Source organism: Nicotiana tabacum, chromosome 6 (assembly GCF_000715075.1).
Source record: "Nicotiana tabacum cultivar K326 chromosome 6, ASM71507v2, whole genome shotgun sequence".
NCBI classification, from domain to species: Eukaryota; Viridiplantae; Streptophyta; class Magnoliopsida; order Solanales; family Solanaceae; genus Nicotiana; species Nicotiana tabacum.
This window is the reverse complement of record NC_134085.1, coordinates 197,973,084-198,045,172: the sequence shown is the minus strand read 5'-3', so window position 1 is coordinate 198,045,172 and position 72,089 is coordinate 197,973,084. Positions and strand designations below refer to the sequence as shown.

General features: G+C 41.4%; 2 protein-coding genes across 2 annotated transcripts; one reads left to right on the top strand and one right to left on the bottom strand.

The window, feature by feature from the left end:
* Nucleotides 1-27,616: 27,616 nt before the first annotated feature.
* LOC107777469 (boron transporter 4-like) lies at nucleotides 27,617-47,024 on the top strand. The gene is made up of 14 exons (XM_075254451.1): nucleotides 27,617-27,836; nucleotides 27,910-27,992; nucleotides 28,108-28,300; nucleotides 28,381-28,519; nucleotides 28,608-28,773; nucleotides 35,227-35,393; nucleotides 35,488-35,661; nucleotides 35,746-35,841; nucleotides 35,941-36,057; nucleotides 36,136-36,467; nucleotides 36,704-36,983; nucleotides 37,069-37,209; nucleotides 37,519-37,557; nucleotides 46,781-47,024. Exons 1-13 carry the CDS (start codon nucleotides 27,733-27,735, stop codon nucleotides 37,534-37,536), a joined length of 2,010 nt encoding a protein of 669 aa, XP_075110552.1. The 5' UTR covers nucleotides 27,617-27,732; the 3' UTR covers nucleotides 37,537-37,557; nucleotides 46,781-47,024.
* On the bottom strand, nucleotides 39,069-39,470 carry LOC142182275 (secreted RxLR effector protein 78-like). Its single transcript, XM_075256447.1, has one exon. The coding sequence runs from the start codon at nucleotides 39,468-39,470 to the stop codon at nucleotides 39,069-39,071; it is 402 nt and encodes a 133-aa protein (XP_075112548.1).
* Nucleotides 47,025-72,089: the final 25,065 nt, after the last annotated feature.

Here is a 72,089-nt window from a genome sequence, read left to right as displayed (position 1 = left end):
ATAGATTTGTGGAAATTAATGAAAACTGAGTAAGAATTGCTTACCCAAAACACCAGGTGAAATTCTCTCCCAAAATCGCCAATCCTGAGCTCCCAAATCAATTTCTAAGGTTTTGAGACTAAACCTTCATTTCTACCCTTTTTCTGACCAGTGGAACCGCATCTGCGGCTCTGGGACCGCACCTGCGGTCCTGCTTCTGTGAAGACCAAGACACACCTACGACTTTTCATTAAACCAAAAATTCTGCTTCTGCGACTCCCTTACCGACTTCTTGCACCTGCGGCTTCTGGAGCCTTGGTCAAATTCTGCTTCTGCAGTCACTTAGCCACTTCTGAGGCGCCACACCTACGGTCCCTCACACGCAGGTGCGGTTATGACAGGTTCAACCAACGTCAGATTTCTCCTAAGTCCAATTCAACTTCCGTTAAGCACCTAAAACTCACCCGAGGTCCCCGGGACCTCACCCAAACCTGCTAACCAATCCTAAAACATCCTACGAACTTATTCCAACCCTCGAATCACATAAAACAATGCTAAAACCACAAATCACTCTCCAATCCAAGCCTATGGATTCCACCAAACTTCCAAATTCTGCTTTCGATCTAAAAGTCTATCAAACCTCGTCCGAATGACCTAAAATTTTGCACACACATCACATTAAACACTACAAAGCTACTCCAACTCTCGGAATTCCATTTCGACCCCTAGATCAAAATCTCACTATTGAACCGGAAACTTCAAAAATTCAACTCTCGGCATTTCAAGCCTAAATAAGCTATGGAACTCCAAAACACAATCCAAACAAGCCCCTAAGCCCGAAATCACCAACGAAGCTAACAGAACCAACAAAATTCCATTATGGGGCCGTCTTCGCATTGCTCCAACTACGGTCCCAATTCTAAAACTTAAACTCTCATTTATGGACTAAGTGTCCCAAAACTCTCCGAAACTCCAAATAAATCCTCTCGACAACTCACAATAGCCGAAACAAACACGGGGAATGCAGTTAATAAGGGATCAGAGCATTAATTCTTAAAACAACTAGCCGGGTCATTACAAGTTTGATATTCGATGCGGATGTAGTGGGTAAGGAAAATAAATTGCTTGGTTGCTTGTTTTGGATATTCATATGCTGGTGGAGCATAGGTTGTTCGGTGTGTATTAGCTGTGCGTCAGAGATTGGAGTGGAGTAGATGACTACCGAGAAGGTTCTAATGGGTTCAAGATTCATATGTGGTATATGGGGATTTTGAAATTTGTGTATGGATAAGACTTGAGATGTATATTAAATGGTGTCTAGATTTGCGGTACTTCTATTTTATTATTAACTCTACATGGCAGTATTAGATGGATTCAAGAAACGGCTTTGGATTCGCTGAAGGTCCCTTCAAAATGAGAATTTCTAAATGAGTTACTTTTGAGTTTGATAGGTTTGCGTGACTTGGCTAAGTTAGAGGGAAATCGGTTCTGATGTGCAAAGAGAGTTGTGAAGAGCAAAATTTCCGCCATCCAATTAGTGTCAGTCAATGTATCATGTACACTGGAGCTATATATCCAACTATTTTGTGGATATGAATCGTCATCCTCGTACTCTCGAATATTTGGTTGGAAAAAAGTGTTACTTAAATTTGCAGTTTTCCATGTACGTTCTTATGTGATACTCCATATATAGTTCCTAAGGATTCATGCATGGGACAAAGTTGCATAGTTTCCATTGTATTTTAAGGACCGGTAGGAACACATAATATCTGGCATAATGTGTGTTTAACCCAAAAAATAGTTTTCAAGGTCAAAGCAATAATTTTATATGACGGGCCACAAGCAACCGATTCAATCCGAAAGATATAAAATTTCGTTAATACAACGTGATAGAGAAGTGGGAAATAAATTCAATGACAAATAATATAATAAAAATAAAGCAAAGAATAAAGAATTCTTATTGAATGATCCTTGATAGGATAATGAGCTGAACAGAGCTTGAAGGGTCGAACTATGGCTAACTTGGGAGCAAGATGCTATGAATTACAATGTATAAAATTGTAGAGAAGAAAATTAGATTCCCCTGATGGTGGTAAAAGTATGTCTATTTATAGGGCTAAATCTAAGTAACTAGTCTCCTTGAATTAAGGGTCCATTATGAGCATTTACTCAATCCATCCATTACTTTTGGAATACTTGTAACAGCTGTGTAAATGCTGGAATTCCGTAACCAGTGAGTTAATTCCATAACTGATGAGTTAATTCCATAACTAATGAGTTAATTCCGTAATTAATGAGTCAATCTCGTGCCTGTTGAGTCAATCACGTGCCTGTTGAGTCAATCTCGTGCCTGTTGAGTCAATCTCGTAATTGATTGCCTTGTTTTGACTGTTACAATCATTTATTGCATTTATTAATAATTGATTTGTAACTGATGGTGTAATGATGGTAAATCCCATATAATCCGGGATTAATTTATTCCTTCCTCATTTGTAATTATGAGATATTCTCCCGCGCTTGATCTGGGCTATTTCATGATGATCAGTTTCGGACTAACAGGCACGGTATGAGTATGTTCGGTCCCGGGGGTGTTTCACATATTATCTTTACATGTCATTCTTCACTTTTCTTCAAACACGTGTCGCCATTTAATAGACCCACATGGCGAGTCTAATTTTTACTAACACAGATAGTCCCTCCACTTTCCGGTTACTCACTATGATGTGACCGGGAAGTGAAAGATTTTATCCTTTTCATCCTTGCCTCTGCCTCATTAAAAACCTTGCCAGAAAAATCCAATAGGGATAAAAACCGGACGAATGAAAAAAGAGTGCAGAACTTAGATATTCAGATTATAACTCCATCGCTTATGTTCCTTTCGTTAATAATCGGTTGGTTTACCCCTGTCTTATTTCGGGGTTTGAAGACAAATATTTGCCTTATGTTTGTAAAGTTTGATATGTATATTTCGGCTTTATTTTCTGCCTATTTTAATGTTTGGGTTTTTGTTTCACCCTTTAACTTTGCATTAAAAATGCTTCAATGCTCCGTGACTTTTTTGAATAAGCACGAATTATAAAAGAGGGCCCTTTTATGAACGACACTTAATGAAGAAGACGTCTCAACTTCATAATGGTGTAAATATACAAAAGAGAGATAGGAATTTTCACATGTTTTTCTTTAACAATGTTTTGAAGAAAGTTTTTACATTTAACTTTCATAACATTTCACATGTGTTTGTGTATCGTTTATAACTCATTTTGCAACTGATTTTTCTTTTAACAGATTCGACATAAGCTTGCACTCGTAAGTGTTTTTCTTTTGCAACAATTTTTTTGAATTAGTACAAGGAGATAACTATTTTTGTTTACAACAGTTTTAAATATAAGGGTATGAATTTTTACCTATAACTTTTTATTGATAACAGTTTTCAAATAAATACAAAGGTAATGCTTTTTTATCCGTAACTGTTTTCAGGTACAATAGTTTTTGAGTAAGTACAAAGATGTGCATTTTTACCCGTAACTAATATTCTGTCTTTAACCTTTTTGAAACATTCGTTTATATTTACAAATATGTTTTCAAAGGTTTTCGAGTCATGCTTGTGTTTTTGGCTCGTGACTTTGCTCTTAACTTTCGATTTGTTGGGTAGACCATAGACTTGACTTGAATTTTGATTTTTCTAGTCTTCTTTGGCTTCCATATATATAGTCCCCAAGTGTTAGAGTTTTGAAGTATGAAATCTCGAGAATTTAATTATTCCTTCCACGTGGTCCATTTCGTGAAAAGGAAAATATACGGGACTCGGAGGTATGTATTAAGATGATGACTGCTTAACCCCCCCCCCCCATCTTTTCTTTTTACCAAAAGGGTTGTAACCTAGACCGGGATTAATACAGTGTTCCTCGTGTCTTTCGGGTCTAATATCATCATTTGGTATTTTAGAGAATTTATCCGAGTATTAATTTTTCTTGGCACTTAAAAAAATTATTTGAGTGCTCATACTTAGTCTTTTAGACTTAAAATATATATTTGAATGCATCGTTACATGTGCAATGTCTTAATGTTGCACCTTTGGGTGTCTAACTTTTATATGAAAGAGAGCTCTTTTATATACTTTAAACGCTATGAAGAGGACGTCTCCTTTTCATTCAGGCGTAAAATAGGATCGATTGATCCAAATAGACTTTATATCTGAGGGAATATTAATTCCGGTAGGATTTACAAGAGTATTGACCCCATTACAATTTATGGGAGTATTGACCCTGGTAAGACATTGAGTTTGAGGGAGTATTGATCCCAAATAAATATATATATCTTAGTAGATTTGTCCTGAAGAGACATTTAATCTGATTGGATTTTGAATCTAAATTGGAGTATATGAACATACTTCCAAGTAGAGAGGGACACATGTCCAAAATAATATTTGAGATTTATGGGATAATCGATCCGAGTCATAATACAATTAGCCATTAAGAAAGGCTTAGATATTTAGCTCGATTTTCTTGGGCTGCATAGTTTTCTTGGATTTGATCAATCGTTAAATCAATATTTTGCTCTGAGTCCCCAAGCTAATTTAAGCCATGTAGCATATTCTTTATACTCGGCTTTGCTGTTAGTAATAAAATAATTTTTATGAATTATCTAACTACTTTCCCTGATAGGCATTAAGCATTGGCCCTAACTCGGGAAGTTTAGTACTTGTGGACCTAATTATGTAGAAGGTCAAGATCCCGAGAATTATCCCAGAAATAACATGTTCGGGTAATATGTTCGAGCTAAAATTAATCATGAAATCTGCTAAATTTGTGATTTTATAGTCGTACGTGGCTGATAAACAATATCATATTCACTTAGTTCGACTACTCATTTAGCTAGCCTTCCTGACAGTTCATGTTTATGTAAAATATTGCGTAATGAAAATATAGTGACTACGGGAATTGAATGACATTGAAAATAAGGCCTTAGATTTAGGGAAACTACAATTAATGCCAACTTATCAAAATGTAGATATGTAGTTTCCTTATCTAAAAGCATTTTATAATAGATAGGAGAATGTGTACCTTTATCTTCTTGAATTAAAATTGCATTTACCGAGACATCCGAGACAATTTGGTGTACCGACAATCATCTTTCTCCTCGGAATTTTGAAATTAATGATGCATTGTTGTTAGATAGAAAGTTCGAATGATTCGACTTTTCGGACTAAACCGATCTTTCGAAGATCTGTAACTTTATCTTTTATGATTTGACTCCATTTTCTTCTTTTGCTTGGCCGGATTATACCGCGGGTCAATATTGAGCATATAAAACTTTTCCTCTGGTGGTACACCTGCTATGTTAGCATGGAGGCAAGTAAAGCAATTTTGTTAGCATGTAAAAGTTTAATCTCCTTACCTTTAAATTCGGTGTCGAGTCTCGACCAACGTAAACCTTCCTATTTGGGAAGTCAATGATAATTTCTAGTTTTTCAGCATTTGACCTCATGGCTTCTAATGCCTTCGGTTCAATAATTGCTTCCGAAAATATTTGTATAATTGTCCAAGGTTATTAATGAACCTTCCTTCCTCGTGTCTATTCCATCCCGCAGCTATCTCTTCTTTTTCAGTTGTTACGTGTGGTATCTTTGTAAGCAATCTCGTGGGTGTTTTACCCATATTCTTCCGAATCTTCGTTCTTCTCCTGTTTTTTAGATTTTTGCATTTAGATTCAAATCACCCAAGAATCACATCCACTTGATCTCCGAACCTATTTTTGACTTTCAATTGAATGAACGTGTCTTCCTCTACTCAAAGCTTTGTATTATATCGAATGTAAATTTTACTCCTCAGTTTCGAGAAGGTCTGGCATTATTCTTCTAACTCTTTCAATCATATCCGGAATCACCTCGGTTTTCGAACATGTTTATGGACACTTATTAGTGTCGATTCGACTTACCGTGTCTTTTTCTGTTTAAATTTCGGTGCTGCAATGGTTATGCATATCATTCTCGTAGGATAGATAGGAATTACTAGAGGTGTTCTATTTGCTCGTTCTGTTCCTTAATTTATTTCTATAAGGTTAAAACTAAATTTTGCAAATTAAAATTACCCGGTGTATTTGAACCTCCTGTTCCGGAACTATTTCGTACAGATCCATTATAATCAGCTCTGGTACAGATAGTTGCGGTACCAATATATCGATGTACATTCTCCATTTTTCTCTACTTGTTACTTACATATTGTGACGACCCGATCCGTCGTCATGTGAGTTACTGCCCCGTTTCCCCCATTTTATGCTTCTTCATGTTTTGTTATCGGTATTTGGTGTGTTGGAGTTAAATCGGATTGGTTTTGATAGGAAATGAGACACTTAGTCTCTTTAAGGAAGGCTTGTTTTGAAAAAGTCAACCGTATGTTGACTATTGAGTTAGAGGGCTCGGATGTTATTTCCGGTGATCCGGTTAGCTTCGGGGGTTGATATGTGTCTTAGGAGTGTGATCGGAATTGATTTTGGAGGTCCGGAGTAGAATTATGCTTGAATTGGCGAAGTTAGTATTTTGGCGAATTCCGGTTGGTAGGTGAGATTTTGATACGGGGGTCGGAATGGAATTCCGAGAGTTGCAGTAGCTTCGTTAGGTGATTTTGGATGTGAGCGCAAAATTTCAAATCATTCGGAGGTGTCTTGGTCGGGTTTTTGATCAAATACGTATTTCGGAAGTTTTTAAGAAATTTAGGCTTGAATCCGATGTTATTTGATAGTTTTGGTGTTGTTTGTGGTGTTTTGATGATTGGAACAAGTTTGAATGATGTTTTAGGATGGGTTGGCACTTTTGGTTGAGGTCCCGGGGGCCTCGGGGTGATTTCGGATGGTTAAGGGGAATGTTTGAAGTTGGAAAATGCTGCAGAAATGCAGTAGTCAGTGCAGAGCAATTTTGCTCTATGCAATCGCATAACACAAAGGGATGTGATCGCATAGAAGGATTTTAGGGGCTATTTAGTTGTTCAATGCAATCACATGAAGGGGTTGCGATCGCACAGTGTTGTTTGGTAAGGCACTGCGATCGCATAGGGCCTGTTGCGATCGCATAGGGTAATTTGAGACCATGGAATTTTTGGTCTATGCGATCGCAAGGGCTTGAATGCGATTTCATAGAGTTAGCTACAGTGATCCGGGCAGAATGTTAAAAACATTTAATCCGCGAACCCAAACCCATTTCCTCCATTTTTGAACATCCTTGAGAGCTTTTGGACGAGGATTAAAGAGGGTTTCGACAAGGATTGATTGGAGGTGAGTCTTATGACCTAAAAACATCATTTAATTTTAGATTCAATATCTAAATTCATGGAAATTTGATTAAAAGGGGAAGGATTAGGGCTTGAATTTTGAAATAGAAATTTGGGGGTTTGAGGGTGCATCTGAACTCGGATTTCGGTAAACTTGATATGCATAGACTCGTGGCGAGATAAGGAATCCGGTGATGTCAATTTTCTGATTTTTCGAGAAGTGGGCCCGGGGCTCGGCTTTTGCCAACTTCGTGATTTTCGATATTTTTCGAGTCTTTTTGATTGGGTTGTATTCCCTTAGCCTATTGTAACGTATTACTTGTGGTCTTGATTAGATTCGACGCTCGAGGAGGTTGATTTGCAAGGCAAGGGAGTAGCGAGGTAGGATTTTGGCCTGCTTGAGGTGAGTAATGGTTATAAATGATGTTCTGAAGGTTTGAAACCCCGGATTTGCACAACGTGGTGCTATGTTGGGATGAGACACACGTTGTATGATGAGCGTGGGGTCTGTTACTATTAGGGATTTGGACTCGGTCCATCCCATTTGATGACTCAACTGTACTTTTGACTGAGACTTAATTAATATCGTTATAATATGGTCTAGTTGTTATGTTTGGGGCCTTGTGCCGATCTGTAGAACCCTTAGGGGGCATTTGTATTGGTTGACCTCACTTTTCTTGTCGAAATCATACCCTCAGTCATGTTCTTAACTGATAAACATAATATGAACCAGCTTTAGAAATTGTTAAATCTTAATAAGAGTAGCGCGTGCGTTGAGAACACGTCTTATCTTAGTGTGCCCGAGAGGCCAAGTCTATATTGACTGAGAGGGGTCGAGAATCCCCATGGTGAGGGTATTTGATATGCTATGGATTGGGCTGCACGCCGCAACAGTAGTTATATTTATGCGGACCGGACTGCACGCCGCAGTAGTATATTATATGGATCGCACTACACGCCGTAGTAGTATATTATATGGATCGGGCTGCACGCCGCAGTAGTATATTATATGGATCGGACTTCACGCCGCAGTAGTATATTATATGGGTCGGACTGCACGCCGCAGTAGTATAGCGCATGGGCTGAAGGAGCCCCTACGGAGTCTGCACACCCCCTAGTGAGCGCAGTCGACTATTCTTGGATCGGGCTGCACGCAGCAACAGTATATATATATATATATATGGATCGGGCTGCGCGCCGCAGCAGTATACTATATGGATCGGGCTGCATGCCGCAGCAGTACAAATATGAATTCGGTTATCATGAGGAGTAAATGAAATGAATACTGGCTTAAAGGACTTTTAACTGACTTCTTCATTCAGTTGTTGTTTTTTATATTCTCATTGTTTTAATATAGAACTGCATAGCGTTATATGAGTTTTCTTTCCGTCAGTCATTATTTATTGCTATTACTCACTGAGTTGGAGTACTCACTTTACTCCCTGTACCATGTGTGCAGATACAGGTATCCCGGAGGCATAGTTTGAGCTTTCTGCTGCTATTCAGCTTATTCCGGAGTCATCGAGGTAGATGCATGGCGTCCGCAGGACCCGATTTCTCCCCTATCCTCTTTATTTTTTGCATTCTAGACAACTCTATGTATAGGTTGCTACACAGACTTTAATTAGAGGCTCTTGGCTCGTGACACCAGATCAGTGGGATTTATATTGATATTCTATGGATTTTCCGCTCTGTTTATCTATTACTACAAAGTTATAATCATGTTAATTTGGCATTAAATCCTATTAATTGTTAATGAATTCTACATAAGGGATTGTGAGTGACGAATTGGTCGGGCTTGCCTAGTATCGTGTTGGGCGCCATCATGACCGGGGATTGGGGTTGTGACAAGTTGGTATCAGAGCCTAGGTTACTAGGTCTCGCGAGTCTTAAGCCGGTTTAGTAGAGTCCCGCGGATTGGTACGGAGACATTTGTATTTATCCTCGGGAGGCTGCAGAACCTGTTAGGAAAATTCCACATTGTTGAGATCCTTGTCGTGCGAACTTGTTGATCCGAATCCTAAATTTCTCCTTATTCCATTCTCTCACAGATGGTAAGGACTCGAGCTACCGGACGTGCAAGATGACCACCAGTACCACCTACTGAGGCTACTAGAGGTCGTGGATGCGGTCGTGGTCGTGGTAGGGGTAGAGCAGAAGGGGCAACACCTGTGATATCGGGTCTCCAGGAGACATTGGCCCAGATCTTGACAATTTGCACAGGCCTGGATCAGGCAGTTTCAGCCACCACAGCAGCAGCTACTTCGCAGGTCGAGGGAGACAATCAGACCCCCTCTACTCGCACACCTGAGCAGGTAGTGCAGGGATTACAGACTCTAGAGGCACCTCCAGCTCAGCCAGTGGTACCCGTTCAGGAGTACAGGGTTCCAGTTATGCCAGACGATGAGCAGCGTCGTCTCGAGAGGTTCAGTAGACTCCAGCCTCCTTCTTTCAGTGGTGCTCAGGGCGAGGATGCCTAGGGTTTTCTCGACAAGTATCAGCATATGCCTCAGACAGCAGGGATTCTTGAGTCCAGCGGTGTGGCTTTTACTACATTTCAGTTTACTGGAGCGGCCTTCACTTGGTGGGAGGCGTATGAGCGGCGTAGGTCAGCAAGTGCAACACCTTTGACTTGGCAGGACTTCTCTACCCTCTTCTTAGAGAAGTGGATACCGCAGTCTCAGAGGGAGGAGCTGCGTAGACAGTTTGAGTGGCTTCGCTAGGGATATATGACTGTGTCTCAGTATGAGGCGAGATTTTCTGAGTTGGCTCGTAATGCCTCATGGATAGTTGCGACGGATCGGGAGAGAATTAAGAGGTTTGTGGATGGTCTTAATTATCACCTTCGTATTCTGATGACTCGAGAGAGAGTTCTGGGTATTTTCTTTGAGGATGCAGTTGATATTGCTCGTGATATTGAGATGGCTCACCGTCAAGAGAGAGAGGAGAGGGAGGCCAAGAGGCCTCGAGGTTCTGGCAGTTTCAATGGCGCTCCTTTGAGGGGCCGGTTCCAGCACGGTCGGGGTTATTCTTTTAGTCCCGCTCAGTCAGCTCGACCTCAGTACCGAGATGGATCTTCTGGTTGTGGTTATCAGGGTTCTCAGCAGAGTCAGCTATCTCTCAGCGCTCTTCCAGCACAGAGTTCGTCTCGTGCTTCATCTGCTCAGGGTTCTTCCAGGCCAAGTGCATCAGCAAGCCACTCTGGCACGAGGGGCTCCCTTCAGTCCCAGTTCCCAGCACCTAGGAGTTGCTATGAGTGTGGAGAGTTCGGGCATATGTGGAGGGAGTGTCTTCACCGTGCTGCTAGCTCATCTTAGTAGAGGGGTCAGCCCTCAACTTCTGCTCCAGTTATTTCACCACCAGCCCAGCCAGCTAGGGGTAGAGGTCAGGCAGCCAGGGGTCGCCCTAGAGGGGGAGGTCGACCAGGGGGCGGTCAGGCCCGTTTCTATGCACTCCTAGGCAGACCCGGCGCCATTGCTTCGGATTCTATCATTACAAGTACTGTTTCAGTCTGCCACAGAGATGCCTTTGCATTATTTGATCCTGGTTCCACCTATTCCTATGTGTCTTCATATTTTGCTCATCATTTGGGTACGACCCGAGGATGTCTTGCCTTACCTGTTCATGTATCTACCCCGGTGGGTGATACCATTGTACACCATGTATATCGGTCATGTTTGGTGACTATTGGGGGTCTGGAGACCCGAGTTGATTTATTGCTGTTGAGCATGGTGGACTTTGATGTTATTCTGGGCATGGATTGGTTATCTCTGTGTCATGCTATTCTTGATTGTCATGCTAAGACAGTCACTTTGGCTATACCGGGTGTTCCGAGGATCGAGTGGTGTGGCGTGACTGACTATGTGCCTAACAGGGTGATTTCTTTTCTAAAGTCCCAGTGTATGGTTGGGAAAGGTTGTATATCATATTTGGCTCTTGTGAGGGATGTTGGAGCCGAGACTCCTAGCATTAATTCGGTTCTAGTGGTGAGGGAATTTCCCGATGTGTTTCCTGCGGACCTGTCGGGCATGCCACCGGATAGGGATATTGATTTTGGTATTGACCTGGTGCCAGGAACTCAGCCCATTTCCATTCCTCCATATCGTATGGCACCGGTAGAGTTGAAAGAACTAAAGGATCGGCTTTAGGAGCTCCTGAATAAGGGGTTCATTCATCCTAGTATGTCACCGTGGGGTGCACCGGTTCTATTTGTGAAAAAGAAGGATGGCACAATGAGAATGTACATTGACTACAGGCAATTGAACAAAGTAACGGTGTAGAACAAGTATCCCCTGCCCCGTATCAATAATTTATTTGACCAGCTTCAGGGGGCAAGGGTATTCTCCAAGATTGATCTTCGTTCAGGCTATCACCAGTTGAAGACCAGGGATTCAGATATTATGAAGACTGCTTTCAGGACTAGATATGGGCACTATGAGTTTCTTGTTATGTCCTTCGGGCTGACTAATGCCCCAGTCGCGTTCATGCATTTGATGAACAGTGTATTTCGGTCATATCTGTATTCGTTTGTAATTGTTTTTATTGATGATATATTGGCGTACTCGCGTAGCCAGGAGGAGCATGCACAACATTTGCGAGTGGTATTATAGAGATTGAGGGAGGAGAAACTCTATGCAAAGTTCACCAAGTGTGAGTTTTGGCTTGGGTCAGTGGCTTTCTTAGGTCACGTGGTGTCTAGCGAGGGTATTAAGGTCGACCTGAAGAAGATAGAGGCGGTACAGAGTTGGCCTAGACCAACTTCAACCACAGAGATTCGTAGTTTCCTCGGTTTGGCGAGTTATTATCGCCGGATCGTTCAGGGTTTTTCATCTATTGCCTCGCCCTTGACCATGTTGATACAGAAGGGTGCTCCGTTTGTATGGTCGGACGAGTGCGAGAAGAGCTTTCAGAAGATCAAGACAGGTTTGACCATAGCTCCGGTATTGATGTTACCATCAACTTCAAGTTCTTATACCGTCTATTGTGATGCTTCGAGAGTTGGGATTGGTTGTGTGTTGATGCAGGAGGGTAGAGTGATTGCCTATGCTTCTCGTCAGTTGAAGCCCCACGAGGAGAACTACCCTGTTTATGACTTAGAGTTGGCTGTCATAGTTCATGCTTTGATGATTTTAAGGCACTATGTATATGGCGTACCTTGTGAGGTATTCACCGATTATCGCAGTCTTCAACATTTGTTCAAGCAAAAGGATCTTAATTTGAGGCAGCGGAGGTGGCTTGAGTTGCTCAAGGATTATGATATTACCATTTTGTATCAACCCAGGAAGGCCAATGTGGTGGCCGATGTGTTGAGCCGAAAAACAGTTAGCATGGGGAGTTTGGCGTACCTTCCAGTTGGGGAGAGGCCATTTGCAGTTGATGTTCAGGCTTTGGCTAATCGGATGGTGAGATTAGACATTTCAGAGCCTAGTCGGGTGTTGGCTTGTGTGGTATCTCGGTCTTCCTTGTATGACCGCATCAGAGAGCCCCATTATGATGATCCACATTTGCATGTCCTTAAGGACAGGGTTCAACATGATGATTCCAGGGATGTGACCATTGATGGTGATGGCGTGTTGAGGATGCAGGGCCGGATTTGCGTGCCCAATGTGGATGGGCTTCGGGAGTTGATATTGGAGGAGGCCCATAACTCGCGGTATTCCATCCATCTCGGTGCCGCAAAGATGTATCAGGATTTGAGGCAATACTACTGGTGGAGAAGAATGAAAAAGGATATAGTAGGGTATGTGGCTCGGTGTCTCAACTGTCAGCAGGTAAAGTACGTGCATCAGAGACCGGGTGGCGTACTTCAGCGGATGATTATTCCTAAGTGGAAGTGGGAGAGAGTTACTATGTATTTGTGAGTGGTCTTCCTCGGACTTCGAAGAAGTTTGATTCGATTTGGGTAATTGTGGACAGGCTGACCAGGTCCGCGCACTTCATTCCAGTGTGTACTACCTATTCTTCAGAGCGGTTGGCAGGGATTTATATCCGGGAGATTGTTCGGTTGCATGGTGTTCCAGTTTCCATCATCTCAAATAGAGGTACTCAATTTACTTCACAGGTTTGGAGAGCCGTGTAGAGAGAGTTGGGTACTCAGGTAGAGTTGAGCACAACGTTTCATCCTCATACGGACGGACAATCCGAGCGCACCATTCAGATACTGGAGGACATGTTGTGCGCCTGTGTTATTGATTTCGGAGGTTCTTGGGATGAGTTTCTGCTGCTTGCAGAGTTTTCCTACAACAATAGCTATCAGTCCAGCATTTAGATGGCACCATATGAGGCCTTGTATGGGAGACGGTGTAGATCTCCAGTTGTTTGGTTCGAGCCTGGCGAGGCTAGGATGTTGGGAACAGTCTTGGTTCAGGATGCCTTAAAGAAAGTGAAGGTGATTCAGGAAAGACTTCATACAGCTCAATCATGTCAGAAGAGTTTTGCGGACCGAAAGGTTCGAGATGTGTCTTATATGGTTGGTGAGAAGGTTTTGCTGAAGGTTTCGCCCATGAATGGTGTTATGAGGTTTGGGAAGAAAGGCAAGTTGAGTCCGCAGTTCATTGGGCCTTTTGAGGTTTTTCGGAGGATTGGGGAGGTGGCTTATGAGCTTGCTTTGCCACACATCCTGTCGAGTGTGCATCCGGTATTCCATGTTTCTATGCTCCGGAAGTATGTTGGGGACCCGTCTCATGTTTTAGACTTCAACATAGTCCAGTTGGATGACGATTTGACCTACGATGTGGAGCCAGTGGCTATTTTGGGTCGTCAGGTTCGGAGATTGAGATCAAAGGATATCGCTTTGGTGAAGGTGCAGTGGAGAGGTCGGCCAGTGGAGGAGGCTACTTGGGAGACCGAGCAAGAGATGCAGAGCAGATATCCTCACCTGTTTGAGGCTCCAGGTATGTTTCTTGACCCGCTCGAGGAAAAGCCTTTGTTTTAGTTGGGGAGGATGTGAAGACCCGGCCCGTCGTCACAAGAGTTACTGCCCTGTTTCCCTCATTTTATGCTTTTTCATGTTTCGTTATCGGTATTCGGTGTGTTGGAGTTAAATCGGATTGGTTTTTATAGGAAATGAGACACTTAGTCTATTTAAGGAAGACTTGTTTTGGAAAAGTCAACCAGATGTTGACTATTTAGTTAGAGGGCTCGGATGTGATTTCCGGTGAACCGGTTAGATTCGGGGGTTGATATGTCGCTTAGGAGTGTGATCGGAATGGATTTTGGAGGTCCGGAGTAGAATTAGGCTTGAATTGGCGAAGTTTGTATTTTGGCGAATTCCGGTTGGTAGGTGAGATTTTGATACGGGGGTCGGAATGGAATTCCGAGAGATGCAGTAGCTTCGTTATGTGATTTTGGATGTGTGTGAAAAATTTCAAATCATTCGGAGGTGTCTTGGTTGGGTTTTTTATCAAATGCGTATTTCAGAAGTTTTTAAGAAATTTAGGCTTGAATCCGATGTAATTTGATGGTTTTGATGTTGTTTGTGGTGTTTTGATGATTGAAACAAGTTTGAATGATATTTTAGGATGGGTTGGCACTTTTGGTTGAGGTCCCGGGGGCCTCGGGGTGATTTTGGATGGTTAACGGAAATTTTTGAAGTTGGAAAATGCTGCAAAAATGCAGTAGTTAGTGCAGAGCAATTTTGCTCTATGCGATCGCATAGCACAAAGGGATGCGATCACATAGAAGGAATTTAGGGGCTTTTTGGTTGTTCAATGCGAACGCATGAAGGGGTTGCGATCGCACAGTGTTGTTTGGTAAGGCACTGCGATCGCATAGGGCCTATTGCGATCGCATAGGGTAATTTGAGACCATGGAATTTTTGGTTTATGCGATCGCAGGGGCTTGAATGTGATCGCTTAGAGTTAGCTACTGTGATTCAGGCAGAATGTTAAAAACATTTAATCCGCGAACCCAAAACCATTTCCTCCATTTTTGAACATCCTTGAGAGCTTTTGGACGAGGATTAAAGAGGGTTTCCACTGGGATTGATTGGAGGTGAGTCTTATGACCTAAAAACATCATTTAATTGTAGACTCAACATCTAAATTCAAGGAAATTTGATTAAAAAGGGAAGGATTAGGGCTTGACTTTTGAAATAGAAATTTGGGGGTTTGAGGGAGCATCTGAGCTCGGATTTCGGTAAACTTGATATTCATAGACTCGTGGCGAGATAAGGACTCCGGTGATGTCAATTTTCTGATTTTTCGAGAATTGGGCCCGGGGCTCGGGTTTTGCCAACCTCGTGATTTTCGATATTTTTCGAGTCTTTTTGATTGGGTTGTATTCCCTTAGCCTATTGTAACGTATTACTTGTGGTCTTGATCAGATTCGACGCTCGAGGAGGTTGATTTGCGAGGCAAGGGAGTAGCGAGCTAGGATTTCGGCCTGTTTGAGGTGAGTAATGGTTATAAATGATGTTCTGAAGGTTTGAAACCCCGGATTTGCACAACGTGGTGCTATGTTGGGATGAGACACACGCTATATAATGAGCGTGGGGTCTGTTACTATTGGGGATTTGGACTCGGTCCATCCTGTTTGATGACTCTACTGTACTTTTGACTGAGACTTAATTAATATCGTTATATTATGGGCTAGTTGCCATGTTTGGGGCCTTGTGCCGATCTATAGAACCCTTAGGGGGCATTTGTATTGGTTGACCTCACTTTTCTTGTCGAAATCATACCCTCAGTCATGTTCTTAATTGATAAACATAATATGAACCAGCTTTAGAAATTGTTAAATCCTAATGAGAGTAGCGCGTGGGTTGAGAACCCCATCTTATCTTAGTGTGCCCGAGAGGCCAAGTCTATATTGACTGAGAGGGGTAGAGAACCCCCATGGTGAGGGTATTTGATATGCTATGGAACGGGCTGCACGCCGAACCAGTATTTATATTTATATGGATCGGACTGCACGCCGCAGTAGTATATTATATGGATCGGACTGCACGCCGCAGTAGTATATTATATGGATCGGACTGCACGCCGCAGTAGTATATTATATGGATCGGACTGCACACCGCAGTAGTATATTATATGGATCGGACTGCACGCCGCAGTAGTATATTATATGGATCGGACTGCACGCTATTATATGGTCGGACTAGCGCTTGGGCTGAAGGAGCCCCTCCGGAGTCTGCACACTCCTAGTGAGCACAGTCGACTATTCTTGGATCGGGCTGCACACTTCAGCAGTATATATATATATATATATATGGATCGGGCTATGCGCCGCAGCAGTATACTATATGGATCGGGTTGTACGCCGCAGCAGTACAAATATGAATTCGGTTATCATGAGGAGTAAATGAAATGAATATTGGCTTAAAGGACGTTTAACTGACTTCTTCATTCAGTTGTTGTTTTTGTTATTTTCACTGTTTTAATATAGAACTGCGTAGTGTTATACGAGTTTTCTTTCCGTCAGTCATTATTTATTGCTATTACTCACTGAGTTGGAGTACTCACTTTACTCCCTACACCATGTGTGCAGATACAGGTATCCCGGAGGCATAGTTTGAGCTTTCTGCTACTGTTCAGCTTATTTTGGAGTCATCGATGTAGCTGCATGGCGTCCGCAGGACCCGATTTCTCCCCTTATCCTCTTTATTTTTTGCATTCTAGACAACTCTATGTATAGGTTGCTATACAGACTTTTATTAGAGGCTCTTGGCTCGTGACACCAGATCAGTGGGATTTATATTGATATTCTATGGATTTTCCGCTCTATTTATCTATTACTACAAAGTTATAATCATGTTAATTTGGAATTAAATCCTATTAATTGGTAATGAATTCTACATAAGGGATTGTGAGTGATGAATTGGTCGGCTTGCCTAGTATCGTGTTGGGCGCCATCACGACCGGGGATTGGGGTCGTGACAAGTTGGTATCAGAACCTAGGTTACTAGGTCTCGCGAGTCTTGAGCCGGTTTAGTAGTGTCTCGCGGATCGGTACGGAGACGTTTGTACTTATCCTCGGGAGGCTGCGAAACCTATTAGGAAAATTCCACATTCTCGAGATTCTTGTCGTGCGAACTTGTTGATCCGAATCCTAAATTTCTCCTTATTCCATTCTCTCACAGATGGTGAGGACTCGAGCTACCGGACGTACCGGACGACCACCAGTACCACCTACTGAGGCTACTAGAGGTCGTGGACGTGATCGTGGTTGTGGTAGGGGTAAAGCAGCAGGGGCAGCACCCGTGGATCCTTTAGTTGCCCCAGCTCAGGACCAGACTCCAGCAGCACCAGTGCAGGCACCAGCTGTGCCAATTGTGATATCGGGTCTCCAGGAGACATTGGCCCAGATCTTGACAGTTTGCACAGGCCTGGCTCAGGCAGTTTCAGCCACCACAGCAGCAGCTACTTTGCAGGCCGGGGGAGGCAATCAGATCCCCGTTGCTCGCACTCCTGAGCAGGTAGTGCAGGGATTACAGACTCCAGAGGCACCTCCAGCTCAGACAGTGGTACCCGTTCAGGAGTACAGGGTTCCAGTTATGCCAGACGATGAGCAGCGTCGTCTCAAGAGGTTCAGTAGACTTCAGCCTCCTTCTTTCAATGGTGCTCAGGGCGAGGATGCCCAGGGTTTTCTCGACAAGTGTCAGCATATGCTTCGGACATCAGGGATTCTTGAGTCCAGCGGTGTGGCTTTTACTACATTTCAGTTTACTGGAGTGGCCTTCACTTGGTGGGAGGCGTATGAGCGGCGTAGGTCGGCAGATGCAACACCTTTGACTTGGCAGGAGTTCTCCACACTCTTCTTGGAGAAGTGGATACCGCAGTCTCAGAGGGAGGAGCTGCGTAGACAATTTGAGTGGCTTCACCAGGGAGATATAACTATGTCTCAGTATGAGGCGAGATTTTCTGAGTTAGGTCGTTATGCCTCATGGATAGTTCCGACGGATTGGGAGAGGATTAAGAGGTTCGTGGATGGTCTTAATTATCACCTTCGTATTCTGATGACTCGAGAGAGATTTTTGGGTATTTCCTTCGAGAATGCAGTTGATATTGCTCGTGATATTGAGACGGCTCGCCGTCAGGAGAGAGAGGAGAGGGAGGAGAAGAGGCCTCGTGGTTCTGGCAGTTTCAGTGGCGCACCTTCAAGGGGCCGGTTCCAGTAGAGTCGGGGTCGTTCTTTCAGGCCCGCTCAGTCAACTAGACCAGAGTACCGAGGTGGATCTTCTGGTCGTGGTTATCAGGGTTCTCAGTAGAGTCATCCATCTCTCAGCGTTCTTCCAGCATAGAGTTCGTCTAGTGCTCCATCTGCTCAGGGTTCTTCTAGGCTAAGTGCATCAACGAGCCACTCTGGCACGAGGGGCTCCCTTTAGTCCCAGTTCCCAGCACCTGGGAGTTGCTATGAGTGTGGAGAGTTCGGGCATATGCAGAGGGAGTGTCCTCGCCATGCTGCTAGCTCATCTCAGCAGAGGGGTCAGCCCTCAACTTGTTTCACCACCCGCCCAGCCAGCTAGGGGTAGAGATTAAGCAGCCAGGGGTCGCCCTAGAGGGGGCGGTCAGGCCTGTTTCTATGCACTCCCAGGCAGACCCGACGCCATTGCTTTAGATGCTATCATTACAGGTATTGTTTTAGTCTGTCACAGAGATGCCTTTGCTTTATTTGATCCCGGTTCCACCTATTCCTATGTGTCTTCATATTTTGCTCATCATTTGGGTACGACCCGAGGATGTCTTGCCTTACCTATTCATGTATCTACCCCGGTGGGTGATACCATTATTGTAGACCATATATATCGGTCGTGTTTGGTGACTATTGGGGGTCTGGAGACCCGAGTTGATTTATTGATGTTGAGCATGGTGGACTTTGATGTTATTCTGGGCATGGATTGGCTATCTCCGTGTCATGCTATTCTTGACTTTCATGCTAAGACAATAACTTTGGCTATACCGGGTGTTCCGAGGATCGAGTGGTGTGGCGTGACTGACTATGTGCCTAGCAGGGTGATTTCTTTTCTAAAGGCCAAACATATGGTTGGGAAAAGTTGTCTATCATATTTGGCTCTTGTGAGGGATGTTGGAGCTAAGACTCCAAGCATTGATTCGGTTCCAGTGGTGAGTGAATTTCCCGATGTGTTTCTTTCGGACCTGTCGGGCATGCCACCGGATAGGGACATTGATTTTGGTATTGACCTGGTGCCGGGCACTCAGCCCATTTCCATTCCTCCATATCGTATGGCACCGGCAAAGTTGAAAGAACTAAAGGATCAGCTTCAGGAGCTCCTGGATAAGGGGTTCATTCGGCCTAGTGTGTCACCGTGGGGTGCAGCATTCTATTTGTGAAAAAAAAGGATGGCACAATGAGAATGTGCATTGAGTATAGGCAATTGAACAAAGTAACAGTGAAGAACAAGTATCCCCTGCCCATATCGATGATTTATTTGACCAGCTTCAGGGGGAAAGGGTATTCTCCAAGATTGATCTTCGTTCAGGCTATCACCAGTTGAAGATCAGGGATTCAGATTTTATGAAGACTGCTTTCAGGACTAAATATAGGCACTATGAGTTTCTTGTTATGTCCTTCGGGCTGACTAATGCCCCGGTCGCGTTCATGCATTTGATGAACAGTGTATTTCGGCCATATCTGGATTCGTTCGTGATTGTTTTTATTGATGATATATTGGTGTACTCGTGTAGCCAGGAGGAGCACGCACAACATTTGTGAGTGGTATTATAGAGATTAAGGGAGGAGAAGCTCTATGCAAAGTTCTCCAATTGTGAGTTTTTGCTTGGGTCAGTGGCTTTATTAGGTCGCGTGATGTCTAGCGAGGGTATTAAGGTCGACCCGAAGAAGATAGAGGCGGTACAGAGTTGGCCTAGACCAACCTCAGTCACAGAGATTCGCAGTTTCCTCGGTTTGGCGGGTTATTATTGCTAGTTCGTTTAGGGATTTTCATCCATTGCATCGCCCTTGACCAAGTTGACGCAGAAGGGTGCTCCATTTGTATGGTCGAACGAGTGCAAGAAGAGCTTTCAGAAGCTCAAGACAGCTTTGACCACAGCTCCGGTATTGGTGTTACCATCAGCTTCAGGTTCTTATACCGTCTATTGTGACGCTTCGAGAGTTGGGATTGGCTGTGTGTTGATGCAGGAGGGTAGAGTGATTGCATATGCTTCTCGTTAGACGAAGCCCCACGAGAAGGACTACCCTGTTCATGACTTAGAGTTGGCTGCCATAGTTCATGCTTTGAAGATTTGGAGGCACTATTTATATGGCGTACCTTGTGAGGTATTCACCGATCATCGCAGTCTTCAACATTTGTTCAAGCAAAAGGATCTTAATTTGAGGTAGCGGAGGTGGCTTGAGTTGCTCAAGGATTATGATATTACCATTTTGTATCACCCAGGGAAGGCCAATGTGGTGGCCAATGTGTTGAGCCGGAAAGCGGTTAGCATAGGGAGTTTGGCGTACATTCCAGCTGGGGAGAGGCCCTTTACAGTTGATATTCAGGCTTTGGCCAATCGGATGGTGAGATTAGACATTTCAGAGCCTCGTCGGGTGTTGGCTTGTGTGGTTTCTAGGTCTTCCTTGTATAACCGCATTAGAGAGCGCCAATATGATGATCCATATTTGCTTGTCCTTAAGGATAGGGTTCAGCATGATGATGCAAGAGATGTGACTATTGATGGTGATGGCATGTTGAGGATGCAAGGCTAGATTTGCGTGCCCAATGTGGATTGGCTTCGGGAGTTGATATTGGAGGAGGCCCACAGCTCGCGGTATTCCATCCATCCAGGTGCCGCGAAGATGTATCAGGATTTGAGGTAGCACTACTGGTGGAGAAGGATGAAAAAGGATATAGTAGGGTATGTGGCTCGGTGTCTCAACTGTCAGCAGGTAAAGTACGAGCATCAGAGACCGGGTGGCATAGTTCAGCGGATGATTATTCCTGAGTGGAAGTGGGAGAGAGTTACTATGGATTTTGTGAGTGGTCTTCCTCGGACTTCGAAGAAGTTTGATTCTATTTGGGTGATTGTGGACAGGCTGACCAAGTCTGCGCACTTCATTCCAGTGTGTACTACCTATTCTTCAGAGCGGTTGGCAGGGATTTATATCCAGGAGATTTTTCGGTTTAATGGTGTTCCGGTTTCCATCATCTCAGATAGAGGTACTCAGTTTACTTCGTAATTTTGGAGAGCCGTGTAGAGAGAGTTGGGTACTCAGGTAGAGTTTAGCACAGCGTTTCATCCTCAGACAGACGGACAATCCGAGCGCACCATTCAGATACTGGAGAACATGTTGTGTGCCTATGTTATTGATTTCGGAGGTTCTTGGGATGAGTTTCTGCCGCTTGCAGAGTTTGCCTACAACAACAGCTATCAGTCCAGCATTCACAGGGCACCATATGAGGCCTTGTACGGGAGACGGTGTAGATCTCCAGTTGGTTGGTTCGAGCCTGGCGAGGCTAAGATGTTGGGAACAGACTTGGTTCAGGATGCCTTAGAGAAAGTGAAGGTGATTCAGGAAAGACTTCGTACAGCTCAGTCACGTCAGAAGAGTTATGCAGACCGGAAGGATCGAGATGTGTCCTATATGGTTGGTGAGAAGGTCTTGCTGAAGGTTTCGCCCATGAAGGGTGTTATGAGGTTTGGGAAGAAAGTCAAGTTGAGTCTGCAGTTCATTCGGCCTTTTGAGGTGCTTTGGAGGATTGGGGAGGTGGCTTATGAGCTTGCTTTGCCACCCAGCCTGTCGAGTGTGCATCCGGTATTCCATGTTTCTATGCTTCGGAAGTATGTTGGGGACCCGTCTCATGTTTTAGACTTCAGCAAGGTCTAGTTGGATGACGATTTGACCTACGATGTGGAGCCAGTGGCTATTTTGGGTCGTCAGGTTCGGAGATTGAGATCAAAGGATATTGCTTCAGTGAAGGTGCAGTGGAGAGGTCGACCCATGGAGGAGGCTACTTGGGAGACCGAGCGGGAGATGCAGAGCAGATATCCTTACCTGTTTGAGGCTCCAGGTATGTTTCTTGACCCGCTCAAGGACGAATGTTTGTTTTAGTTGGGGAGGATGTGACGACCCGGACCGTCGTCACGTGAGTTACTGCCCCGTTTCCCCCATTTTATTCTTCTTCATGTTTTGTTATTGGTATTCGGTGTGTTGGAGTTAAATCGTATTGGTTTTGATAGGAAATGAGACACTTAGTCTCTTTAAGGAAGGCTTGTTTTGGAAAAGTCAACCGGATGTTGACTATTGAGTTAGAGGGCTTGAATGTAATTTCTGGTGATCCGTTTAGCTTCAGGGGTTGATATGTGGCTTAGGAGTGTGATCCGAATTGATTTTGGAGGTCCAGAGTAGAATTAGGCTTGAATTGGCGAAGTTAGTATTTTGGCGAATTTCGGTTGGTAGGTGAGATTTTGATACGGGGGTCGGAATGTAATTCTGAGAGTTGAAATAGCTTCGTTAGGTGATTTTGGATGTGTGTGCAAAATTTCAGATCATTCAGAGGTGTCTTGGTCGGGTTTTTGATCAAATGCGTATTTCGGAAGTTTTTAAGAAATTTAGGTTTCAATCCGATGTAATTTGATGGTTTTGGTGTTGTTTGTGGTGTTTTGATGATTGAAACAAGTTTGAATGATATTTTAGGATGGGTTGGCACTTTTGGTTGAGGTCCCGGGGGCCTCGGAGTGATTTCGGATGGTTAACGGGAATTTTTGAAGTTGGAAAATGCTGCAAAAATGCAGCAGTCAGTGCAGAGCAATTTTTCTCTATACGATCGCATAGCACAAAGCGATGCGATGGCATAGAAGGATTTTAGGGGCTGTTTGGTTGTTCAACGTGATCGCATTAAGGGGTTGCGATTGCACAGTGTTGTTTGGTAAGGCACTGCGATCACATAGGGCCTGTTGCGATCGCATAGGGTAATTTGAGACCATGGAATTTTTGGTCTACGCGATCACAGGAGCTTGAATGTGATCGCACAGAGTTAGCTACAGTGATCTGGGCAGAATGTTAAAAACATTTAATCTGCTAACCCAAACCCATTTCCTCCATTTTTGAACATCCTTGAGAGCTTTTGGACGAGGATTAAAGAGGGTTTCCACTGGGATTCATTGGAGGTGAGTCTTATGACCTAAAAACATCATTTAATTGTAGATTCAACATCTAAATTCATGGAAATTTGATTAAAAGGGGAAGGATTAGGGCTTGACTTTTGAAATAGAAATTTGGGGGTTTGAGGGAGAATATGAGCTCGAATTTCGGTAAACTTGATATGCATAGACTCGTGGCGAGATAAGGAATCCGGTGATGTCAATTTTTTGATTTTTCGAGAATTGGGCCCGGGGCTCGGGTTTTGCCAACTTCGTGATTTTTGATATTTTTCGAGTCTTTTTGATTGGGTTGTATTCCCTTAGCCTATTGTAACGTATTACTTGTGGTCTTGATTAGATTCGACACTCGAGAAGGTTGATTTGCGAGGCAAGGGAGTAGCGAGCTAGGATTTCGGCCTGCTTGAGGTGAGTAATGGTTATAAATGATGTTCTGAAGGTTTGAAACCCCGGATTTGCACAACGTGGTACTATGTTGGGATGAGACACACGTTGTATGATGAGCATGGGATCTGTTACTATTGGAAATTTTGACTCGGTCCATCCCGTTTGATGACTCTACTGTACTTTTGACTGAGACTTAATTAATATCGTTATATTATGGGCTAGTTGCCATGTTTGGGGCCTTGTGCCGATTTGTAGAACCCTTAGGGGGCATTTGTATTGGTTGACCTCACTTTTCTTGTCGAAATCATACCCTCAGTCATGTTCTTAACTGATAAACTTAATATGAACCAGCTTTAGAAATTGTTAAATCCTAATGAGAGTAGCGTGTGGGTTGAGAACCCCATTTTATCTTAGTGTGCCCGAGAGGCCAAGTCTATATTGACTGAGAGGGGTCGAGAACCCCCATGGTGAGGGTATTTGATATGCTATGGATCAGGCTGCACGCCGCAACAGTATTTATATTTATGTGGATCAGACTGCACACCGCAGTAGTATATTATATGGATCGGACTGCACGCCGCAGTAGTATTTTATATGGATCGGACTGCACGCCGCAGTAGTATATTATATGGATCGGACTACACGCCGCAGTAGTATATTATATGGGTCGAACTGCATGCCGCAGTAGTATAGCGCTTGGGCTGAAGGAGCCCCTCCGGAGTCTGCACACCCCCAGTAAGCGCAGTCGACTATTCTTGGAATATGAATTCGGTTATTATGAGTAGTAAATGAAATGAATACTGGCTTAAAGGACTTTTAACTGACTTCTTCATTCAGTTGCTGTTTTTGATATTCTCACTATTTTAATATAGAACTGCGTAGTGTTATACGAGTTTTCTTTCCGTCAGTCATTATTTATTGCTATTACTCACTGAGTTGGAGTACTCACTTTACTCTCTGCACCATGTGTGCAGATACAGGTATCCCGAAGGCATAGTTTGATCTTTCTGCTGCTGTTCAGCTTATTCTGGAGTCATCGAGGTAGTTGCATGGCATCCGCAGGACCCGATTTCTCCCCTTATCCTCTTTATTTTTTGCATTCTAGACAACTCTATGTATAAGTTGCTACACATACTTGTATTAGAGGCTCTTGACTCGTGACACTAGATCGGTTGGATTTATATTGATATTCTATGGATTTTCCGCTCTGTTTATCTATTACTACAGAGTTATAATCATGTTAATTTGGCATTAAATCCTATTAATTGGTAATGAATTCTACATAAGGGATTGTGAGTGACGAATTGGTCGGGCTTCCCTAGCATCGTGTTGGACGCCATCACGACCGGGGATTGGGGTCGTGACACATATCATTATCATGGCTATTTTTCCCTTTTTATTTTGCATGGTATGCGATCTCCAAATTAGTTGTCCTCTACTGTGTTGATTGGTAAATTTCGGCCATGATGAAGGTTTAAACTGAAAACAAGCGAATATTAACAAAAATTATTACTATCTTTGGATGAATAGCAAATTTGCTTGAGTTCCCGATAATGGAACCAAACTGTTTAACCCAAACAATAGCTTTCAAGGTCAAAGCAATAATTTTAAATGACGTGCCACAAGTAACCGATTCAATCCGAAAGATATAAAATTTCGTTAATACAACGTGATAGAGAAGTGGGAAATAAATTCAATGACAGATAATATAATAAAAATAAAGCAAAGAAGAAAGAATTCTTATTGAATGATCCTTGATAGGATAATGAGCTGAACAGAGCTTGAAGTGCCGAATTATGGCTAACTTGGGAGCAAGATGCTACGAATTATAATGTATAAAATTGTAGAGAAGAAAATTAGATTCCCCTGATGGTGGTAAAAGTATGTCTATTTATAGGGCTAAATCCAAGTAACTAGTCTCCTTGAATTAAGGGTCCATTATGAGCATTTACTCAATCCATCCATTACTTTTGGAATACTTGTAACAGCTGTGTAAATGCTGGAATTCCGTAACTGATGAGTTAATTCCATAACTGATGAGTTAACTCCGTAATTAATGAGTCAATCTCGTGCCTGTTGAGTCAATCCCGCGCCTGTTGAGTCAATCTCGTGCCTGTTGAGTCAATCTCGTGCCTGTTGAGTCAATCTCGTGCGCGTTGAGTCAATCTCGTAATTGATTGCCTTGTTCTGACTGTTACAATCATTTATTGCATTTATTAATAATTGATTTGTAACTGATGGTGTAATGATGGTAAATCCCATATAATCCGGGATTAATTTATTCCTTCCTCATTTGTAATTATGAGATATTCTCTCGCGCCTGATCTGGGCTATTTCATGATGATCAGTTTCGGGGCTAACAGGCACGGTATGAGTATGTTCGGTCCCGGGGGTGTTTCACATATCATCTTTACATGTCATTCTTCACTTTTCTTCAAACTTTACTGACACGTGTCGTCATTTAATAGACCCACATGACGAGTCTAATTTTTACTAATACAATGTGTACGGTTCCTGATCGAGTACTTACACATGAAATGAGAGAAATTAATGATAAGTGCAACTCACAAAAAACAAATGAATGATACGGCCATGGTGACATGACTATAAGATCTTCATCTTAATCTTTGAAAAAACTTAAAGTTAGCTCAGATCGTCATGCGTGACCTTTGGCTTTTAGTTTTGAACCAATATTTTATATTTGAGTTGACCTAATTTAATTGTCTTCTTCTCATCAGAGACGTGGCCAGCTAGCCAATTATTGGGTCCCCTGTTCTATTCCAAAAAAAAAAAAAAAAAAAAAAAAAATAATAATAATAATAATAATAATAATAATAATAATAATAATAATAATAATAATAATAATAATAATAATAATAATAATAATAATAATAATAATAATAATAATAATAATAATAATAATAATAATAATAATAATAATAATAATAATAATAATAATAATAATAATAATAATAATAATAATAATAATAATAATAATAATAATAATAATAATAATAATAATAATAATAATAATAATAATAATAATAATAATAATAATAATAATAATAATAATAATAATAATAATAATAATAATAATAATAATAATAATAATAATAATAATAATAATAATAATAATAATAATAATAATAATAATAATAATAATAATAATAATAATAATAATAATAATAATAATAATAATAATAATAATAATAATAATAATAATAATAATAATAATAATAATAATAATAATAATAATAATAATAATAATAATAATAATAATAATAATAATAATAATAATAATAATAATAATAATAATAATAATAATAATAATAATAATAATAATAATAATAATAATAATAATAATAATAATAATAATAATAATAATAATAATAATAATAATAATAATAATAATAATAATAATAATAATAATAATAATAATAATAATAATAATAATAATAATAATAATAATAATAATAATAATAATAATAATAATAATAATAATAATAATAATAATAATAATAATAATAATAATAATAATAATAATAATAATAATAATAATAATAATAATAATAATAATAATAATAATAATAATAATAATAATAATAATAATAATAATAATAATAATAATAATAATAATAATAATAATAATAATAATAATAATAATAATAATAATAATAATAATAATAATAATAATAATAATAATAATAATAATAATAATAATAATAATAATAATAATAATAATAATAATAATAATAATAATAATAATAATAATAATAATAATAATAATAATAATAATAATAATAATAATAATAATAATAATAATAATAATAATAATAATAATAATAATAATAATAATAATAATAATAATAATAATAATAATAATAATAATAATAATAATAATAATAATAATAACTCTTCTTTTAAGCAGTTGCATTTCTGAACGAACACTGAGAACTTTTAGTTTGAGAAACAAATAGTAACAAAGTCCCTGCAAGAATGTGAGACGACAAAAATCAGGTAACTAACGGTTATCAACAGTAATGAAGATTCAGGGAATTCCATTAAAAGGCATTGCAAAGGATATTGGAGGGCGCATGTCTTGCTACAAGCAGGATTGGATTGCCGGTATCAGATCCGGGATAGGGTATATGTTTTTCATTAGTTGGTTCTAAAACAAACTTAATTTAGCAAACGATAATTTACATGTTTCTTGCCAGGATATTGGCTCCAACTACGTATATATTTTTCGCATCTGCTCTTCCAGTTATTGCTTTTGGAGAACAGTTGAGCAGAGATACAGGTTCTTCTATACAGTATTTCAAACTTTTATTGTTAAATAAGGTTCAAAACAAACAAACTTTCTTGATAACAAAATTATTATCACATGCATTAATTGACTCGATTTGCAATGTTAGATAGGAGCCTGAGCACTGTGGAGACTTTAGCTTCTACTGCTATTTGTGGTATTATTCACTCCATATTAGGTGGGCAACCTCTATTGCTATTAGGAGTTGCAGAACCTACTATTATTATGTACAGTTACCTCTACAAGTTTGCCAAAGGGAGAGACGACTTGGGACAAACCCTTTACTTAGCTTGGACTGGATGGTATATATAGTGTGTTTTCTATTTTCAGATACAAAATTACATCATAACTCATATATAAATAATGCAAAATAAATTTGCAGGGTTTGTGTGTGGACAGCTCTAATATTGATTCTTCTAGCAGTATTTAATGCCTGTTCCATCGTCAATAGATTTACAAGGATTGCTGGGGAGACTTTTGGCATGCTTATCACCGTGCTTTTCATGCAAGAGGCAATTAAGGTATTTTAAATGCACAAAAAGATTAATGTGTCTATTAAAGAATGAAATCTTAATCAGGTCGCATCGGTAATGTAATTTTAATTTGCAGGGATTGGTGAGTGAGTTTCACATCCCTAAATCGGAGGACCCAAGTTCAGAAAAATATAAGTTTCATTGGCTTTACACAAATGGGTTGCTTGGAATCATATTCACTATTGGCCTTCTCTATACAGCCTTAAAGAGCAGGAAAGCAAGGTCATGGTGGTATGGCACAGGTTTGTATATCCAGCCATGTTATTGTTGGTTCCCCAAGTACATGCACGTATATATGACCGTCAAATAAATGTCGGATGTCCTGCCAACAAAGACTTAAAGTAATTGTTAATTAAGCTAACTTAAGATTAGTTAACTTTCAAAAATAATCAAGAATGATTGTTTTTCTACTAAACTACCATCACAAAAAATAAACAAGCAATTAACTAAACTGACAGGAGCGTAAGAATTTATGATCGGATTTTAATCAGAGGAGATGAAGATTCTAGGATTGTGATCGGTTTATTAATCCTATTGAGTTCGTAACTACACATGTTAATCTGAATTATCTATGGTTGCTACTTGATTGGATCGTTTATATCAATAGCATGTTTATTTATCTATCTATTCATAATATATCAACCCTATATTCCTATGATATTGAATCTATCATAAACGAATACAATACAATGTTCAACTAAGCGAGACTGTTAGATATGAACCTATCATAACAGCAAAATCTTTTCCCGAGCCACGGGTTTAGAAATAAGCTCTTTCTAACTGTGGTCTAATCTAAACATAGATTTCCCAAGCATAGCAAAGATAGAAGAGTAAATTGGTGGACACATGATTCATAAATTAAAACTAGAATTAGAGAAATAACAAACGATGATAACTCGAATTAATAAAGATGTAATTAATAAACCTTCAATATTCATGGTAACCACAACCCAAGAAAATTGAGTGCTTAGCCACTCATAATTAAAGTAACAATCATCCAAGTGTTTTGCATGGAAAAATAAAGATGAAGCAATGAAGAACTCGATGATTTTCACCTCCAAAATTGCTTTGCACATTGATCTTGCCTCTAAATAATGTCCAACCCATCAAAATTAGGTTTAAAACCCCTTTTATACTTGTTAGGAACACGCACTAAATAATATTCTCCAAGTTGAAATAGGAGAGTTTTGAGGTTGGCGCCATAGCTAGCGCAGGGTGCCAAGCCAGATGGAGAAGATTTTCGCCTGTTGTCTTTGTCATATTGAGGGGCGCCAAGCGCCACCTTGGACACCCGATTTTTTGCAATTTTGTGTTCAGCAGCCTTTGACGTTTTAGTTGGTGCTTTGCGCCCTTCTGGATGCTAAACTCATACTCCCTTAAAATTCTTCCTCTTTGGCTTGAAATCGCGTGCATTCTTTCCAAATCACTTCCAATTGATTCCTACATATGAAGCACCATAGTTAAGCTCGAGTTGACAATATTCACATTAAAGTTAACAAGATTGATATATAATATAAGGAAAATTACTTGCGATTTTTTTTTTAATTTTTATCCAAATATCACCACGCCACACTTAAGCTCTTGCTCATCCTCGAGCAACCTAGCTAAGACTTGCTAACCATCATATCCCGGAATACCTATCCTCGGGATCGTGATGACGCCTAAAATTTTACTTGCTAGGAAAGCCAACGTTAGCTATATTTATTAATAAGTCTTAGCAATTCAAATCAAACAATAGCAACAAAACCAAATAGTCTGAAATAAGATGATAAACTACTGAACGACGTACTCCAAATACAAATACCAGAATGTGGAGTCATGACTACATGAGTGTCTAGAGTACTACAAATAATAGTCTGAACAAAATACAACCGTTTGAATCAAAATAAACCGCAATTATAACATAGAAAGGGACTTTAGTGTTGCGGATGCCGTGCAGATATACCTCGAGTCTTCACAGGTAGCTGGATCCGAGAAATCTCGCTCAGCACTACTAGGACCCACTCTGGTATCTGCACAAAAAGTGTAGAGTGTAGTATGAGTACAAGAGACCCCATGTACTCTTTAGGTGCCGAGCCTAACCTTGACGAAGTAGTGACGAGGCTAAGGAGGGTCACTTACATAACCTGTACGCAGTAATAATAATAACAGGAAAAACAGGAAATGGAAGTAAAGCAGTTAACTCATGAAAATAAACTCAATTCAACTATGAGAGATCCCATAATAACCAGTCTCATAGTCTCATATCACAATACCGAGGAAAATCCAACAAATCATAAACAAGTACAAGATATACAATCGGTTGCGACGCGCAACCTGATCCCACCATATCATCATCTGTCAATATCATAATCCATCCTTATTCCACCATTTCAATTCATTACCTTTTAGTTTCCGTTGCGGCATGCAACCCGCTCCCCAAACAATTTCATTCAACATAAACAATTCAACAACCAAATTTACAAGAATTTCTACATCAGGAGGGTAAATGTAAAAAGCAATAAAGAACCGCATAATAAATCAAGAATCTCAACAACTCGAAGTCTCAACTTTACCAATTCACCGGTATCTATCAAATAAACAACTCATGCACAGGAAACCACATTTATAGAATGCAACAAATATTACAAAACAATAAGGCAAATAAAGCATATGACAATTTATGTGTGCAAGTAAAGCAAGCAGAGGCAAGTAGCAAATAAGCATGGAGTCATGGAAGGGACTGATAATTTATTATCAGAATAATTAGATGACAAGTAACAATTATGGCATAGAAGTCAAATTAAGCATGAAATAATTAAGGAATTAAGCAAGATATATCACCAAATAAATGAAAACCTGGAAACAAATATCATGACGGCGTATATACACTCGTCACCTCGCATATATGCCGTTTTCCATATAATTCACATATCACATAGTTCAAGGTTCCCTAATCCTCTCGAGTCAAGGTTAGACCCAACACTTACCTCACTTCATGAATCAAATAAATCAACCAACCACGACCTTGCCTTTTGAACAACCAAATCTAGCAGATTATCAAACAAATGATTCAAAATAAGCTTTAGAAACAACCCATTAATGAGAGAGGTTCAATTTTGATCATTTTTGAAAAGGTCAACAAAAGCCAACCTCGGGCTTGCTTGGTCAAAACCTGAGGATCAGAGCAAAACCCGATTACCCATTCACCCTCGAGCCCATTATGTTATTTGTTTTAAATTCGACATCAATTTGAGGTCTAAACCTCACTTTTACACAAATCCCTAGTTCTACCCCAGATCCTTAATTTCTACGTGAAAATTCTAAATTCGATGTTGAAATCTCATGAAAAGTAATGGGTAATTGAAAAAAATGGATTAAAGTCACTTACCAATGAATTTGGAAAGAGAAATCTCTTGGAAAATCGCATAGAGAGTGTTTAGGGTTGAGAAATGGTGTAAAATGAGCTAAGTCTCGATTTGTCCCTCTTTTACCCAGCTGCAGATATCACAATTACGATGTCTTGTTCTCAATTACGAGCATCGCAAATGCTAGACAAAGGTCACAAGAGCAAACCCTACCACAAAGGTCCAGAATTTGCAATTGTGAATAGACCCACCTTTGCAAATGTTGACAATTTCTTCGCAATTTCGAAGATCACTCAAAGCCCACTGAGTCATAAATGCGACCTCTGACAGTTCACAAATGCAAACAAGTTCCTCGAAATTGCAAGATTAACCCAATCCAGCCCATGCTCGCATATGCGAGCTATTTTTCGCAAATGCGAGAGCTGCAACAGAACACCGGAGCTGGAAAGACACCAACTAACTTTGCACTATCCAAACTCATCAGAAACTCACTCGAGCCCCTCAGGCTCTAAACCAAACATACATATAAGTGTAATAAAATCATATGAACTCAAATCACCAAAATAGCATCTAAATCTACAAATCGAACCTCAAAATGAATTATATTTCAAAAGGAACTTAAGAACGACTAGAATCACATATAATCATCCAAATCATGCCAAATAAGTTCCGAATTGAACCAAATTTTGCATACAAGTTTCAAAAAGAGATACAGACCTATTCCAAGTTTCAACATCAAAATTTGAACCCGATAGCTATGAAGTCAATTTACGGCCAAACTTAGGAAATTTACAAACTTTCAAAATACTACTTTTTGGCAAAATGAGTCAAATAAATTTAGGGACCTCTAATTTCGATTTTGGGTATACGCCCAATTCCAAAATTATGATACACAAACCTATTGGAAATGTCAAAATACCGATACGGGGTTGTTTTAACAAAAGTTGACCGTGGTCAACTCAAGTTATTTTTAAAGACAAAATCAAGTTTTCTTGAAATTTTACATAAAAGCTTTTCAAAAAGTGATAAGGACTATGAACGCAAACCAAAAATATCAAATAGAGCTAACAAAGGTCTCAGAACATAGAAATAAGGGCTAATACTCAAAATGACCTATCGAGTCGTCACATTCTTCACCTCTAAAAGAAATATTTGTCCTCGAACAAATATAGAAAAGTACATGGACTGGTGAAAATGTGGGGGTATCTACTCCGCATATCAAACTTGAATTCCCACGTGGCTGCCTCGATCGGCTTACATCTACACTGCACTGTAATAGAAAAATAACTCTTAGACCTCAACTTCCAGACCTATTGTGCTAGAATAGTCATTGGATCCTCCTCATATGTCAAATTGTTGTCCAGTTGGACTGAGCTAAAATCTAATACATGGGACGGATCACCGTGATACTTTCGGAGCACGGTAATATGGAATAGGTGAACTGCTGATAAGCTAGGTGGCAATGCAAGCTTGTAAGCCACCTCACCACCTCTCTCACGGATCTCAAAGGGTCGGATATGCTTAAGTCTCAACTTTTCCTTCTTCCCGAACCTCATCACACCATTCGTGGGTGAACCCGAAGCAAAACCACCCTCCAATAATGAATGCAACATCACAAACTCTCTGATCAACATAACTCTTCTGCCTAGACTGTGTTGTACGAAGCCGATCTGAATCATCGTGACCTTTTCCAAGGTATCCCGAACCAAATTAGTACCCAACAACCGAGCCTCCCTTGGCTCAAACCAACCAACTGGAGAACTACATCGGTTCCCATATAAGGCCACATAAGAAGCCATTTGAATACTGGATTGGTAGTTGTTATTGTAGAAAATTTTTGCAAGCGGCAAGAATTGATCCTAAGAACCTCCAAAATCCATAACACAGGCGCGAAGCATATCCTCCAATATCGGAATGGTGCGCTTAAACTGCCCGTCTGTCTTGGGGTGAAATTTTGTAACCAACTCAACTCGGGTGCCTAGCTTATGTTGTATGGCCCTCTAGAAATGCAATATGAACTACGTGCCTCGATCAAAAATGATGGACACTAGCACACCTTGAAGACGAACGATCTTGAGGAAACAGATCTCAGCGGGTCGCTCTGAAGAATAGGTAGCTTCCACCAGAATGAAATGCGTCTACTTGTTCAAACTATCCACAATAACCCATATCTTCAAAGCCCGTGGGAGCCCAACAACAAAATCTGTGGTAATATGCTCCCACTTCCACTAGGGAATCTTAAATTTCTGAAGCAAACCGCCAAGCCTCTGAGTCATGAATAGGGTAATTCTTCTCATGAACCTTCAACTGTCGAGATGCGTATGCAATCACCCTGCCATCCTACATCAACATTGCACCAAGACCAATACGTGATGCACACAATGCATAGTGTATGACCCCGAACCTGGGGGCAACACCAATACCGGAGTTGTAGCCAACATTGTCTTGAGCTTCTGAAAGCTCGACTCATACTCATCAGACCACCTGAATGGGGCACCCTTCTGGGTCAATCTAGTCAATGGAGCTGCGACGGATGAAAACTCCTCTATGAACCGACGATAATAACCCGCCAAACCCATGAAGCTACTAAACTCTACTACAAGTCTACACTAGTATACTACTAATTGTCAAAGCAAGCTAACACCAAAATCTAGCTACAAATTGAAAACAAGAAGCTAAGCTCAAGACTAATGTCGAGCCCCTCAAAATTTGGTTTAGAAACACTTTTATACTTATTAGGAACATGTAGGACTGAAATAAACCCCCTCCAAGTCGAAATAGGAGGGTTCCGTAGTTGGGCACCATAGCTGGCTCGGGGAGCCAAGCCGGACGATGAACATTTTAGCCCGCTACCTTTGCCGCTTTGCGGGGCGCCAAGCGCCAACCCAGATGCCTAGTTTTCTGTATTTTCGTGCTCAGCTGCCTTTGGCGTTTTAGTTGGCGTTGTGCATCCTTCTGGACGTCAAACACATACTCCCTCAAAATTCTTCGGTTATGGCTTCAAATCACGCGCATTCTTTCTAAATCACTTCCGATTAATTCCTACATATAAATCCCCATAATTAAACTCGTGCCTTCATTATTCATATTAAAATTAACAAGATTGAGGCATAAATAAAGGCAAATTATATGCGAAAATATGGATTTTTAGCCATGCCATAGATATTTCTATGAAGGTAAATCATTTAAGTAAGGATAGAATTACAAGTTTAACATTAAATTATTTCTATATAGAAATATGCTCTTTTTTGGCACAGTCTAAAAGGAAAGCGTATCCTATAAAATGGGACAAAGGGATTATATGTTATCATTGGGTCTCTAACTTTATTTTTATGTTAAAATGATCAGGCTGGTTTAGAAGCTTTGTAGCTGATTATGGAGTTCCATTGATGGTTCTTGTGTGGTCAGCTCTCTCATTTATGGTCCCTGGCAAACTTCCATCTGGAGTTCCTAGAAGGCTCTATAGTCCCCTTCCTTGGGAATCTGCTTCTTTATATCACTGGATTGTAATTAAGGTGAAGTAAAATTTGTGAAAGGTTCCATCTTGACCAGTTGGTTAATTATATGGGAAATCTTGGGATTAATTTAACACTACCTAATTAACTGCAGGATATGGGGAAGGTTCCTCCAGTATACATATTTGCTGCCCTGATACCAGCCTTGATGATAGCTGGTCTCTATTTCTTCGATCACAGTGTTGCTTCTCAGATGGCACAACAAAAGGAGTTCAACCTAAAGAATCCTTCTGCTTATCATTATGATATCTTACTCTTGGGATTTATGGTATCGTCTATCATCTATCATTATCTGTTGCTATTTAAATAATCAAGACCAATAATATTGACATGGATTGAAGCTTCTCCTTAGACTTTGCTATGTGGTTTGATTGGATTGCCTCCTTCAAATGGTGTCTTGCCACAGTCCCCTATGCACACTAAAAGCTTGGCTGTTCTTAAGAAACAGGTAAAACATAACCAAATTAATATGTGAGAAGTTATATATGCTACTGATTTAGTTTGTTGAATTTGAAAGTTAACACTTTGTGTAATTAACGTTAACCAGCTGATCCGGAAGAAGATGGTTGAAAGTGCAAAGGAAAGTATCAGGCGAAAAGCTAGCAACTCTGAAATCTATGTCAACATGCAAACTGTGTTCATAGAAATAGACAGTTCTCCTGTTGTAAGTCTATTTTATCCAATTCTTGAACGTTGATTAACTTTTCAAATACCACTGAACCTCTTGACACATCTTGTGCAGACTGCTATAGTTAAAGAGCTAGAACACTTAAAGGAGGCAGTAATGAAACATGAACTAAATGAATATGAAAATGGTGAAAAGTTAAATGGAAAATTTGATCCAGAGAATCATATTGATGCTTACTTGCCCGTTCGATTGAATGAACAAAGAGTGAGCAACCTATTGCAGTCACTACTAGTGGCAGCATCGGTAGGTGCAATGCCAGTAATAAAGAAGATACCAACATCAGTTCTTTGGGGATATTTTGCATACATGGCTATTGACAGCCTGCCAGGAAATCAACTATGGGAAAGAATCTTGCTTCTCTTCATCACCCCTAGCAGGAGATTTAAGTAAGTTCATTCATTTTGATATATGAAGTAATTACTCCCTCTAGTCCTTTTTACATAATACCATTCCCTTTTCTGTCTGTTCCAACAAGAATAACATTTTTTTATATTTGAAAATAATTTAATTTTTTACTTTTTATTTTATCTTTAATGACATGCTTTTTTGGCTACAGAAATGTCATGACATATTTGATATGACAAATTATGCGATTTCTCGAAATGTACCATGATGGTTGTAGGGTCCTAGAAGGGATGCATGCATCTTTTGTGGAGGCAGTACCATTCAAATACATCGCAATATTCACAGTGTTCCAATTTGTGTTCTTACTTGTGTGCTTTGGAGTCACATGGATTCCCATAGCTGGCATTCTCTTCCCATTGCCATTCTTTATTCTCATAAGCATAAGGCAACATTTGCTTCCCAAGTTGTTCCACCCTCGTCATTTGCAAGAGCTTGATGCAGCTGAGTATGGGGAAATTGCTGGTTCTCCACAACGTGCACTTAGATTTTCTTTTAGTGTATGTCTTGTCTCCTGGCCTAATTCATTTTGGATTATCTTCATGTCTTAAAACAAATCTATATATATGCTGTCAAATTTATTAGGAAACGGAGGCAACTATTCCAAGAATTGAAGAAGCTGAAATTGAAATTTCGGATGCTGAGATTTTGGATGAACTTACGACCAGTAGAGGAGAGTTGAAAGTCAGGGCAGCTAGCTCCAGCGAGGCCGATAAGCGTCCACAGGTACCGTGAGATATATGAATATCGTACTCCATCTGTTTCAGTTTATGTAATATTATTTTCTTGTTAGTCTTGAAAAAATAACTCCTTTCTATATATAGAAACAATTATGTCTTAAACTTCCTAATGTCATTATTGGTATGCAGTTATAGTTATAGAAATCTCATGGCACTTTCAAGACCATAAGTTTTTCTTTTTGCGTTTCTTAATTATTATGCTCAGTCAAACATTGAGACAAATTTGAAACGGAGGGAATAGTTCCCAAGTTGCCCGAAAAGGTTTTATTGATAGAGATTAATGATACCTTTGCAGGTTCACCCCAACTGTTGACACAGAATCTTGAGGGACAAGGTAACTATATAGTGATAAATACAGGCATATAATGTTTGTATGAACTATATATGAATGAACCAATGGAAGTTAAGAGTAAAATAGACAACAAGATTTCCATGCATGGTTCTAAATTCTAGTGAAATTTTAAGTATATTAGGTAGGTGTCACTGCAGATATGTGTCCATAGTTGTAAAGTGTATAATGCTATAAAAATTTTAGGTCTAGCATGAGAGTGAACTGCACTGCAGTATATTCTAAAAGGCAATTTCTAGTTGAATAATCTCCGATGATTAAGAGTCACTACATGTTAAATACTCATATTGGTTTTGATAGACATTCTTCATTATTTCAGAGCATTATATAAGGAAATAGTAGAGGTCCCAATGTATCCAAATATTTACTTAATCAAGTTATTTTTATGATAATATTAATTTGTTACATGACGAAATTGATAACTATATAACTTGATATTACAAGTTGAAATTCACTAATAGCATAAAAATAATTTTCAGCTACTAGTGTATCTAACTATATCCAAAAAAAGTATACAACAACAACCCAGTATAGTCCCACGAGTGAGGTCTGGGGAGGGTAGTATGTACGCAGACCTTACCTCTATCCCGATGGGGTAGAGAGGCTGTTTTCAATAGACCCTCGGCTCAAGAAGACGAAAAGATAAAAAGAGAAAATATATCAGTATCATCATGAAAATAATGACACAACATAAGAACCAGTGAATAGATGAAAGGCAGAAATAATGACCAGTAAATAATGCACGACACTATGAAAACGGAAGAGTAGTGTAAACACAGCACTGACCACTAGTAGTCTATGACTAAATCCTATTAGCCTAACCTCACACTGGAAGACTAAATATGCTCAACTACTTCCTAACCCACAACCTTAATGCTCGACAACCAAAGCTTCCTACCGAGTGCCATGTCCTCGCAGATCTGAAGTCTCGCCATATCCCGCCTGACCATCTCTCCCCAATACTTCTTAGGCCACCCTCTACCTCTCTTCATTTCCACCAATGCCAACCGCTCGCACCGCCTTACCGGGGCATCCAAGCTCCTCCTTTGAATATGCCCGAACAATCTGAGTCTCACTTTCCACATCTTGTCATCAATAGGAGCCACGCCCACCTTCTCCTGAATATCTTCATTCCTAATCTTATTCATCCTTGTGTGCTCGCACATCCACCTCAGCATCCTCATTTCTGCTACTTTGATCTCCTGGGTATGTGAGTTCTTAACTGGCCAACACTCAGCCCCATACAACATGGCCGGCCTAACTACCGCTCTATAAAACTTCTCTTTGAGTAGCAGAGGCACTTTCTTGTCACACAGGACTTCAGATGCTAACTTCCATTTTGTCCACCCCACCCCTATACGGTGTGTGACATCCTCGTCGATCTCTCCACCCCATGGAATGACCCAAGGTACTTGAAACTACCTCTCTTAGAAATGACCTGCGATCCAAGCCTCACGTCCATGTCCTCTTCCCTCGGCTCGACACTGAACTTACACTCAAGGTTCCGTCTTTGTGTTGCTCAACTTGAAAGCTTTTGACTCAACGGCCTGTCTCCAAACCTCCAGCCTCTTGTTAACGCCATTACGCGTCTCGTCAATCAAAACAATGTCATCAGTGAATAACATACGCCATGGTACCTCTCCTTGAACATACTGTGTCAGTGCATCCATCACCAGAGCAAACAAGAATAGGTTGAGCGCAGATCCTTGGTGTAACCCTGTAACAACTGAAAAATGCTCGAAGTTGCCTCCCACTGTCCTAACCTGAGTTTTAGATCCATCATACATGTCCTTAATCGCTCTAATGTAAGCAACCAACACACCTTTAGCCTCTAGGCATCTCCAAAGAACCTTTCTAGGAACCTTGCCATATGCTTTCTCCAGATCAATAAACACCATGTGCACATCCTTCTTCCTATCCTTGTACTGTTCCACCAACCTCCTAATAAGGTGGATAGCTTCCTTAGTATAATGACCCGGCATGAACCCGAACTGGTTCTCTAATACATACATCGTCCTCCTCACCCTCGCTTTTACTACCCTCTCCTACACTTTCATGGTATGACTCAATAATTTGATACCCCTATAATTGTTACAACTCTTAATGTCACCTTTGTTCTTGTACAATGGAACCACTATACTCCACATTCACTCGTCCGGCATCCTCTTCGTCCTAAAAATAACATTAAACAACCCTGTCAGCCACTCCAGACCTACTCTACCCACACACCTCCAAAATTCTACCGGAATCTCATCATGCCCGGTAGCTCTGCCCCTGCTCATCTTTCGCATATCTCCCACGACCACTTCAACCTTGATGCGCCTACAATACCCAAAATCGTGGTGGCTCTCGGAATACCCCAACTCTCCTAGTACAATATCATGGTCCCATTCTTCATTTAGAAGTTTATAAAAGTAAGTCTGCCATCTCCGCTTAATCAGGACCTATCCCATCAATACTCTATCATCCTCTTCTTTGATGCACCTCACTTGATCCAGATCTCGCGCCTTCCTCTCCCTCACCTTAGCCAACCGAAATAATTTCTTCTCCCCCCCACCCTTTGGCCCCTAGATCCTCATACAGATGACTAAAAGCTACAGTTTTAGCCTCCGTGACCGCTATTTTTGCCTCCTTCCTAGCTACTTTATACCTCTCCCTATTCACACTCCTCTCAACCTGGTATGCGCTACCTACTAACTTCAGGTACGTTGCCTTCTTCTCTTCATTCCACCACAAGTTGCCTTTGTGCCTACTTGCGAAACCCTTCGAGACTCCCAACACCTCTCTCGCTGCCTCTCATATATAATCCGCCGTGGTCGACCACATAACGCTCGCATCCCCACTACTCTTCCAGGCTCCCACGACCGATAGCCTCCCTTCCAACTCATGAGCTTTATCCTTAGTCAAGTCTCCCCACCTGATCCTTGGTCAACCACATGTAGTCCTCTTCTTCCGCTTCATCATAATACTGACGTCCATCACCAAGACCCTATGCTGTATCGCGAGGGTCTCACCCGGGATAACCTTGCAATCCTTACATAGCCCTTTGTCACACCTCCTAAGCAGTAGATAGTCAATCTGAGTCTTTGCAACCGTGCTTTGAAAAGTAACCAAATGCTCCTCCCTCTTTGGAAAACTAGAGTTAGCCATCACTAGCTCAAATGCCCTTGCGAAATCCAACAGCGAAGTTCCTCCTGCGTTCCTATCCCCAAAACCAAAGTCACTATGCACCTCGCCATAGCCGCATGCAATCGACCCAATATGACCATTAAAATTCCTTCCTATAAATAACCTCTCAGCAGGCAGAATACTACGCAAAATCTCATCCAACCCCTCCCAGAAACGCTTCTTGAGCTCCTCATCCAAGCCTACTTGCGGCGCATACGCACTAACAACATTTAGGGTGCACTCTCAAACCACCAACTTAATAGACATTAACCTATCATTCACCCGCCTAACCTATACCACATACTCTCTAAGTTCCCTCGATTCAACCCACCGAATCTCTTGGACACATGCTATATTGACCTTCCTCTTCTGTAGGATCTTCGCTAGCTCTATAGGCTTACCCGTCAATGTACCTATGTTCCATGACCCAATTCTCAACCTATAGGCACCCTTGTGCCCATTACCTCCTATTTTTATACAATTTCTGCATTTTTGAAATATTTTAACTAATTTCTCCCTGCATTTTATTTATAAAACAATCACAAATTGCATCACAAACAGTTTTATAATAATTTTTGTGGTTTAATTTTATATTTACATTTGTACTAAGTTTCAATTGTTGCACAAATAGTCACTTTTATATTTTTAGGCTGCAATTGTAAATACTTTGCATTTATAGCCCACACACGCATAACTATCTTATCTACACAAAAAATGACTTTTTATATTTTTATAATATTAAGTAATTATTTTAAATCACCTTCATGCATGAAAATTATTTTTTATCATTTAATTAGCTATTTTTAAAATTATTTTATTTAGTAAATTGAGTGTTTAACAAATAACCCCTAATTATACCCAAAATTGGACCCCTCCCAATCCAATTCAATTAAAAACCAGGACCAAATCTAGCCAGCCCAAACCCTAAATACTTCTACCCGACCCCAAACCCCTCTAATCTTGACCGTTGATCACAGAGATCAACTGCCACCATTCATTCTTTCCTTTTTTATTCCAAATGACCCCTAACCCTAATCATTCTTCACACACCAGCCGCCCTTGAATCCTTTCTTCTCCGGTTCTGTCTGAGACCTAAACCTAACCCTAGCCGCCGCCACCCAAAATCAGCTCTAATCCCTTAAATCCCTGTCCGATCTATGGCGTCCTATGGTTGTACGAGGCCTTTACTTGTCTCCAATCTCCCTTGGTTGCTCGATTGTGTGGATTCGTGGAAGGATTTCTAAGAGATCTGGCCCAGATCTCGTTTTAAGCTCTTCAAAGGTTCGTTTATGGTCGGTGAATGATTTCTATCAAAGTCTCATGGCTCAAATCCTTGATTCAAAGGCCAGATTCTCTCTACCCTTTCTCCTTTCTTCAAGAAACCTAAAGTTTAGACTTGAATCGGTTCAAATCTCTGTAGATCTGGAGCGATTCTGAGTTCAACGCTAATCCTTTTCTAAAATCCCTTATTTTCTTAACTACTTAATTGATTTCTAAATATTTTTTGTTATATTAGGATTTGTTTTCTTGTAGTTTGTTGGTCGAACCTCTAGGTATCTGAAGCGTTTTCAAACTTCCATGGCTATTCTTTTGGGTTCTTTTACTTCTTTACCACTAACCAATTTTTTTTAAACACTACAATACTTCAGGTTTTGACTTCTATGATTTCTGTTTGTTCGAATCTCTATGTGTTGACATGCTTTCATGTTTTTCTTCTTTAAGTGTTTTTAAATTATTGTTTCAAATTATTTTCCGTCTAATTTCTCTATGTTCCTAAAAGCGTTACACAACCTATTTGTTTATGGGAATTGATACGTTCTTTCCAAAATTGTTGAGTGATTTGCTCCGTTAAAATTTGTGTGCATGATTCTTCGTTATTTCCATGCTTGTGACCTTAACTAGTCGTTCTTGCTTTATTTGACCGCTGTATATTTACTGATTCTTTACATGATTCTTTCCTTACTTAAATACTTGACTATTTTATTCTGAAGCTCTTTCTTTTAGTTTGATTTGAACTCCTTTCCTTAATAAGGCATCTGACTCTTACTTCTTTACTCAATCGAATTGTACCTCTTGCCTTAATTAGTTCCTGCCATTACCATTGGCTAATTTTCCTTGATTAAACGAGAAGACTATGTTGAATCTTTGTGTGATTGATTCTGAAATCCCTTAATTGTTGATTATTTTTTACTTTACCTTATTTTCTCTACTCTTGAACTACTATATAAACTCTCTTATTTTAACTTCTTAGACACGGGCATTAGTTTATCAATACTCTCACACTCTAAAAAGCTCTTTATTCTCTTCTGTTACTTGCAATTCTCACTAATCCAGCTGGCTATAAGCCAAGGCTAGCTATTTGCACCATCTCTGCTCTATACTCTGTATTCTCTCCTTAATTGGTATGTCTTGATTCGATTCAAATTCTAAAACTATGTGTTTCTTTGTTGGTTCAGTTCATTAGTTGTGACTTACAATCCTGTTTATTGTTTTTATTATCATGTTGCTCCATATGTAATCAACATGCCTAGATCACTGCCTAACTGTTGTCTCAACTTACTTGTTTGTCTACTATTTATCTAGCATGCCTAAGCTGTGTGTGGGATCAGCATGTCTACACTTGTCAACACTTGCCTAGCTTGTCCATTTAAGTTCTTGTCTGTTCTACCTTACTCCTTCTAAGTTATCTAGTTTCTTCAATGTAACTCTAGTTGTGTTGCTTATGTGCCCTCAGCATGTTTCTATTGTGATCTTTGCTTCATGACCTACCAGTTCTGCAGAACCCCATAAGAATTCTATATACCTTGTTGTTTATATGCTCCACTATCACTAAGGTGTATTCTATGTGTCCCCTACCTCTCTTTCCTTGTGTGGAGTCTGTTTGCCAAAGTGTTTTTCTGAAGTTGTTCGTTTTGTGACTTGTATTCTGATTTCAAGATGTTCTTTTTCATGCTTTTCTAACTGCTACCTTACCCAAACTAGTACTGGTTTTCAAAAGGCCTTCTCACTCCTAAGACCCTTCTCTACACTGTTTACCAAAACTTTTTTTTTTAAATTATGCACTCACACTTATTTTTAGTCCATTAAGTCCTACCCCTCTGGTATGTGTACTACTTAGAGATCCCTGAGGTCTCTCTGAACTCTAGCATATCAGGGCTGGCTCTTCCACACTGCACATAATCAGTCTCTATTTGAGGAAAGTCTGGGTGTGAGCACTGCCCGGGATCCTTGAGGTCCTTAGGGAACTCTGAGACACCTGAACATGAATTAGGCTATGGAATCTTGGGCATTTGAGACTAGTGAAGGCTTGGTACACCAGGATTGCTTTGGGCCTTCTTCAGGCTCCCTATAGCTTAACTTCTATTCTATTTATGTAATTTTTATTCAATCATTGGTCTGTAATAATTAATTGGAAACAGATAATGGGGTTATTAGTAAAAAGGGAGGGTAGTTGTATACTATGGAAAAGTTGGGTATATAACATGTCTATAGGGTTCATTTCGATTCAAATGCGTTTGATAGCATGCCTATAGGGTTCATTTTGGTTCAAATATGTTTTGTTAGATAATATGCCTATAGGATTTTGCTTTGGTTCAAATAAATTCTGCTTGCTTTACTTTACATGATTAGACACAATGACTATAGGATCTAAAAATTATTTTTAATTAGAAACCATGTCCATGGTGTGACGACCCGGCCAGTCGTCTCATGAGTTACCGCTCAGTTTCCCCCATTTTAGCTTCTTTACACTTTGTTATCCGTGTTTTATGTGATCAAGTTGATTAGTTTGAGTTCCGAGAGTATTTGGTAAGAAATGAGACACTTAGTCTCTTTTAAGAAGGCTTAAGTTGGAAAAGTCAACCGGACATTGACTTATGTGTTAGAAGGCTCGGAAGTGAGTTCCGATGGTTCGATTAGCTTCGGTAGGTGATTTGTGACTTAGGAGCGCGATTAGAATGGGTTTTGGAGTTGTAGAGAAGAATTAGGCTCGAATTGGCGAAGTTAGTATTTTGTCGAATTCCGGTTGGTAGGTAAGATTTTGATACGGGGGTCGGAATAGAATTCCGAGAGTTGCAGTAGCTTTGTTAGATGATTTTAGATGTGTGTGCAAAATTTTAGATCATTCGGAGGTGGTTTGGTCGGGTTGTTGATCAAATGCATGTTTTGGAAGTTTTAGAAGAAACTTAGGCTTGAATTCGATGCAATTTGATGGTTTTGGTGTTGTTTGAGGTGTTTTGATGATTGGAGCAAGTTTGAATAATGTTTTAAGATGTGTTGCTGCTTTTGGTTGAGGTCCCGGGGGGCATCGGTGTGATTTCGGATGGCTAACAGATGATTTTGGGACTTAGGATGTTGCAGAAATCTGCAGATCAGTGCTGTAGGGTTTTGCTCTATGCGATCGCAGGAGTGGCATTGCGATCGCATGGAAGCATTTTTAGGGGTTGTTTGGTTGTTCAATGCGATCGCACAGTGTAAAGTTAATCCGGGATTTTCGTGGAGATTTGTTCAATGCGATCGCAGGTGCAGGTGTGCGATCGCATAGGCTAAGGTCATTGTGCTATGCGATCACAGAGGATAGGATGCGATCGCATAAGGTTAATTCTGGAGCTGCAGATTTTTATGCTATGCGATCGCAGAGTATTGGGCCGCGATCGCATAGGGTTGGCTACAGTGGTCCGGGCAGAATGTTAAAAACATTTCATCCACGAACCCAAACCCATTTCCTCCGTTTTTGAGCAACCTTGAGAGCTTTTGGACGGGAATTGAAGGGGGTTTCGACGGGAAGTGATTGGAGGTAAGTCCTATGAACTAAAAACATGTTTTTATTGTGAAATTGATCTTGGAATCCATGGAAATTTAGCAAAAAGAGGAAAGACTAGGGTTTGAGTTTTAATATTCTAAATTTGGGATTTGAGGGGCCATTTGTGGTCCGATTTGAGAGATTTTTGTATGTATAGACTTGTGGCGAGATAAGAAACCCGATGACGCAAAAATTTCTGAGTTTTGAGACGTGGGCCCGTGGCTCGGGTTTTGCTAATTTCTGGATTTTTGATATTTTCCAAATGCTTTCGCTTGGGCTTTGTTCCCTTAACATATTATGACGTATTCGTTCTGATTTTGGATAGATTCGACGCGCGTGGAGGCCAATTCGAGGGGCAAAGGCATCGCGAGCTAGAGAATTAGCCAGTTCGAGGTGAGTAATGGTTGTAAATGATGTCCTGAGGGTTTGAAATCTCAGACTGCACATCGTAGTGCTATATTGATGCAAGATACGCGCTAGATGATGAGCGTGGGTTCTTTCACTACTGGGGATTGTGACCTGATCCATCCCGATTGATGATTTTACCGAATATTTGACTGAAATTCAATTGTTATCATCATGTTTTGGGCTGAGAACTACTGCTTTACTAATACCCAAGGGGCTTGTGATGATTTTTGTACTGAGTAAGGCCGAGGGCCATATGTGAGGATATGCTGAGTTATATGAGGCTGAGGGCCTGAGATTCTTTATATGCCACGAGGTGGCTTGAGTGATGTGAGGCCGAGTGCCGAGTGATGATGCCATGAGGTGGCTTGATATAGCGTTTGGGCCGTAAGGGGCCCCTCCGGAGTCTGCACACCCACAGTGAGCGCGGGTACCCATTATGCTGAGTGATTGATACTATGCCCGAGGGGCTGATATGAGTGATTGTGAGGTAGCCCGAGGGGCTGATACTGTCCTGAGTGATTAATACTGAGCCCGAGGGGCTGATACTGTACTGAGAGTGAGCCCGAGGGGCTGATACTATGTTGAGCGATTGATACTGTGCCCGAGGGGCAGATTTCTACTTGTTATTTACCTGTTAATTTACCGGTTTTACTTGTTTCAAAAGGAATATCATTTGATTTCTTCACTGATTTACTGCTTTAAGATTTTATTGCTTGATATGGAATTGCTTTGTGCCTTTACGTGTTTTCATACTTTCAGCCATTATTTATAATTATTACTCACTGAGTCGGAGTACTCACATTACTCCCTGCACCGTGTGTGCATATTCAGGTATAGCAGAGTCCACACCTGAGCACTGATTCCGTCCAGGCTAGGCAGTGATTTGGAGTTACGAGGTAGTTGTTGATGCCCGGAGCCCCTTGTCTCTCTTATCCTCTATCATTTATGTTTTCTTCAGACTGTTGTATCGGATTCCGTACTTTGTAGACCTATAGTAGATTCTGTAGTAGCTCATGACTTGTGACACCCCGGTTTGGGCTGTGTCAGGATGGTTCCTGCTGTTGTTAACGTTAAAATTCCGCAATTTATGAGTACTATATTATATGTTATTACTGTTTATGATGATTAACTATTTAAAAGAGGTGTTCCGTTTTGGTCTGGCTGGCCTTGTCTTCGCAGAGAGGTGCCATCACGACCGGGTTCGGGGATTGGGTCGTGACAAGTTGGTATCAGAGCCTAGGTTACTTAGGTCTCACGAGTCATGAGCAGGTTTAGTAGAGTCTCGTGGATCGGTACAGAGACGTCTGTATTTATCCTCGAAAGGCTGCAGAACCTTTAGGAAAATTTCATATTCTTGAAACTCTTGTCGTGCGAACTTGTTGGTCCGAGTACTAAACTTCTGATATTCCATTCTCTCACAGATGGTGAGGACGCGAGCTACCGGATGAGGTGGATGACTACCAGTGCCACCCACTGAGGCCACCAGAGGCCGTGGACGCGGTCGTGGACGTGGTAGAAGCAGAGCAGCGAAGGCAACACCTGTTGACCCACCAGCTGCCCCGGCTCCGGATCAGGCTCCAGTTATGGATGCTCCAGCAGCACCAGTTCAGGCACCAGCTGTGCCTATCGTGGTTCCGGGTCTTCAGGAGGCCTTGGCACAGATCTTATCAGTTTGCACTGGCCTGGCTCAGGCAGTTTCAGCCACTACAGCAGCAGCTACTTCACAGGCCAGGGGAGGCAATTAGACCCCCGCTGCTCGCACACCTGAGCAGGTAGTGCATGGACTACAGACACCGGGGGAACCTCCAGCTCAACCAGTTGCACCAGCTTAGGAGTTTGTTGTGCCAGTTATGCCGGATGATGAGCAGCGTCGCCTTGAGATGTTTGGTAGACTCCAGCCTCCGTCATTCAGTGTTGCCGAGGGCGAGGATGCCCAGGGTTTTCTTGATAAGTGTTAGCGGATGCTCCGTACAGCAGGGATTCTTGAGACTAGTGGTGTCTACCACCTTTCAGTTTACTGGGGCTGCCTTCACATGGTGGGAGGCGTATGAGAGGCGTAGGCTGGTTGGAGCAGCACCCCTTACATGGCAGTAGTTCTCCACTCTCTTCTTGGAGAAGTATGTGCCGCAGTCCCACAGAGAGGAGCTGTATAGACAGTTTGAGTGGTTGCGATAGGGGGATATGACTGTGTCACAATATGAGTCGAGGTTTTCTGAGTTGGCTCGTCATGCCATTTGGATGGTTCCGACAGATCTGAGAGGATCAGAAGATTTGTTGATGGCCTTAACTATCACCTTCGTATTCTTATGACCCAAGAGAGGGTGTTGGGTGCTACGTTCGCGAAGGTGGTCGATATTGCAAGCGAGATTGAGACGGTTCGCCGTCAGGATCGAGAGGAGAGGGAGGCCAAGAGGCCTCGAGGATCTGGCAGTTATAGTGATGCTCCTTCCAGGGGCCAGTCTCAGCATGGTAGGGACCGTTCTTTCAGGCATGCTCAGTCAGTCGGCCCAGAGTATCGCAGGGCATCTTCGGGTCATGGTCATCATGGATCTCAGCGGGGCCAGTCATCACTCAATCCCCTTCCATCCCAGAGTCTATCTCGTGCCCCGTCGGCTTGGGTTCTTCTATGCCTAGTGCATCAGTTGGTCACTCCGGTGCGAGGGGTTTCCTTTAGTCCCCTTCTCCAGCACCTGGGAGTTGTTTTAAGTGTGGAGAGTTTGGGCATGTGTGGAGGCAGTGTCCTCGTCGTGTTGCTAGTTCGTCCTAGCAGAGGGGTCAGCCCTTGACTTCTGCTCCAGTTACTTTACCACCCGCCCAGCCAGATAGGGGTGGAGGTCAGGCAGGCAGGGGTCGCCCTAGAGGGGGAGGTCAATCAGGGGGCGGTCAGGCCCGTTTCTATGCACTCCAAGGTAGACCCGACGCTATTGCTTCGGATGCTGTCATTACAGGTATTGTTTCAGTCTGCCACAGAGATGCCTTTGTATTATTTGATCCCAGTTCCACCTTTTCTTATGTGTCATCATACTTTGCTCGTTATTTGGGTATGCCCTGTGAGTTTCTTGCTTTACCTGTTCATGTATCTACCCTAGTGGGAGATACTGTTGTTGTGGACCATGTGTACCGGTCATGTGTGGTGACTATTGGGGGTCTGGAGACCCGAGTGGATCTATTGCTATTGAGCATGGTGGATTTTGATGTCATTTTGGGCATGGATTGGCTATCTCCGTGTCGTGCTATTCTAGACTGTCATGCTAAGACAGTCACTTTGGCTATGCCGGGTGTACCGCGGATCGAGTGGCGTGGTGTGACTGATTATATCCCTAGTAGAGTGATCTCTTTCTTGAAGGCCCAGCGTATGGTTGGGAAGGGTTGCCTTTCATATCTAGCATTTGTAAGGGATGTTGGAGCTGAGACTCCTAGTATCGATTCTGTCCCAGTTGTGAGGCATTTTCCCGATGTGTTTCCTGCAGACCTGCCGGGCATGCCACCGGATAGGGACATTGATTTTGGTATTGACCTGCTTCCGGACACTCAGTCCATTTCTATCCCTCCATATCGTATGGCACCAGCAGAGTTGAAAGAATTAAAAGAACAACTTCAGGAACTCCTAGATAAGGGGTTCATTCGGCCTAGTGTGTCGCCTTAGGGTGTACTGGTTTTATTTATGAAGAAGAAGGATGACATGATGAGAATGTGCATTGATTACAGGCAATTGAACAAAGTAACGGTAAAGAACAAGTATCCCTTGCCTCGCATTGATGATTTATTTGACCAGCTTCAGGGAGCGAGGGTGTTCTCTAAGATTGATCTCCGTTTGGGCTATCACCAGTTGAAGATCAGGGATTCAGATATTCTTAAGACTACTTTCAGGACCAGATATGGTCATTATGAGTTTCTTGTTATGTCTTTCGGGCTAACCAATGCCCCAGCAGCATTCATGCATTTGATGAACAGCGAGTTCCGGCCTTATCTTGATTCATTCGTTATAGTATTCATTGATGATATTATGGTATACTCGCGTAGTCAGGAGGAACACGCGGAGCATTTGAGGGTTGTGTTGCAGAGATTGAGGGAGGAGAAACTTTATGCAAAATTCTCCAAGTGTAAGTTTTGGCTCAGTTCAGTGGCTTTCATGGGGCACGTGGTGTCCAACGAGGGTATACAGGTTGATCCGAAGAAGATAAAGGCGGTTCAGAGTTGGCCCAGACCGTCCTCAGCCATAGAGATTCGTAGCTTTCTTAGGTTGGCAGTCTATTATCGCCGGTTTGTTCAAGGATTTTCATCCATTGCATCACCCTTGACCAAGTTGCCTTAGAAGGGTGCTCCATTTGTATGGTCGGACGAGTGTGAGGAGAGCTTTCAGAAGCTTAAGACAGCCTTGACCACAGCTCCAGTGTCTGTTTTGCCATCAGCTTCAGGTTCATATACTGTGTATTGTGATGCTTCGAGAGTTGGGATTGGTTGTGTGTTGATGCAGGAGGGTAGAGTTATTGCTTATGTTTCTCGTCAGTTGAAGCCCCATGAGAAGAACTACCCCGTTCATGATTTAGAGTTGGCTGCCATAATTCATGAATTGAAGATTTAGAGGCATTACTTGTATGGCGTATCTTGTGAGGTGTTCACTGATCATCGTAGTCTTTAGAATTTGTTCAAGGAAAAAGATCTTAATTTAAGACAGGGGAGATGGTTGGAGTTGCTTAAGGATTATGATATCACTGTTCTGTACCATCCGGGAAAGGCCAACGTGGTGGCCAATGCATTGAGCCAAAAGGCAGTGAGTATGGGGAGTTTGGCATATATTCAAGTTGGGGAGAGACCCCTTGCAATTGATGTTCAGGCCTTGGCCAATCGGTTTGTGAGATTGGATATTTCGGAGCCCAGTCGGGTGTTGGCTTGTGTGGTTTCTCGGTCTTCCTTATATGATCGCATCAAAGAGCGCCAGTATTATGATCCGTATTTGCTTGTCCTTAAGGATAGAGTTCATCATGATGATGCCAGAGATGTGACCATTGGTGATGATGGTGTGTTGAGGATGCAGGACCGGATCTGTGTGCCCAATGTGGATGGGCTTAGAGAGTTGATTCTGGAAGAGGCCCATAGCTCGCGGTATTCTATCCATCCGGGAGCCACGAAGATGTATCAGGATTTGAGACAGCACTACTGGTGGAGAAAAATGAAGAAAGATATCGTGGGATTTGTAGCTTGGTGTCTCAATTGTCAGCATATGAAATATGAGCATCAGAGACCGGGTGGCTTGCTTCAGTAGATGGTTATTCCTAAGTAGAAGTGGGAGAGAGTCACCATGGATTTTGTGAGTGGTCTTCCTCGGACTTTGAAGAAGTTCGATGCTATTTGGGTGATTGTGGATCGGCTGACCAAGTTTGCGCACTTCATCCCTGTGTGTACTACCTATTCTTCAGAGCGGTTGGCAGAGATTTATATCTGGGAGATTGTTCGGTTGCATGGTGTTCTGGTCTCCATCATCTCAGATAGAGGTACTCAGTTTACTTCGCAGTTTTGGAAAGCCGTGCAGAGAGAGTTGGGTACTCATGTAGAGTTGAGCACAGCATTTCATCCTCAGACGGACGGACAATCCGAGCGCACTATTCAGATATTGGAGGATATGTTGCGTGCTTGTGTTATTGACTTTGGAGGTTCATGGGATAAGTTTCTACCACTTGCAGAGTTTGCTTACAAAAACAGCTACCAGTCGAATATTCAGATGGCTCCTTTTGAGGCTTTGTATGGGAGGCGGTGTAGATCTCTGATTGGTTGGTTCAAGCCCGGTGAGGTTAGACTTTTGGGGATAGATTTGGTTCATGATGCCTTAGAGAAGGTGAAGGTGATTCAGGAGAGGCTTCGTACAGCGCAGTCGTGTCAGAAGAGTTATGCAGACTGGAAGGTTCGGGATGTGTCCTATATGGTTGGTGAGAAGGTCTTGCTGAAGGTTTCGCCCACGAAGGGTGTTATGAGGTTTGGGAAGAAAGGAAAGTTGACTCCGCGGTTCATTGGGCCTTTTGAGGTGCTTCGGAGGATTGGGGAGGTGACTAATGAGCTTGCTTTGCCACCCAGCCTATCGAGTGTGCATCCGGTATTTCATGTTTCTATGCTCCGGAAGTATATTGGGGATCCGTCTCATGTTTTGGACTTCAGCACAGCTCAGCTGGATGATGATTTGACCTTCGATGTGGAGCCAGTAGCTATTTTGGGTCGCCAGGTTCGAAAGTTGAGGTCAAAGAATATAGCTTCAGTGAAAGTGCAGTGGAGAGGTCGGCCCGTGGAGGAGGCTACCTGGAAGACCGAGCGGAAGATACGGAGCAGATATCCTCATCTGTTTGAGGCTTCAGGTATGTTTCTTGACTCGTTCGAGGACGAACGTTTGTTTTAGTTGGGGAGGATGTGACGACCCGGCTAGTCGTCTCATGAGTTACCACTCCGTTTCCCCCATTTCAGCTTCTTTACGCTTCGTTATCTGTGTTATGTGATCGAGTTGATTAGTTCGAGTTCGGAGAGTATTTGGTAAAAAATGAGACACTTAGTCTCTTTTAAGAAGGCTCAAGTTGGAAAAGTCAACCGAACGTTGACTTATGTGTTAGAAGGCTCGGAAGTGAGTTTCGATGATTCGGTTAGCTTTGGGAGGTGATTTGTGACTTAGGAGCACAATCGGAATGGGTTTTGGAGTTATAGAGAAGAATCAGGCTCGAATTGGCGAAGTTAGTATTTTGGCGAATTCCGGTTGGTAGGTGAGATTTTGATACGGGGGTCGGAATGGAATTCCGAGAGTTGTAGTAGCTTTTTTAGATGATTTTGGATGTGTGTACAAAATTTTAGATCATTCGGAGGTGTTTTGGTCGGGTTGTTGATCAAATGCGTGTTTTGGAAGTTTTAGAAGAAACTTAGGCTTGAATTCGATGCAATTTGATGGTTTGGCATTGTTTGAGGTGTTTTGATGATTGGAGCAAGTTTGAATAATGTTTTAAGTGTGTTGGTGCTTTTGGTTGAGGTCTCGGGGGCCTCGGGGTGATTTCGGATGGCTAACGGATGATTTTGGGACTTAGGATGTTGCAGAAATCTGCAGATCAGTGCTGTAGGGTTTTGCCCTATGCGATCGCAGGAGTAGCATTGCGATCGCATAGAAGAATTTTTGAGGGGTTGTTTGGTTGTTCAATGTGATCTCATAGGGAGGCATGCGATCGCACAGTGTAAAGTTAATCCGGGATTTTCGTGGAAATTTGTTCAATGCGATCGCAGGAGCAGGTGTGCGATCACATAGGCTAAGGTCATTGTGCTATGCGATCGCAGAGGATAGGATGCGATCGCATATGGTTAATTCTAGGGCTGCAGATTTTTTTTCTATGCGATCACAGAGTATTGGGCCGCGATCGCATAGGGTTGGCTACAGTGATCCGGACAGAATGTTAAAAACATTTCATCCGCGAACCCAAACCCATTTCCTCCATTTTTAAGCAACCTTGAGAGATTTTGGACGGGAATTGAAGGGGGTTTCGAGGGGAAGTGATTGGAGGTAAGTCCTATGAACTAAAAACACGTTTTTATTGTGAAATTTATCTTGGAATCCATGGAAATTTAGCAAAAAGAGGAAGAACTAGGGCTTGATTTTTAATATTCAAAATTTGGGATTTGAGGGGCCATTTGTGGTCCGATTTGAGAGATTTTTGTATGTATAGACTCGTGGCGAGATAAGGAACCCGATGACGCAAAACTTTCTGAGTTTTGAGACGTGATCCCAGGACTCGGATTTTTCTAATTTCGGAATTTTGATATTTTTCGAATGTTTTCTCTTGGGCTTTGTTCCCTTAGCATATTATGACGTATTCGTTCTGATTTTGGATAGATTTGACGTGCGTGGAGGCCAATTCGAGGGGCAAAGGCATCGCGAGCTAGAGAATTAGCCAGTTCGAGGTGAGTAATGGTTGTAAATGATGTCCTGTGGGTTTGAAACCCCGGATTGCACATCATAGTGCTATATTGAGTCAAGATATGTGCTGGATGATGAGCGTGGGGTCTTTCACTATTGGGGATTGACACTTGGTCCATCCCGATTGATGATTTTACCGAATATTTGACTGAAATTCAATTATTATCATCATGTTTTGGGTTGAGAACTACTGCTTTACTAATGCTCTAGGGGCTTGTGATGATTTTTGGACTGAGTGAGGTCGAGGGCCATATGTGAGGATATGCTGAGTGATATGAGGCCGAGGGCCTAAGATACTTTATATGCCACGAGGTGGCTTGAGTGATGTGAGGCCGACTGCCGAGTGATGATACCACGAGGTGGCTTGATATAGCGCTTGGGCCGTAAGGGGCCCCTCCGGAGTCTGCACACCCATAGTGAGTGCGGGTACCCATTATGCTGAGTGATTGATACTATGCCCGAGGGGCTGATATGAGTGATTGAGAGGGAGCCCGAGGGGCTGATTCTGTCCTGAGTGATTGATACTGAGCCCGAGGGGCTGATACTATACTTAGAGTGAGCCCGAAGGGCTGATACTATGTTGAGCGATTGATACTGTGCCCGAGGGGCAGATTTCTACTTGTTATTTACCTATTAATTTACCAGTTTTACTTGTTTCAAAAGGAATATCATTTGATTTCTTCACTGATTTACTGCTTTAAGTGATTTTTACTGCTTGATATGGAATTGATTTGTGCCTTTACATGTTTTTATACTTTCAGCCATTATTTATAATTATTACTCACAGAGTCGAAGTACTCACATTACTCCCTGCATCATGTATGCAGATTCAGGTATAGCAGAGTCCGCACCTGAGCGCTGATTCCATCTAGGCTAGGCAGTGATTTGAGGTTACGAGGTAGCTGTTGACGCCTGCAGCCCCTTGTCTCTCTTATCCTCTATCATTTATGTTTTCTTCAGACTGTTGTATCGGATTCCGTACTTGTAGACCTATAGCAGATTCTGTAGTAGCTCATGACTTGTGACACCCCGGTTTGGGCTGTGTCGGGATGGTTCCTGCTATTGTTAACGTTAAAATTCTGCAATTTATGAGCATTATATTATATGTTATTATTGTTTATGATGATTAACTGTTTAAAAGAGGTGTTCCGTTTTGGTCTGGCTGGCCTTGTCTTTGCAGAGAGGCGCCATCACGATCGGGTTCGGGGATTGGGTCGTGACACATGGGATCTAAAACCAGTTTTAATTACAGAAATCATGCATGTAGGTTCTAAATCAGTTTAATTGACTAACCTACCTGTTCCTTCAACGTTGTGTTAATTAATATCATTAGAAAGCATGCCTATAGGATCCTAATTGTCTGTTTAAAATTGTTACTGCATTCCTGATCAATTATTAGATACCATGCTCATAGGACATCACTATTTTATGCTTAGGCAAGCCTGTAGGGCGACTCAAGTTCTGCAAACTATAAAACTACGCCTTGTTATTTGTGACTGCTCATATTCAACAGTTTAAAAGCAGTAGGCAAAAGGATTAAGTTCTTTTACACTTTGGTTTTAACTCAATATTGCATATTCTCTGCTCACCTAGATATCCTGTTCCAGAGTTTCTCTAAAATATCTGAAAACTGTTGTTTGAGATGTGCACTTAATTGTTCTGTTTGTAGAGGTAAAATGTGAGCCTCTGACTATTCTCTCTTTAGTTCAGTCCTAATTGTTTTAGTTTTCGCCTAGATTTTTCTCCTTTAAGTACCTAGGATGATCTAGAACTACCTAAATTAGAGGTCCTAAATACCTCCAGGTCCACAAGGAAGGGATGGGTGGTGCACGCATAGGATATATTAAGGTTGCTAAAATGCTTTAGGCTTTGACCAAAGGGGGGGATTGAGTAGTAAAGGATATGATGACTGGGCGCTAATGTCACGTGTAGCCCCTCATTGAGGAGTGATTACCGGGCATTGCATGGGTATAATCCTGTAGGCTAATCAACCTAGGACTTCCCTTTCCCAATTCCTATGTGTTTAAATTCTATGAACTTCCTTTTCTTTATACATGTGCAAGTTGTTCAAACCTCTCCTTGTTTCTATTACCTAAATTATACATGTATTTAGAATGTCAAAACATGTCTTTATTTGCGAATATGTGTTAAAACTGTTTATTTGTCAAAATGACTAATTCACATAGTTTAAGTTCGGTAGGGACCCACTGTTGTGGACTGCGAGGGGTGACTAACACCTTCCCCTCAAGGTTATTTCGAGCCCTTACCCTAATCTATGGTAATGCAAACTAGTTACATGAGTTAATTACTCTAGGTGCCCTAACGCACCATAATCCATTAGGTGGCATCTCATCAAATACCCAATTCCCAAAAGGAAACGAGTTGTTCCCCCATAAATGTCAAAACCCGGACTTCGCCGTCAAAAAGGGAAAAAGGGGGGGCGATAGCATGGCGTCTATACTGGGGATATTTACAGGCTTTTACCATAACAAACTTATTTTGTAAATTAGTCCAAGCATGGTCTATCCCACGTACCCTTTTCCCCTTATTTGAATTTAACTGTCCATTTTCAAGAAATTATGATTTCTTTATTTTCTTGAAACTGACTTGTCTCTTTGTTTTCTTTTCTGTAACTGTCTTTCAATTATTTAAAAGCTGCATTTATTATTTCTCTTACGTGCAAATACTTGACAACATGCTATTGTTGCATAAATCCTGCTCAATATCATATTCCACTCGTGCATAATTTATCCTATAGCAACGTTTGATGAGTGTTTGCGCTCTTCCTATATATCACCCTTTAAATTCGGAAAGGCGTATTTGTGGTAAAACTAGTCGATCAGCGGTACGTTCAACGGTTCCGTGTCTTTCCCCCTCATGTTTTCCACTTGAGGGTAACAGTCTAGACCTCTATAGCAGCCTTACTATAATTAAATTGTACATTCATCATGGTGAAACCTAGTCGGGTTAATATGTTGTCCGCATAATAACCCTTTAAGACAAGCCTTGTCCAAAACTCCATCGGGTTTTCCATAATACCAACGGACACAATCACGATTATGCGCATTAATTTGGAGAAATAAAGTACCAATATGTTAAGCACTATTGTATAAATAGACGAACCTGGAGGGGGAAATGGCCTAACTCTCTTTTGTTTTGCAAAAAATAAGGCACGAAGTCCCCAGATTTGGTATGGTTGGTAGCATACCCTCACTCTTGCTAGATTAGTGGAGGGATCTTCCTTCATGTGACCAAAACCATGTGAAACGAGTCTTAGGACACTTGCCTTCTTTGTTGGATCTTCAGCCCAACAAGATGTTGATCGAGGCTGCAACTATATTTTGGGACAAGGAAAGGGTTGTGTTCCATTTTGGGAACAAAGAAATGACTCCCCTTCTATAAGAAATAGGAGGATTTGCTGGGTTGCCTTGGGATAGCCCTAATCTGTTAGCACCTGAAAATAGCACTACTAGGGAATTTCTAAAGATGATGGGCCTGAAGAAAAATGACAACTTGAAATGCCTGAAGGACTCCTACATACCCTTTGATTACCTTTATGAAAGATACGACCACAATAGCTCTTACCGTATTTTTGGTGATAAGTTCTCAATCACTTCTTTAGGTTGGATTCATCGTAGCATCTTCATGTTTATTATGTGTTTCATGGGCATGTTGTCCCAATCCAAGGTGATAGAATCCATACCATGCTGGTCATGGTAACCAAAACTCTGATGGACGGGATCGAGGGGGAGACATACACTATCGTACCTATGATCGTTGCAGACATGTACCGGGCTTTGGAGTGATGTCAGAAGTGGTTCAGGTTCTTCAAGGGTTGCAACTTGCTGTTACAGATCTGGTTGTTGGAATATCTCCAAAAGGGACAATACCGTTAAGAATTTCCACAAAGGCTGTAGAATGATCACATAGCCTTCCTTCATCCCAAAAGAATGAACTATATTCCAGACATGTTTGCTCAACCAAAGAACATTGTGGGATGGGTATAACCCTTCAAAAATTTGACTGAGGATCAAGTCTAGTGGATGTTCGAGTGGTTCCCTACCGATGAGTTCATCATCAGATCCAGAGATTTTCCACACTTGGTGTTGATTGGGGTTGAGGGTCATATACCCTTATGCTCCTCTCAGGGTTATGATACAAGTAGGCAGGAGACAAGTCATACCACGAGTCACTAAAATCTGTGACTTCAGAGCTAATTTCCAAGGTGATGCCATCCCGTATAAGAATGAGCGAACACAAGTGGACCTTGAAGATTATTATGGAGAAGGATACTATCGAGCCAGGCCGATATTATGCGGGCGACTCATACCTTTACCCTTCGTGGTTGGGGGACAACATAGTTGGGGTCTTTGAGCCTAGGGTTGGGTCAGGTAACAGGGTCATAGACGAGGTTGCTGAAGCATAGGTGAAGTACAACAAGCTGCGGAAAAGAGTTCGAGAGTCTGAAGCTGAGCATATGGCACAACATAAGGCTGACATCGAGATGATTAATGAGTGGAAAGAAAGAGTTGTCGAATCCAGTGAGAGGCTAGAATATCTGAAGTATATCTTGATGGAATTGGAGGGGAAGATGAGAAAAAGAGTCATCGACTGCCATAACACTGAAGGAAATGAAGGAGGGCATCTAGCAAGGGCATTCCTATTGCTGAACCTGCACGATCTGGGAGAGTTGATCGACAACAGCATCCGGTCTGGAGAGGGTCCTTTTGGAACCAAGCAGATTAGATTTACACTTGCTTTCCTTTTCAAATGTAATAAGGCCAAGAGCCATTAGTGACGTTATCTTATTTAGTTTCATTTTGGTTTGTTTACTTTTACATTAATGCAATGAGGCAATTATTGGCACTAAATTTCTCAAAATTTATTTGTCGCTAGGCCTACCTCAGGCATAACGAGGCTCCAAAATTAGGAGACGAATTTACATTCCCGCAATATGTGTTTAAATAATGCAAATATTTTAGAATCCTTACTGACTTGTTTACCTTTTGTTTTTCTTTATTTTTTATTCCGATCCCCTAAGGTTGGTTCACTCATACTGGCATTATCAGCATATCACACCAGATCTAGAGGCCCTCCACCTCTTCCTCCTCCAAGTAATACAAAAGGCAAAGGAAAAGAAAAAATAGACGACTTAAGTGGTATTTGAAAGAAGAATGCTGAGAATGCAGAAACTTCAGACGGTCAGAGTACTACGACACCAAATGATGTAGTTCTGAGGTTAGAACAAAAGATATTGGAGCTACAGGGAGATTTTGAGCAGGTCCGCAACTTGGCAAACCTATCCCTCACCCTGAATGTCCCCGATATCAACCAACAAAACACAAAGAACCCAGCACCTCCCCAAAACACAACAAACCAACATCAACAAAACCCTTCTGCACCACATCAATACGCAACCCCACCTCAAAATCTCAATCCCCTACCAATACCAACTCCGCCACAACATCGCCATCAACCAATTCAGTACCCACTAACCGCCACTTATCATACTCCCCAGAACACACCCCAACCCATTCCTGATCCTCGAAACTCAACCAATGACCACCATTACACCCAGGCACCTGGCACTCAACAAAACAACCTCATATACATGGAAATCGTACCTCACTCTATCCAACCAATCTCCTATACACCAGAATCCTCCGAGAAGGACCTGCTTATTAAAAACATGGCTGAAGAACTCAAGAAGTTGACAAGCCAAGTTCAGGGTGTCGAGGGTGGCAAAGGAATAGATGATTTGAACTATGAAGCTTATGCATACATTCAAATGTAGAACTGTCAGAGGGTTACAAACCTCCCAAGTTTGAAATGTTTGATGGTACAGGTGATCCCAGGGTTCATTTGAGGACTTATTGTGACAAGCTTGTTGGGGTCTGAAAGGATGAAAGGATCCGGATAAAGCTCTTTATGAGAAGTCTTACAGGAGATGCTTTATCCTGGTACATCAGCTAGGATCCTTAGAAATGGTCCAACTGGGTGAGTATGGCGTCTGATTTCATGGACCGATTTAGGTTCAACACAGAAAATACACCAGATGTTTTCTACATTCAGAACCTTAAGAAGAATCCCACCTAGACTTTACGCGAGCATGCTACTCGTTGGAGGTCGGAAGCAGCCAAAGTCAGGCCATTTTTACATGAGGAATAGATGAACAAGTTCTTCGTCAGAGCACAGGATCCACAATATTATGAAAGGTTGATAGTTATTGAAAATCATAAATTCTCTGATATCATCAAATGTGGAGAAAGAATCGAAGAAGGAATCAAGAGCGGGATGGTGACAAAATTTGAGGCATTACATGCCATAAACAAGGCATTACAATCAGGCGGCATATCAAAGAAAATAGACGTTGGGGCAGTAATGGTGGCTCAAGACCCGAAATCTCCACTTACATATCAAACACCTCCACCCACATACCAAGCACTACCACCCACATATCAACCTTCATCTCCCAGATATTCCCAAACAGCCACTGCCTATCATACCTATAATTCCCAACCACCTCATTTCCAGTCACCTCCAATTCGCCAAAATTATTTATAACCAAGACCACGACCCAATTTTGATCTTATGCCACCCATACAGTACACCGTTATTGCTGAACCCATCGACTAGCTATATGAAAGGTTGAAAGTCGCTGGTTACGTCACCCCTATTCCTGCTTTGGCATTAGAGAATCCATCCCAATGGGTCAAACCAAACAAAACCTGTGCATACCATTCCGGTATGAAAGGGCACACTATTGACGAGTGCCGAACATTGAAAGATAAAATCCAAACACTGATTGACAACAAGAATATACAGGCAAAAGAAGCTGCACCCAATGTCCGCAACAGCCCCCTCCCTTATCATAGGGGTGGCGGGATACATGTGATAGAAATGGATAAGGAGCCACTATGAACAATTGGCCCTTATAGATTGAAAAAGGATGAACGTAGTATGGCACATTCAGCTTTATCATAACAGAATATCTAGAGCTTTCAACAAAAAGGCCAAACCAAGATAATTTGCACTAGGACAGCTGGTACTGAAAAAGATCTTCCCACATAAAGATGAAGCCAAAGGGAAATTCTCTCCCAACTGGCAAGTTCCTTACATGGTTCACAGGGTGCTAACGGGAGGAGCACTCATACTTGTAGAAATGGATGGAGAAATCTGGCCAAAACCAATAAATTCAGATGCAGTCAAAAGATACTATGCATATACTATTTACATTTCCTCATCTGATATAATTGAACTATGCTTGACCTGATTCCCGTTTAAGAGGTCATACGTATGTATCCCTATGTGTTCAGTCATATCATAATAAATTTCCATTTTCCCCCAAGATCAGAAACTGGGGCAGAATTTTGAGGAAAACCCTCAAAATTTCGGAGAAAGTCCAGTCGACGTCGTTGCATGCCAGAAGGTCAGAAATTGATTAAGAAATTGGGGAAAAATTTTGAGGTGGATTTTCAAAATTCCAAAGAAGGTTCAACAAAGCTCTCAAATGGCCAAAGGATCATCTACCAAACTGGGGCAGAATTTTGAGGAGGACCCTCAAAATTCTAACATGAGGAAGCTGCAATGTCTCTGAAATGTGTTACAGTCACTAGTTCATCTAAAACTACTTAATACTCCAATATGTTTCTAAAACAACTCTATTTTTATCAGTAATTGCATATTTTCAAAAACTCTATTTTTCATAACAATCAGGTGTTACCCAGGGTAACTGAAATAAGGCCTCCAAAACGGAACAAAGCAAGGCCAGCGGACAGAGGCACGAACCAACCTCCCCTCACAAAACTTACAATTTTTCTTTGAACGCAGGCACATTTGACGTAGAGATAGCATCCCCAAATATATACACGTAACAAGATCACTATCAATCGGGCCATCAGACACCGAATATATCTCCAGCTAAGAAATATACTACTCTTATTTGCTACTCGTTCTTTGCATGGGACTAAGCCCTATCCCGCATACTCGCATGAGGCTAATCCTTTCCTCCATATTTGCATGAGGATAATCCCTGTCTTCATATTTGCATGAGGCTAATCCTTACCTCCATATTTGCATGAGGCTAATCCTTGTCTCCATATTTGCATGAGGCTAATCCTTGCCTCCATATTTGAATGAGGCTATTACCTGCCTCCATATCTGCATGAGGCTAATCCCTGCCTCCATATTTGCATGAGGCTAATGCTTGCCTCCATATCTGCATGAGGCTAGTCCCTGCCTCCATATTTGCATGAGGCTAATCCTTGCCTTGACATCTGCCTAAGGATAATCCTTGCCTCCATATCTGCATGAGGCTAATCCCTGCCTCCACATCTGCATGAGGCTAATCCTTGCCTCCGTATTTGCATGAGGCTAATCCTTGCCTCCATATTTTCACGAGGCTAATACCTGCCTCCATATTTGTATGGGACTAAGCATTATCCCTCCTTGCATATATATTGCTCTATTCCAGTACTATCTATTTGCTCTTCGATTGGGAAAAGCTCTACCCTTCATTTCACAAGACTAAGCCTTGTCTTGTTAACATCATATTATTCCATCTCATGGGGTTAAATATTGCCGACCTATCCAAAGGCGTCATAGTCTAAGAGGCATCATCCTCATAGCCGGAGACACCATGCCATGGCCTGAGGATCTCACAAATTTGCATATCATTATTCAAAGGCGGCATGGTTCGGAGGCACCATCTTCATGGCCCGAGAACACCATTTTATGGCCTGTGAATCCCTCACTAATTCATGGCCCATGACATCATGGTCTGAGGATGTTATCCTTAACCGTCCGAAGACAACTTTCTTGGTTTGTAGCATCTCTTTATCTGTAGGTGACCAGTAAGCAACCGTTATCCTAGTAGAAACGACCTTGCTCCAGTTCCTTCAACTATCTCAAACCTGGACCATTTACCATAACCACTCTTGCATCCATTCCGAAATCTCGTGTTCGTTCTTGTAATGACTTCATCAGTATATTTCACCAATGAATCCAAAACTACACATGGCTTGATTCCTGTAAAACCAGTGATATGTAGGCAGCTCAAAGACAGATTCTGAGCTCTATCTTTCAAAACATCACATCTGGTTAAAATTGGCTATTATTTCTTTACCCAGAAACTCTTTCATCCTTCCCAGGTAAAGAAGGGCAGTTGTTGATACCCAATTTTTTCCATTATATTTTCAAAACTATGCTTTGGCATCAATTACTATATTTTATACAATTTTTACTTTTTTAAAATATTTTAACTAATTTCTCCCAGCATTTTATATATAAAACAATCACTAATTTCATCACAAATAGTTTTATAACAATTTTTGTGATTTAATTTTATCATGTTCATTTGTACTAAGTTTCAATTGTTGAACAAATAGCCACTTTTGTATTTTTAGGCTGCAATTGTAATTACTTTGCAATTATAGCGCACACACGCATTACTACATTATTTTATCATAAAATAGCCTTTTATATTAAATATTAAGTAATTATTTTAAAATGTTTCCAGGCATGAAAATCATTTTTTACAGCCTATTGGCTACTTTTAAAAATTGTTTTATCAATTAAATAAGGTATTTAACAAATGGCCCTCTTATTTTCAGATTTAGCCTAATTACCTAGCCCAATTTTAACCCCCCCCCCCCCAATTCAATTGAATCAGCCCAAATATACCCAGCCCAAACCTATAATGTCCAACCCGACCCCAAATCCTGTCAATCTCGACCGTTGACCACAGAGATCAACGGTCGCAGTTGCCCCTTTCCTTTTTGAGTTCCAAACGACCCCCCTCCCAAACATGGCCATTCTTACCAAACAGCCACCTTCAAACCCTCTCCTCTCCGTTTTCTATAAGACCTAACCTAACCCTAGCTGCCGCCACCCAAAATCAGCCCTAATCCCTTAAATCTCTGTCTCTTCTATGGTGTCTTATGGCTGTACGAGGCCTCTACTAGTATCCTATCTCCCTTGGTTGATCGATTGTGTGGTTTCATGGAAGGATTTCGAAGAGATCTGGTCCAAATCTCATTTTAAGCTCTTCAATGGTTCGTCTATGGTCTGTGAATTATTTCTATCAATGTTTCACGGCTCAAATCCTTGATACAAAGGTCAGATTCTCTCTACGCTTTCTCCTTTCTTCATGAAACCTAAAGATTAGACTTAAATCAGTTCAAGTCTCTGTAGATCTGGAGCGATTCTGAGTTCATCACTGATCTTTTTCTAAAATTCCCTTATTTTCTTTACTGGTTAATCGATTTTTAAACATTTTTTGTTATATTAAGGTTCATTCTCTTGTTGTTTGTTGGTCGAACCTCTGGGTATCTGAAGCGTTTTCAAACTTCCATGGCTATTTCTTTTGGGTTCTTTTACTTCTTTACCACTGACCGATTTTTTTTAAACAATACGATACTTCAGGTTTTGACTTCTATGATTTCTGTTTGTTCGATTCTCTGTATGCTGACATGCTTTCAAATTTTTCTTCTTTAAATGTTTTCAAATTAGGGTTTTGAATTATTTTCCGTCTAATTTCTCTGTGTTCCTAAAATCTTTACTCAACCTATTTGTTTAGGGGAATTGATATGTTCTTTCTAGAATTGTTGAGTGATTTGCTCCGTTGAAATTCCTGTGCATGATTCTTGGTTATTTCCATGTCTATGACCTTAAATAGTCGTTCTTGCCTTATTTGACCGCTGTATTGTCACGACCCTATTCCCGAACCCGGTCGTGATGGCGCCTCTCGTGAAGACAAGGCCAGCCAGACCAAAACGGAACACCTCTTTAAGTAGTTAATTATCATAAACAATAATAAACATAATATAATATCCATAAATTGCGGAATTCAACGATATCAATAGTAGAAACCATCCCGACACAGCGCTAACTGGGGTGTCACAAGTCATGAGCAACTAAGAAATACGGATACAAGTCTAATGAACACTAATTCCGATACAATAGTTCTAAAAACATGAAAATAATAAGATAAGGGAGGCACGGGGCTGCGAACGCCAACAGCTACCTCGTAGTCTCCGAATCACTACCTGAACTGGGAGAATCAGCATTCAGGAGCAGACTCTGCGATGCCTGAATCTACACACATGGTGCATGGAGTAATGTGAGTACTCCGACTCAGTGAGTAATAATTATAAATAATGGCTGAAAGTATGAAAACACGTAACGGCACAAAGCAATTCCATATTAAGCAGTAAAATCACTTAAAGCAGTAAATCAGTGAAGAAATCAAATGATATTCCTTTTTAAAACAAGTAAAACAGGTAATTTAACAAGTAAATAACAAGTAGAAAATCCGCCCCTCGGGCACAGTATCAATCACTCAGAACAGTATCAGCCCCTCTGGCTCACTCTCAGTACAGTATAAGCCCCTCGGGCTCAGTATCAATCACTCAGAATAGTATCAGCCCCTCGGGCCCACTCTCAGTACAGTATCAGCCCCTCAGGCTTAGTATCAATCACTCAGAATAGTATCAGCCCCTCGGGCTCACTCTCATATCATAATGGGTACCCGCGCTCATTGTGGGTGTGTAGACTCCGGAGGGGCCCCTTACGGCCCAAGCCATATATCAAGCCACATCGTGGCATTATCACTCAACATATCCTCACATCACTCATCACTGCGTGGCATAAATAGTAACTCAGGCCTTCGGCCTCATATCACTCAACATATCCTCACATATGGCCTTCGGCCTCACTCAGTCCAAAAATCATCATAAGCCCCTCGGGTATTTGTAAAACAATAGTTCTCAGCCCAAAATATCATTTAGAAATATCATTTATGTTTCAAATCTGTATAAAAGTGGCTGAGTTTGTAAAACAATAATTATCAACAGGACTGAGTTTAAATATAAGTCAAAACAGTGAGGAAATAGTAATAAAAATCCCCGAAGGCTCCAAATAGTAGGCACGAAGCCCAAATATGGCAATCAACCCAAATCGCGATGGTAACAAATAAATTTTAGTCAAATACGTAGTAAAATCATCAGTCTAGATAGACCAAGTCACAATCCCCAAGTAGCAAAAGACTCCACGCTCATCATCCAGCGCGTGTCGCACCTCAATATAGCACTACGATGTGCAATCCGGGGTTTCAAACCCTCAGGACATCATTTACAATCATTACTCACCTCGAACCGGCTACTTCTTTAGCTCGCGATGCCTTTTCCCCTCGAATTGGCCTCCACGTGCGTCGAATCTATCCAATATCAGAATGAATACGTCAAAATATGTTATGGGAACAAAGCCCAATCAAACAATCGAAAAATACCAAAATTCTCGAAATTAGCGAAAACCCGAACACCGAGTCCACGTCCCGAAATTCAAAAATGTTTACATCAACGGATTCCTTATATCCCCACTAGTCTAACCATACCAAAATTATCCAAATCCCATCACATTCCGACCCTCAAATCCGTGATTCTATCCAAGAGGGTTTTCTAAACTTTTCCAACAAAATTCATGGTTTAAATGCCAAAACTAGTAATAGATTCAAGTTATCCAACCAAAATTGAGTTGAGAACACTTAATCCATTGTTCTCTCCGAAAATCTCTTGAAAAATCGCCTTACCCGAGCTCCAAATCATCAAAAATGGAAAATGGGAACGAAGTCCCATTTTCAGAACATAACATTCTGCAAAGAACTTTTCTTCTTCGCGTTCGCGTACTGTAGATCGCGTTCGCAAAGACCAATCTCCCAGACCCTTCGCGTTCACGTTCCAGGTCTTGCGTTCGCTAAGGCCAATTACCCAGGCCCTTCGCGTTCGCGTAGCAAGCATCGCGTTCGCGTAGCAAGCCTCGCGTTCGCGTAGGCCCAATGACCCCAGGCCCAATTTTCCTTCTACGCGTTCGTGATTACTCTCCCGCGTTCGCGTAGAACCTTAGCCGACTCCTTCGCGTTTGCGACTTCCTCTTCGAGTTCGCGAAGGCCAAATCAACAGTCTCCCATTTTCCTCTTTGCGTTCGCGAGACTCCCTCCACGTTCGCGAAGAAGGAAACCAGATACCAGCAACCAGCAGTAGCTTTTTACCCAAATTCGATCCGTTAACCACCCAAAACTCACCCGAGGCCCCCAGAGACCTCAACCAAAAGCACCAACACATCCTAAAACATCATCCAAACTTGTTCCAATCATCACAACACCTCAAATAACACCAAAACCGTCAAATTACATCGAATTGAAGCCTAAGTTCTTCCAAAACTTCCGAAACACACATTTGATCAAAAGCCCAACCAAATCACCTCTAAATGACCTGAAATTTTGCACACCTATCCCAAATCACACTAGGAAGCTGTAGCAACTCTCGGAATTCCATTCCGAGCCTCGGATCAAAATCCCACCTATCAACCGGAATTCACCAAAATACTAACTTCGCCAATTCAAGCCTAATTCTACATCGGACCTCCAAAACCACTTCCGATCACACTCCTAAGTCACAAATCACCTATCGGAGCTAACCAAATCATAAAACTTTCGATTCGAGATCATTTACAAACAAGTCAACTCTTGGTCAAACCTTTCAAATTCAAAGCTTTCATCTGAGACTGTTCTTTAAAATTCCTTTCGATTTTCCTGAAAACCAAAACCATCGATCTACATCAGTCATAATACATCATACGGGGCAAGTCATGCCCAAGAACGGGCGATCAAAGTGCAAAAGCTCAAAACGACCGGTCGGGTCATTACATCCCCCCCCACTTAAACACACGTTCGTCCTCGAACATACCCAGAGTTGTTTTAAAAGCCAATCCATAGCTGAATAACTTTGCCATGCATATACCCGGGGGTGATCCCACATCACCCTATCTTACATAGGTTCGATAACACAACATAACAGAAATTTCACAATCCGTCCTAGTCCATAAACCATAGAACCACATTTCTGCTTCTAAAATCCTCAATGCGATCAGAATCTCACATTCAAACTCTAAACAAGTCCAAACAGGCTATAATATCCCATGCCTGCAACCTTAGGTGCAATTATATAATATACCATATAACTCAAACACATGCAGCGATAACTTCCATTCACAACTGCTGCCCACAACAACCAAATACTGATAGAAAAGCTCTTATCAGCTAAAGTCTCATTCCAATACTTTCTCATACTGCTAATAGAACCGCACCATATGTGCCCATAATCAACAAATCATAACGTCTCGCAACCTCGAAAGGCAACTCATAGATCTCCCCGGATCACCAGTAGACTCAACAACCGTCGAATCAACACATCCCTTAACAATGAAATTCGGAGCCAACCAAGCCGACTCAAGTTAGAACACGCATCCACATTAGCCTGCCAATGAACTCCTTATCAAAGAAGCACGAAGCTGCTCCTTCCACTACTATAACTCCTGCCGGAGCCATACGATTCGGTGCCCAGTGCCAAATCAATACCAAAATCAACAACCCTGCCCGGTGACATGCCTGGCCGCAAGGAACACATCTAGAAAGTCCCTCACCACCAGAACTGGATCAATATGAAGAGCCTCAGCACTGACACTCATCACAAGAGCCCAAGTAAGAAAGACAAATCCTTCCCAGCCGTCTGCTGAGTCTTCGAAATGTAAAACCACTTTACTAGGGCATAATCCGACACACCTCGTTGTTCAACCCGTGGCATTCCTGGCATAGCCCATAGCGCAATAGTCCAGAATAACCCAACATGGAGACAACCAGCCTAAACCCTAATATCACATCCAGAATCTAACATACCAAGCAAAGAAAGATCCACTCGGGCCTCCAAATCCCGGCAGTTGCCAAATAATGCCGATACACACGATCTACAACCACATCATAGCCTGAATATGAGAACTTCCATCTCAAAATCCACACGGCCCATGAATCACCATATCCGATCCCAATTTCGCTGTCTGGATGCATGTTATGCCTCAAATACCCAATCATTCCTTGATAGATACTCAAAAAGTTCCTTGTGTCCCTAAGCAAACTCGAATATCACCAGTCGATCTAACAAGAAAGTGCTGCAATACTACTGAAGTACCATCAACTTAATCACATTGTCTTTTCTGAAACATATACCCTCGTCAAATCACCCCAATTAGCACTACCACTTCCTTAATCATCTGAAACTGCCCGTGCTGCTTAAGAATTCATGACTTTCCGTTCAAAACTGCCAGTAACGTTACACATGCAAATCTCGATCCCCACAACATACCGCATATACCATACCATCCTAGGATAACATGAGAACTTCATCTCCCTTTCGAGCCACAGACATCTACGTACTCAACTAGTCACGAACTTTCCATTGGTCCCATCTAGAAGAAAAATCACTATACATCCCACGCTCAGCATGCCCATACAAAATATACATCTCCAAACCGCGGTAAAAACCATCAAGAACTCTCCGAGTTCCCTTTGCACAAATCAGACATGTCAGGACTGAATCCTTCTAACTCGATCAAGCTAAGCAAGCCATCAAAACCTAAGAGCATCGCCGCAAAATACCTGAAAGAACTTATTACTTCGAACACACACCAGGAATTAATCATATCCTTATTATACCGATTTGGTATACTATCAAGCTACTCCATCTATCTAACTTTCCTTCTGATTCATCTTCAACTTGATATTCTCTCTTACTGTAGCACCAAAATTTCTCATACCAGGATTACCACACGAGACCTAAGCACAAGACCACACTGTCTAAGACCTATAAGCCGCTGAATAGTCACTCAATTACTCCTAGAAACACCATATTCCAGAACATTTTACTCTGAGGAACTTCCTGCGAATCTAAATCTGTTACCTTTGTTGTCCTAATACTGATACATAGAGTCCTATATTCATAAAAGAAATATCACAAGTCTTGACCTCTTCCCATGAAAACACAGTTTCTAAACCTATATACAACTTTAAGATACCCATTTGTTACATGTAGAACCTCGAACACATTAGAACCATTTTCGAGAGTCACTCACTCTCTTCAAACTACAATTAGCCTGATCAAACGAACAGAACCACCCGTGCCTCATTAGCACTCTGACACCGCAGAATGAAATCATCATCCCAACACATCCAGGAAACTCCATGCTCTATGCACTGAGCATTCCTTGCCAACAACAACGTAAGACATCCCGTGATTTTTCTTACTCTATGAAGCATAATATAACCTTTGTCAAAAAATTTCCTCTACTCGAGCATCCTCGGTCTCAATTTCTACAAGCCATAACTGATTCGCCCGAACGCCTCAAACTAGAACCAACATAGCGCCTAACCGTGCAACCAACTACTCACAACAGACTCCCCCACTTGGCTCGGTGCCATAGATCAAAATACACTCGATAACTCATAACACTTATACTCTATTGATGCCACAATACCATAGTGAGATTAAGCTCAAATCCTTTTGTAAGCTTGTGAAAACACAGATCATCTAGTATTTTAAATCTTATACAAATCTCGTATTCATCCCCGCAACAGTTAAGCCCACTCTCTTAAGCGACCGGAAATTTCAAATTTCAACACGCACTTTTCACTAACACATGAGATCTTCTAACATACACATAAGGATCACACCACCTCAGAACACTCCGCAAGAGATAACCCACATGCTTCGCCTCAATCTAACATTTCTGTATACCTTCCACTATCACAATTCGTATGCAGTTACTTAGTCTTCTTGAATCTGAACTCATACCGCAACATGAAATTTACTTCACACTCAACTGGAAAACATGAAAAGATCCTTCACGTGCCCATAACTCAATGTTATACTTCGAATCAAGATAGAATTCAAGCACCTAATAGTTTTTCTATCCTCCAGTTGGCCTTCCTCGTTACTTCCAAGTCGCATAGATACATCTCGTAGTACTAACATACTCACCACACCATTATCCAGTCATCACTTCCACTAGTAGGGGCAATACTGAATATATAAGTGCAACACCCTTGCTCACACAATCAGCACCTCGGTGCTCAAGCCACAGGAAAAGATCCGGCCTCAAGTTCTCCAGACTGGCCCAACATCAAACTCACATAGATCACATCTCCCCCCTCGATCAGGGAATCACAAGCCATCAAGGCAGGTCTGATACTGAGCACTCATGCGCGCATGCGAGCGCGTGGAAGGAATTTCAAGAGTTACTTTTCAAGCTGGATCAAAAACATATGATAAGAATTCAAGAATGTTAATTTTTTTCTAAAGGTTCTGCAGCCTCTCAAGGATAAATACAGACATCTCCATACCGATCCGTGAGACTCTACTAAACCTGCTCATGACTCGTGTGACCTATGTAACCTAGGTTCTAATACCAACTTGTCACGACCCAATTCTCGAACCCGGTCGTGATGGCACCTCTCAAGAAGACAAGGTCAGCCAGACCAAAATGGAATACCTCTTTAAGTAGTTAATTATCATAAACAGTAATAAACATAATATAATATCCATAAATTGTGGAATTCAACGATATCAATAGTAGAAACCATCCCGACACAGCCCTAAATAGGGTGTCACAAGTCATGAGCAACTAAGAAATCCGGATACAAGTCTACTGAACACTAATTCTGATACAATAGTTCTAAAAACATGAAAATGATAAGATAAGGGAGGCACGGGGCTGCGAATGCCAACAGCTACCTAGTAGTCTCCGAATCACTGCCTGAACTGGGAGAATCAGCACTCAGGAGCGGACTCTGCGATGCCTGAATCTGCACACATGGTGCAGGGAGTAATGTGAGTACTCCGACTCGGTGAGTAATAATTATAAATAATGGCTGAAAGTATGAAACCACGTAAAGGCACAAAGCAATTACATATCAAGCAGTAAAATCACTTAAAGCAGTAAATCAGTAAAGAAATCAAATGATATTCCTTTTTAAAACAAGTAAAACAGGTAATTTAATAGGTAAATAACAAGTAGAAAATCCGCCCCTCGGGCACAATATCAATCGCTCAGAACAGTATCAGCCCCTCGGGTTCACTCTCAGTACAGTATCAACCCCTCGGGCTGAGTATTAATCACTCAGAGCAGTATCAGCCCCTCGGGCTCACTCTCAGAACAGTATCAGCCCCTCGGGCTCACTCTCAGATCATAATGGGTACCTGCGCTCATTGTGGGTGTGCATACTCTAGAGGGGCCCCTTACGTCCCAAGCGCTATATCAAGCCATCTCGTGGAATTATCACTCAGCATATCCTCACATCACTCAAGCCACTGCGTG

Bases quoted from the DNA above. Each gene is read 5' to 3' on its own strand.
- LOC107777469 (XM_075254451.1), top strand. From the start codon at position 27,733: ATGAAGATTCAGGGAATTCCATTAAAAGGCATTGCAAAGGATATTGGA. The intron at 28,301-28,380 runs GTATATATAGTG...ATAAATTTGCAG, and splicing joins TACTTAGCTTGGACTGGATG to GGTTTGTGTGTGGACAGCTC. The intron at 36,468-36,703 runs GTAAGTTCATTC...TGATGGTTGTAG, and splicing joins ACCCCTAGCAGGAGATTTAA to GGTCCTAGAAGGGATGCATG.
- LOC142182275 (XM_075256447.1), bottom strand. From the start codon at position 39,470: ATGGTGTTTATTGATCTGGAGAAAGCATATGGCAAGGTTCCTAGAAAG.